General features: G+C 44.3%; 1 protein-coding gene across 2 annotated transcripts; it reads left to right on the forward strand.

Annotated features, from left to right (window-relative positions):
* Positions 1 to 2277: 2277 nt before the first annotated feature.
* On the forward strand, positions 2278 to 60693 carry mlx (MAX dimerization protein MLX). Of its 2 annotated transcripts, none has more exons than XM_072561142.1 (8): positions 2278 to 2373; positions 5121 to 5157; positions 17187 to 17288; positions 19723 to 19871; positions 19977 to 20076; positions 22937 to 23036; positions 35316 to 35517; positions 58369 to 60693. In XM_072561142.1, exons 1-8 carry the CDS (start codon positions 2332 to 2334, stop codon positions 58423 to 58425), a joined length of 789 nt encoding a protein of 262 aa, XP_072417243.1. In that variant the 5' UTR covers positions 2278 to 2331; the 3' UTR covers positions 58426 to 60693. The 2 variants fall into 2 exon arrangements, with proteins under 2 accessions (XP_072417243.1, XP_072417244.1); XM_072561143.1 differs by having other exon boundaries at positions 19762 to 19871.
* Positions 60694 to 72089: the final 11396 nt, after the last annotated feature.

The raw sequence follows: 72089 nt of genomic DNA on the forward strand, positions 1-72089 counted from the left end.
AAGTGTTTTACATTACTCCCATAACTTTACCGGGCCATTCATTTAAAAAAAAGGCTGAGAACATAAACACATGTGCTTCTGTCTTTCTATTGAGAGACTGTGTTCCCGGAAACTGACAAATGCTGTTACGATCATAGAAGCTGTTCGGGACCTTGTTTAATTCTGGGATTTGATGGTAAGTGTTTAGTCCTTCTCATTTTAATCTGTAATTTGCAGACTGCAAACATTAGTTTGTTTAAATGGCAGACTCATTAAAATTATAGATTTTAACAAATTCACCAGTAGAGCACAGTGTTATATCAGTATAGCTTCCCTTGTTTAAGGTAAAATCAATTATCCAAACGAAGTAGTGCCTGCCCATCTCATTTCGATAATCAAGGTTCCTCTGTATATAACTACTATTTTCCTATTCCCAGCCTCACTGGCACATGGTACAGGAAATACCATTCCTGAAGAAGGGCTCATATCCGAAACATCGATTCTCCTGTTCCTTGGATGCTGCCTGACCTGCTGCGCTTTTCCAGCAACACATTTTCAGCTCTGATCTCCAACATCTGCAGTCCTCACTTTCTCATAGTTGAAGATCATCAGCTATCTCACCACATCATGCCATGGTGAAAGTGCAGTAGTAAGCTGCACTTCTGCTTACAGAAGAATCATCACTGAAGCTCAGTCAGCCCTGGATCATAAAGCATTCAGATGACCAACCATAAGATGTTTATGTGAGCACAGATCTCCAATGCAAATAGCCAGCAGGCAGACTTACCTTCTCTTCACTTGAAGTCCAAGACCTCAAGCTAGGATGCCTCTAGGTCTTCTTCAAAAATAAGGTTCAGCCTATTTCCCAATTTAGCTGAGAGTGGAAATTACAGAGGGGCTAACCATTGATTTTTGAATATTCTCTAGGTTTGAGAGAAGTGCTGGAATACTGGAGAATTGCAAACATTAGGGGTTTCAAGGAAATATGTAAGGATATTCAGAGTAATTACAAACTAATCAGTTTAATTGTGGTGGTAGAGAAGCTCCTAGATACAATTCTTCAGGATAGAATTGTCCCGATGACAAGATGGTTTGATTAAGAAGAGTCAGCATAGATTTCTAAAGGGGAAGTAAGCGTTTTACTAACTTGCTGTTATTTTTGAAGAGATATCAGAAAGCATCAGAGAGAATAATTCTGTTATCTATAGTACAGTAGTGATGTGGATGCAAAATTGGTTTCATGATAGGAAACAGAGTAATTGTCAGTGGTTATGTTTTGGGCTGGCGGAATATTTGTATTTATGTTCCCAGGTGTCAGCATTGGGACCCTCGCTTTTCTTGATATCTATATTGACCTAGGTCTTCATATGCAGGAACAATTTCAAAGCTTGCAGATGACACAAAACTTGGAAGAATTGTAAACTATGAGGAGGGCAGTTGGACCTTCAAAAGGACATTTACAAGTTGGTGAGTAGGTGGATAGATGGCAGTTGTGATTCAATGCGGAGAGGTATGAATTAATGCACTTTGGTGGTAAGAACACTGTAAGTCAATATAAAATAAAGGGTGCAATTCTAAAGGCGGTGCAGGGGCAGAGGGACTTAGGTGTATATGGGCACAGATCATTGAAGGTGGCAGTTGGAGAAAGCAGTTAATAAAGTAGACAATGTCTTCAGCTTTAGAACACAAAACCAAGAAAGTAATGTTGAACTTGTGCAAAGGCTTTTGCTACACCTTAGCAGAAGTATGGTGTACATATATGAATGCCATATAGGAACGATCTGAACACATTGGAGAGTGGGCAGAAACAGTTTTCAAGAATGGTTCCAGGAATGACAAACTTCTGTTGTGTGGAAAAATTTTGTTCTGTACAAAATTGTGAGCTGAAAGGCCTGCTCCTGTTCTGTGTTCTAAGGACTGTTCACCTTGGAGAAAAAGAATGTTCAGAGAAGATTTGATTAGCATTTTCAAAATGGTGAGTGGGCTGGAAATAACACATACGGAGAAATTGTTCCGAAATGTAAAAGGAACAAGAAGACTTAGACTTAAAGTGATGTGTAAAAGAAGCAAGGGTAATGTGAGGAAAAAAACGTTTTCACTTAGTGAGTAGTTGGGATGTGGAATACACTGCCCGGAAAGGTGGTAGAGAGAGGTTCAAATAATGTATTTCAGAGGGCATTGGATAAAAATGATGTGAGGGAAATGGTAGGAGATTGGTACAAGTTATTAAGCAGGTGCAGTCACGAAGGGCCGAACAGCCTCCCTCTGCGCTGGAAGAGTTCTGTGATTCTGCTGCTCCATCTTCGGCCGCATGGTGTCGTCCTCCAGGGAGTCAGGGGTCAGAGCGGCGCCATGACGGAGCAGAGCGGCGCGTCCGAAGATCCATTTGGGAAGGTGAGAGAGATCGGGGGGTCGAGGGAGAGGTTTGGGATTGGGGAATGGAGCCGGTGCAGGTCTCTCCACGGCGCTGTCGACCCAGTGACACCGCGGCCTTGGGGCAACAGGAGCCGCGAGAATCGCATCGGCTCCGGGGGTGGGGGAGGGGTTTGTGGGCGGCGGGGGGGGGGGTGAGAGAGAGAGTGGGGAAGGTGAGGGGGGGGGGGGGGAAGGTGAGGGGGGGGGGGGGGAAGGTGAGGGGGGGGGGGGAGAAGGTGAGGGGGGGGGGGGAAGGTGAGGGGGGGGTGAGAGAGAGTGGGGAAGGTGAGGGGGGGTGGGGGTGAGAGGGTGGGGAAGGTGAGGGGGGGGTGGGGGTGAGAGGGTGGGGAAGGTGAGGGGGGGGTGGGGGTGAGAGGGTGGGGAAGGTGAGGGGGGGGTGGGGATGAGAGGGTGGGGAAGGTGAGGGGGGGTGTGGGTGAGAGGGTGGGGAAGGTGAGGGGGGGGTGGGGGTGAGAGGGTGGGGAAGGTGAGGGGGGGGTGGGGGTGAGAGGGTGGGGAAGGTGAGGGGGGGGTGGGGGTGAGAGGGTGGGGAAGGTGAGGGGGGGGTGGGGGTGAGAGAGTGGGGAAGGTGAGGGGGGGGGGTGAGAGAGTGGGGAAGGTGAGGGGGGGGGGGTGAGAGGGTGGGGAAGGTGAGGGGGGGGTGGGGGTGAGAGAGCGTGGGGAAGGTGAGGGGGGTGGGGGTGAGAGGGTGGGGAAGGTGAGGGGGGGGTGGGGATGAGAGGGTGGGGAAGGTGAGGGGGGTGGGGGTGAGAGAGTGGGGAAGGTGAGGGGGGGTGGGGATGAGAGGGTGGGGAAGGTGAGGGGGGGGTGTGGGTGAGAGGGTGGGGAAGGTGAGGGGGGGGTGGGGGTGAGAGGGTGGGGAAGGTGAGGGGGGGGTGGGGGTGAGAGAGTGGGGAAGGTGAGGGGGGGTGGGGGTGAGAGGGTGGGGAAGGTGAGGGGGGGGTGGGGGTGAGAGAGTGGGGAAGGTGAGGGGGGGTGGGGGTGAGAGGGTGGGGAAGGTGAGGGGGGGTGGGGGTGAGAGAGCGTGGGGAAGGTGAGGGGGGTGGGGGTGAGAGAGAGAGTGGGGAAGGTGAGGGGGGATGGGGGTGAGAGAGAGAGTGGGGAAGGTGAGGGGGGGTGGGGAAGGTGAGAGGGTGGGGAAGGTGAGGGGGGGTGGGGGTGAGAGGGTGGGGAAGGTGAGGGGGGGGTGGGGGTGAGAGGGTGGGGAAGGTGAGGGGGGGGTGGGGATGAGAGGGTGGGGAAGGTGAGGGGGGGGTGTGGGTGAGAGGGTGGGGAAGGTGAGGGGGGGGTGGGGGTGAGAGGGTGGGGAAGGTGAGGGGGGGGTGGGGGTGAGAGAGTGGGGAAGGTGAGGGGGGGTGGGGGTGAGAGAGTGGGGAAGGTGAAGGGGGGTGGGGGTGAGAGGGTGGGGAAGGTGAGGGGGGGTGGGGGTGAGAGAGTGGGGAAGGTGAGGGGGGGTGGGGGTGAGAGAGTGGGGAAGGTGAGGGGGGGTGGGGGTGAGAGAGTGGGGAAGGTGAGGGGGGGTGGGGGTGAGAGAGTGGGGAAGGTGAGGGGGGGTGGGGGTGAGAGAGTGGGGAAGGTGAGGGGGGGTGGGGGTGAGAGAGTGGGGAAGGTGAGGGGGGGTGGGGGTGAGAGAGAGCGTGGGGAAGGTGAGGGGGGGTGGGGGTGAGAGAGTGGGGAAGGTGAGGGGGGGTGGGGGTGAGAGAGAGCGTGGGGAAGGTGAGGGGGGGTGGGGGTGAGAGAGAGCGTGGGGAAGGTGAGGGGGGTGGGGGTGAGAGAGTGGGGAAGGTGAGGGGTGGGGTGGGGGTGAGAGAGAGAGTGGGGAAGGTGAGGGGGGGTGGGGGTGAGAGAGAGCGTGGGGAAGGTGAGGGGGGTGGGGGTGGGGGTGAGAGAGAGTGGGGAAGGTGGGGGTGAGAGAGAGTGGGGAAGGTGAGGGGTGGGGTGGGGGTGAGAGAGAGAGTGGGGAAGGTGAGGGGTGGGGTGGGGGTGAGAGAGAGAGTGGGGAAGGTGAGGGGGGGTGGGGGTGAGAGAGAGAGTGGGGAAGGTGAGGGGGGGTGGGGGTGAGAGAGAGAGTGGGGAAGGTGAGGGGGGGTGGGGGTGAGAGAGAGAGTGGGGAAGGTGAGGGGGGGTGGGGGTGAGAGAGAGAGTGGGGAAGGTGAGGGGGGGTGGGGGTGAGAGAGAGAGTGGGGAAGGTGAGGGGGGTGGGGGTGAGAGAGAGAGTGGGGAAGGTGAGGGGGGGTGGGGGTGAGAGAGTGGGGAAGGTGAGGGGGGGGTGGGTGTGAAGGGATGGGGTGTGTTTGAGGGATGGGAGTGGATCTGATGAGGAAGTGGTGGTGGGTTTGAGGGATAGGATGGGAGCATCTGTGGAGTCAGTGTGTGGGATCGTGGAGTCGTCAGGTTAGTGTCTATATGGAGATGGTGACTTTGTAGGAGCATTGGGTGTGTTGGGCTGGGGGTATTTGGATGATGAGGGACAGTCATTGCCTGGCAGTCAATGGAGAGAGAGGAGGTAAAAACAGATGCTGGAAACCAGATTCTGTATTAGTGGTGCTCTCAATGGAGAGAGAGGGTTCAGAGTGGGGACCTCTGACAGTTGGCAAGGATAGTGCAATCATTTGGGAGGGGTTTTCAAAGGTGATAAATATGATTTTTAATTCTTATTAAAGATGTCTTTTTTTCTCTTGTTCTGAATCTTCACCTGGTTGCAGACTGACTCCTCGTTCAGCGATAATGGTTTTGATTCTGGTGAGTACAGAGACTGAAAGCCTACAACAGATTACAGAGTGGGTCAAGCTCCTGTGTCTCAGTGTTGGACCTGTCTGGCGGCCTTCTCTTTAGAGAGACCTCTTAGTCTTCAGGCAACATCACCTTGGTTGAATTTGCCCCTCCTATCACCTTGAGCTGATTCCCAGTGATATTTTTTTCATTTGTGGGAATTGTTGACTAGGCAGCATTCATGCAGATGGAAATTGAAGGTTAAGTGCATGGGCAAAAGACTTGGCAGATGGAATACAATGTAGAGAAACGTGAGGTTATGCACTTTGGCAGGAAGAATAGAGAAGCTGAACATTATTTAAATGGTGAAAGACATCAGAAAATTATGGAACAGAGGGGTTTGGGAGTCCTCATCCATGAATCACCAAAAAGCAGGCATCCAAGTTCAGCAAGTAACAGGACAGCAAATGGAATGTTGGCCTTTATGTCAAAGGGAGTGACGGACAAAAATAGGGAGATGTTGCTAGATCTATCATTGTCAGCAATAAGTCGCTGAAAAGTATGATTGCCTTCCAAGGAAATTCCGTGTCATTGGTCATGGGTTGTGTGATTTGTTGTGTGGCTGCTCAGCCTGATCCTAGAACCATCTCTCTTTATGAGAGGTGTAATTGTAATTACGAGAGGCGATTCTTTCTCCAGTTCCTTTTTCAAACTTGCTTTTGTTGACAGATGTTCTCAAAGTATTTATACAGGCGTTTCTTCCAAGTCTTCTAAACGAGGATGTGATAATGAATCACAGCATCAATATCAGCCTTAAATGATAGGTCGGTTGACAGGTAGGGGAAATGTTAAACATTTGGGAGGATTTCTCCATTGATCTTCATAGAGGAATAGACCAGAATTTGCCTTGGGACAGATTGGTATGGGTCATATAGCACAGAAATAGAATTTCAGTCCAATCCACCCATGCTGACCAGACATCCCAATCTGACCTAGTCCCATTTGGCAGCATTTGGCCCATATCCCTCTAAACCTTTTCTATTCATACACCCAATAAAATGCCTTTTAATTAGTGTAATTATATCTGTCTCCATCAGTGCCTCTGGCAATTCGTTCCATGCACGCACCATTCCTCTGTGTGGAAAAGTTGTCCCTGACGTTTTTTTTTATACCTTTTCCCCTCTCACCTTAAAATTGTGACCTCAAGTTTTGGACTTTCCCATCCCATGAAAAAGACCCTTGGCTATTCATCCTACCCATGCCCCTCACGATTTTATAAACCTCTATAAGGTCACGCCTCTGCTGCTCAAGGAAAAAAGTCTCAGCTTATTTAGCCTCTCCCTATAACTCAAATCTTTCAGTCTTGGCAATATCCTTGAAAATCTTTTCTGCCCCCTCTCAAGTTTGACAACATTCTTCCCGTAAAACAACAACCAGAATTAAAAAGAACAAAGAAAATTTACAGCCTAGGAACAGGCCCTTCGGCCCTCCAAACTTGAGCCAATCCAAATGTACTGTCTAAACCTGTCGGCCAATTTCCTAAGCATCTGTATCCCTCTGCTCCCCACCTACTCATGCATTTGTCCAGATGCATCTTAAATGAATCTACCGTGCCTGCCTCTACCACCTCTGCTGGCAACGCGTTCCAAATGCCCACACCCTCCGTGTGAAGTACTTGCCATGTGCATCCCCCTTAAACTTTCCACCTCTCACCTTGAAAGCGTGACGTCTCGTTATTGAATCCTTCACCTTGGGAAAAAGCTTGTCTCTATCCATCCTGTCTATACCCTTCATGATTTTGTAAACCTCAATCGGGTCACCCCTTGATCATCTTTTTTCTAATGAAAATAAACCTAACCTACTCAACCTTTCTTCATAGCTAGCACCTTCCATACCAGGCAACGTCCTTGTAAACCTTCTCTGCACCCTCTCCAAAGCGTCCATATCCTTTTGGTAATGTACAGAACTGTACACAGTATTCTAAATGCGGCCAAACCAATGCCTTGTACAATTTTAACATGACTTGCCAGCTCTTATAATCAATACCCTGTCCAATGAAGGCAAGCATAATATATGTCTTCTTGACCACTCTATATCCACCTGTGCAGAAACCTTCAGGGTACAATGGGCCTGCCCTCCCAGATCCCTCTGCCCATCAACATTTCCCAAGGCTGTTCCGTTCATTGTATAATTTGCTCTAGAATTAGTCTTACCTAAATGCATCACCTCACATTTTTCTGGATTGAAAGCCATCTGCCACTTTTCCACCCAACTCTCCAGTCTATCTATATCCTCCTGTATTCTCTGACAGTCCCTTATGCTTTCTGCTACTCCACCAATCTTTGTGTCACCTGCAAACTTGCTGATCATACCAATAGTGCCCTCTTCCAGATCATTTATGTATATTACAAACAACAGTAGCCCCAACACTGACCCCTGTGGAACACCACTGGTCACCTTTCTCCATTTCGAGAAACTCCCTTCAACTACTACTCTCTGTCTCCTGTTGCTCAACCAGTACCAGTTCTTTATCCACCTAGCTAGAACACCCTGCACACCATGTGACTTCACCTTCTGTTTTGGTCTACCATGGGGAACCTTATCAAATGCCTTACTAAAGTCCATGTATATGACATCAACAGCCCTTCCTTCATCTATCAACTTAGTCACTTCCTTGAAGAACTCTATTAAGTTGGTAAGGCATGATCTCCCCCGCACAAAACCATGTTGCCTATCAATGATAAGCCCATTCTTTTCTAAATATAAATAGATCATATCCCTCAGTACCTTCTCCAGCAACTTTCCCACCACTGATGTCAGGCTCACTGGTCTGTAGTTACCCAGAATATCCCTACTACCCTTCTTGTACAGGGGGACAACATGAGCAACCCTCCAGTCCTCCAGCACCTCATCTTGTATTTAAGGATGCCACAAAAATAACTCTTAGGGCCCCAGCTATTTCCTCTCTCGCCTCCCTCAGCAACCTGGGATAGATTCCATCTGGCCCTGGTTATTTATCCACCTTAATAACCCCTAGCCTACCCAACACAACAATTGGATGCAACACTCTAAAAGCAGCCTCACCAATGTCTTGAACAGCCTCAACACGAGTCCCAAGTCCTATACTCGAATGTTCTGACCGTTGAAGGCAAGCGTGCCAAATGCCTTCTTTACCACCCTGTCCAACTGTGGCTCCACCTCCAAGGAACTATGCACTTACACCCCTAGATCTCTCTGTTCGGCAGCACTCCCCAGGGCCCTACCATATAAGTCCTGCCTTGGTTTGCCTAACCAAAATGCAACACATCACATTTATCTAAATTAAACTCCAAATGCCATTCTTGAATCTTTCTGAGGTTGAGACTGAGACCAGGTTTTTGGTATGCTTCCATGAAAGTGTTAAATGAGATTGGAAGATTCTGTTCTGAGAGAACAGGGGTGACATCATTCATGTACTGAAGTTCCACAGGCAAGATCGGTGTCATTTTCTTCTTGGATTGGTTGAGGTTGTAAAGTTTTCCATAATGACCACATTACTGGGAAGCTTGTTTTTGACAGCATAGGAAATTGAAGATGGAGAAGATAGTGGCAATAACACCTCCCTGCTTGACTCCTGTCTTGACCTCAAAGGAATCCATCTTATTACCATTCGAGAGGACTGTCACTATCATCTTGTGCTTGACACACAGGATGTTGTTGAATTTCTCCAGATAGCCGGCTTTCAGCAAGATGTTCCATAGCACTTCCCAATTGATTGAGTAAAAAGCCTTGGTCTGATTTGAAGAATACCATGTGGAGTGATTGGTAGCGTTCCTGGCATTTCTCTTAGAAGTTGCCGAGCAGTGAAAATCATGCCCGTTGTTCCATGGTTTGGTCAGAACCTACAGTGGCTTTCAAGAAGGATTTCCCCCAGAGCTTGGGAGAAGGCACCTTGTGAGGATTCAGGTGATGATGTTTCTGACAATAGAGAGTCGGGAGAATCCTTAGTAGTTCCCACAGTATGTTTTGTTTCAGTCTTGAAGGCATTGACAATGCCAGTATCCCTGAAGTTGGCAGGGATTTCTTCTTTGTCTCAGGTTTTTAGGGACACATAGTGGAGATGACAGGTAAGCTTTGCTGTTTCAAGTTTGAAAATCGCTGGAATCCCATCCACTCTGGCAGATTTTCCATTTTTCATGTGTCTAATGGTGGGCTTCAACTTCTACCACACTGGGTGGAAGTCCAAGGTTGTGTTTGATGAGGAGTTGAAGGATTTTCTCAAACACATCCTTATATATGATTGCGTTGCAGTTTAGGAGTTCTTTGAAGTGTTTTTTCTATTGGAGTCTGATGTTCTCTCTGCCTTTCAAAATGATTTTATCCTTACTCTACACATGTTTGAGGTCAAGGGTGTTGGGTCTTTACATTGACTTGGTGGCACTGCATTTGATAAAGTCCTACATAAGAAACTATTAACTAAGTTAGAAGCCCATGGAATTAAGGGCAAGTTAATGATATGGTTGGGAAATTGTTTGAGTGGCTGGTGAAAGTAAGTAGGGATAATGGGTAGGCACTCAAATCAGCAGGATGTGACCAGTGGTGTCACACAAGGGTGGTGTTAGGGCCTTGATTATTCATTTTAATTTTCATGACTTTGATAATGGCATAGAAAACCATGTATCCAGATTTGCTGATGACACAAAGTTAGGTAGTTTTCAAAATAGTGTAAATGATACCATAAAATTACAAAGGGATGTTGATGGACTAAATGAAGGGTGAAACTCACAGATGGAATTCAGTGTAAGCAAGTGTAAGGTTATCCATTTTGGACTGAAAAAAGATCAGCAGGGCTACCTTCAAGATGGTCTGAAGTTCAATTCAATGGATATCCAAACAGACTTGGGGCTTCAGATGCATAGATCTTTGAAATGTCACAGACATGCAGAAAGTAATCAAGAAAGCTGATGGAACACTCCTGATGCAGCAGGAGTCAGTAGTAGTGGAAGAGGTCAAATTATCTAGCATGTAAACACTGACAATTGTCATAAAATCCCATCTGGTTCAACCAGTGTCTTTCTTTCTTGGTCTGGCCTACATGTGACTCCATACCCACAGCAAGTGGTAGACTTTTACTTGCTGTTTTGGCTTTGAGAATTGGCAATAAGACTTAGGAGCAGAAGTTGGTCATTCGGCCCACTGAGTCTGCTCCACCATTCTTCAAAATCATGGCTGATCTGATAATGTTCAACTCCATTTTCCTGTCTTTTCCCCACACTACTCAGTTGCCTTACAGATTAAAAATGTGTTAATGTCATCCTTGAATATATTTAATGAGTCAGCCTCTGCATAAAGAAATCCACAGACTCGCTACCTGCTGAGAGAAGGCATTCTTCCTCATCTCTGTCTTAGATGTGCACAACCTTGTTATGTATTCTGGTCTTGGACTCTCCCACAAAGGGGAATGGCCTTCTGCAACTACCCTGTCAATCTTGTATGTTCCAATAAGGTCAGGTCTCGTTGAATCCCTGTAGTGCGGAAGGAGGCCATTCAGCTCATCAAGTCCCCACCAACTCTCCAAATGGCATCCCTTCCAGGCCTACCCTATCCCTGCAACCCTATATTTTCCACAGCTAATGTACCTAGCCTGCACATCCGTGGACACTAAGGGCAATTTTGCATAGCCAGTCCATCTAACCTGCACACCTTTGGACTGAGACAGGAAATTAGAACATCCAGAGGAAATCCACATAGACATGGAGAGAATATGCAAACTTCACATAGTTGTCTGAAGGTGGAATCGAATCTGTCTCCCTGTCACTGAGGCAGAAGTGCTAACCACTGAGCCATCGTGCCGCACTTCTCATTCTTCTGTATTCCAACAAGTACAGGCGCAATCTACTCAACACCTCCTTACAAGACATTCCTTCCGTACCCAGGATCACCCTAGTGATCTTCTCTGGACTGCCTCCAGTTCTTTATAAAAGGCACCCATAACTGCTCACACTCCTTTAGATGTGGTCTGACAAGTGCTTTCTATGGATTGCTGCAGTGCAGTGGAGAGGGTTGGGAATTCCTTTGATCCTGAGAGCAGTGCTGTCAGGAATCCTCACCTCCTGGCAGGGCCACCCATGATGGTAAAATTGGAGAGAAGGAACCGGACAAAGCGCACAAAGGTTAAAGTAGGGAGATCCAGATTTTCTTGGTCTGGCCTACATCTGAGGTTTTCTTGACACTGGAGCTCAGTCTACTTTCTGTCAAGGACTGTGTGACTGTTGATGTCCGGCATCATTCCCATGTTAAAAGAAATCCAGCACAAGGCATCTACACAGAGGAATTCGAGCTCCCAAACGCACAACATAAGCTTTGCAATGATTCATGAGGTGACGGACAGAATTGAGAGATCTGGAAGTCCCTAGCTTCAGACCAGCAAGTAGATAGTAGAGTCAAACTCAGTCATTTCACTCTTGGATTAGGAACAGGAGACCGTTAGTTTTGTTCATAACTGAGCAGCCCTCTGGATCCACTCTGCTCAGCCAGCACAAGGAAGGGGCTAGAAAGATGGCCTAAAATAGTCTGTTCCATCACCAACCTGGCTGGAAATATGCATCCATTGGGCTCATCTACCTGCGGTCTATAACAAAGTCAAATTAATTTGAGATTGTATGAACCCTCATGGATATCAAGAAAAACATCATCTGGAAAAACGATCTGCTCTTGTTGCCCATGAATTCAGGCACTTCAATATTGATATTTTTACACTGCAGAGGCATCGAAGAGCAACTGAGGGAAGGTAGTGGTTATACCTTTTTCTGAAGAGGTAAATCCGAGGATCAACCTAGGGCATATGGAATTGATGTGGTTCTGTTTGCCGAGCTGGGAATTTGTGTTGCAAACGTTTCGTCCCCTGTCTGGGTGACAGCCTCAGTGCTTGGGAGCCTCCTGTGAAGCGCTTCTGTGATCTTTCCTCCGGCGTTTATAGTGGCTTGTCTCTGCCACTTCCAATTGTCAGTTCCAGCTGTCCGTTGCAGTGGTCGGTATATTGGGTCCAGGTCGATGTGTTTGTTGATAGAATCTGTGGATGAGTGCCATGCCTCTAGGAATTCCCTGGCAGTTCTTTGTTTGGCTTGCCCTATAATAGTAGTGCTGTCCCAGTCGAATTCATGTTGCTTGTCATCTGCGTGTGTGGCTACTAAGGATAGCTGGTCATGTCGTTTCGTGGCTAGTTGGTGTTCATGGATGCAGATCGTTAGCTGTCTTCCTGTTTGTCCTATGTAGTGTTTTGTGCAGTCCTTGCATGGGATTTTGTACACGACATTAGTTTTTCTCATGCTGGGTATCGGGTCCTTCGTTCTGGTGAGTTGTTGTCTGAGAGTGGCTGTTGGTTTGTGTGCTGTTATGAGTCCTAGTGGTCGTAGTAGTCTGGCTGTCAGTTCTGAAATGTTTTTGATGTATGGTAGTGTGGCTAGTCCTTTGGGTTGTGGCATGTCCCCGTTCCGTTGTCCTTCCCTTAGGTATCTGTTGATGAAATATTCGCCAAAAAATGGATGCCCGCGCAATTTCGTCAAACCAACACAAACCAATAGGGAGTGTTGCTGAACAAAGAGACCTTGGAGTGCAGGTTCATAGCTCCTTGAAAGTGGAGTCACAGGTAGATAGGATAGTGAAGGCGGCGTTTGGTATGCTTTGCTTTATTGGTCAGAGTATTGAGTACAGGAGTTGGGAGGTCATGTTGCGGTTGTACAGGACATTAGTTAGGCCACTGTTGGAATTTTGTATGCAACTGTGGTCTCCTTCCTATTGGAATGATGTTGTGAAACTTTGTAAGGGTTCAGAAAAGATTTACAAGGATGTTGCCAGGGTTGGAGGATTTGAGCTATAGGGAGAGGTTGAATATGTTAGGGCTGTTTTCCCTGGAGCGTCGGAGGCTGTGGGGTGACCTTATAGAGGTTTATAAAATCATGAGGGGCATGAATAAATAGATAAATAGTCCAGAAGTAGAGGGCATAGTTTTAGGGTGAGGGGGAACCATATAAAAGAGACCTAAGGGGCAATGTTTTCACTTAGAGGTGGTATGTGTATGGAATGGGCTGCCAGAGGAAGTGTTGGAGACTAGTTGCAACATTTAAAAGGTATCCTGATGGGTGTATGAATAGGTAGGGTTTGAAGGGATATGGGCCAGGTGCTGGCAGGTGGGACTAGATTGGGTTGGGATATCTGGTCGGCATGGACAAATTGGACTGAAGGATCTGTTTCCGTGCTGTACATCTCTATGACTCCAGGGAAATCCAGAACTGATGTTGGAATAAGAAAGCTAAGGGACTATAACTCCTTGCCGAGAAGGGCTACCTCATAAGAACAGGAATAGGCTATTAAGTCTGTTGAGCCTAACCCACCATTATGTGAGATATGATCTAAATCCATATACCTGCCTTTGGTCCATATCCCTGAACAAGTTTGCGTAACAAAAAAAAGAGTAATCTATCTCAGATTTAAAATGAACTGATCCAGCATCCACTGTTGTTAGTGGAAGAGAGCTCCAGATAGCCACCATAATTTGTGTGTGAGTGCTTCCTAACATCACTCCTGAAATGGTCTGGTCCTGATTCTCAGACTATGATTGTCACCCTAGGAAAAAGACAACTACAATTAACTCATCTAGAATCCTCAACCAGTGGAAATAATTTATCTGTATCTACACCACATTTTCCAATTAATATGTTGAATACTTTGATTAGAAGATCCTGAACACTCCGAATGCTAGAGAAAATAGACGTAGTTTGTATAATTTCTCCTCAAAGCCTAATCCCTAAAGTCCAGTATCATTCTTGCAAACCTAAGTTTGTACCTCCTGAACACCAGTATATCCTTCCCAAGTTGTGAATCATAGAGTCATACTGCACAGAAACATTACTGGTCAGAGAAGATATCACAGCTGTGCTGAAAGAAGGCATTATGGAAGACTTGAGCTGTGAGGCAATATGGGCAGACCTCAGAAATTGAAAGGGTGTAGTAACAATGTTGGGGCCATATTACAGGCATCCCACAGAAAGCATGAGATAGAGGTACAAATATGTAGACAGATTATGGAAAGATGTAGGAGCAACAGGCTGGTGGTGATAGAAGATTTTAATTTTCCCAACATTGATTGCGATTCACTTAGTGTTAGAGGTCTAAATGGAGCAGAATTTGTAAAGAGCATCCAGGAGGGTTTTCTAGAGCAGTATGTAAATAGTCCAACTCAGGAAGGGGCCATACTGGACCTGGTGTTGGGGACTGGGTCCAGGATGTACTAGCTCGATGGATAGAGAACTGGCTGGGCAGCAGGAGTCAGTAGTAGTGGAAGAGAATTTCTCATAATGGAGAACTGTGACCAGTGGTGTTCCACAGGAATCCGTATTGGGGCCATTGTTATTTGTGATCCACATAAATGACCTGGAGGAAGGTATAGGTGGTCTGATTAGCAAGATCGCAGATGACACGAAGGTTGGTGGAGTAGCACTTGGTGAAGAGGACTCTCAGTGAATGCAGCTGCATATAGAAAGATTGGAGAATTGGGCAGAGAAGTGGCAGATGGAGTTCAATCCAGGCAAATGCAAGGTGATTCATTCTGTAAGAACCAGTTCAAGAATGAACTGTATGGTAAATAGAAACGCTCTGGTGAAAATTGATGTACAGAGAGATCTGGGTGTTTCAGGTCCATTGCCACCTTCAGGGTACAATGCAGGTCGATAGAGTGGTCATACGGCATGCTTTCCTTCATCGGACGAGGTATTGATTACAAGAGTTGGCAGGTCATGTTACAGTTGTATAAGACTTTGGTTCGGCCACATTTGGAACACTGCGTACAGTTCTGGTTGCTACATTACCAAAAGGATGTGGATGCTTTGGAGAGGGCGCAGAGGAGGTTCACCAGGTTGTTGTCTGGTATGGCAGGTGCTAGCTACGAAGAAAGATTGAGTAGATTTAGCATGGCCAATCCACCTAACCTGCACATCTTTGTACTGTGGGACGAAACTGACGCACCCAGAGGAAATGCAAGCAGACATGATAAGAATGCACAAACTCCACAAAGACAGTTGTCCGAGGGTGAAATTGAACCTGGGTCCGTGACGTTGAGGTTGCAGAGCTAACCACCGAGCCACCGTGCTGAAATTTTGAAGAACTCATTTGAAACTTCAGCGGGGTCTTCTGGCTTCACGTAGAAATACCACTATTGCCCTGAAAGGGCCCTACTTTTATTGGTTGTTGTCTTGCTCCTAATATACCTAAAATAATAGCGAGTTTTGAGAAGATATGTAGCTCAGGTTGAGGTTCTGGATGTAGGTTTGCTTGCTGAGCTGGCAAGTTCATTTTCAGATGTTTCGTCACTATACTAGATAACATCTTCAGTAAGCCTCCAAATGAAGCACTGGTGGTGTTGCCCGCTTTCTATTTATATGTTTGAGTTTCAAAGGGTGGTTGATATCATTTCCAGTGGTGACATCATTTCCAGTGGTGACATCATTTCCTATAGGTGATGTCATTTCCTGTTCTTTTTCTCAGGGTGTGACCCCCCCATACCCATAACAAGCAAAACTAATATCATTTACAAAATACCTTGCAAGACCTGTAACAAACACTACATTGGACAAACAGGCAGAAAACTAGCCACCAGGATACATGAACATTAACTAGCCACAAATGACATGACTCACTCTCACTAGTATCCTTATGTACAGATGAGGAAGGACACAACTTCGACTGGGACAACACATCCATCCTAGGACAAGCCAAGCAGAGACACACACGACAAGTCCTAGAACCAATGCATTCCAACTGGAACTCTATTAACGCATTGACTTGGATCCCATTTACCACCGCCTGAGAAAAAAACAGGAAATGATATCACCCATAGGAAATGATGTCACCACTGGAAATTACATCACCAACCCAAGGAAACTCAAACATATAAATAGAAAGCAGGCTGCACTACCAGTGCTTCATTCAGAGGCTCACTGAAGACGTTATCTAGAATGGCGACAAAACGTCTGAAAATGAACACTTCAGCTCAGCAGGCAAACCTATAAATCCAGAATGTATAATAATCCTTTGGATTTTTCTTAGTGCTGTTGTCTTCCTTGGAACAAATGAGAGTGAAAGGTGATTTGATAGACCTGTGCAAAGTTTGGATAAGATAGGCATTTGATGATTGTACAAGGATTTGAAGGCACAGATTTCAGGTTTTGGATCAGAGACACAGAAGCACAACAGAAGTTGTGAGGAAGAACTTTTTCTACAACAGTGAGTAGGAGTGATAAGAACTTGCTGCACACAAGGGTGATGAAAACAGAGACAATGAGTAACTTTAAAGGAAAATTGGATTGGCACTTGACAGAAGTGCCTTTGTGAGGCTACAGGAATAGAGTACAGGAAAGGGATTGTGCAGGTGTTCTCCAGAGCTGGCTTGAACTTGATAGGTTGAATGGCCTCGGTTCTGCTGCACAAATCTATTACCTGGTTGGTGAGTTGGCTTGAATTGGTTTTGGGACAACAAACAGTGCCAAGGATGCCTTGAGTTGATTCCTGGGCCAGGAGAGGTGGCAGCAACAGAAAGAGCTCAAATACCGGTAGAGGCAGGACAGAGAGTCAGCCATCGGCAAGAGACAACACTTCAAACCGATGCTGCTGTTCGGGCCCAGGCATCGACCAGTTCACTGTCAGCACGAAAATCGGGGCTCAAGCAGCTGCAGGAGCAGCTTCTGCACAGCTTTTCTCTGCTCCAGTTCAGACACAGTAAGCCTTAGATGCAAAGGCCCGGATCTGCTGGCAGTACTTGAAGTTGGGTCTAACCAGGACTTTGTATAACTGCAGCATAACTTGTAGTTTTTCGGTCTTCTAGATATACATTTTCCTGTCTCTTTTAAAGAAATATAATCAGTTGCCTGGAAGGAGTTTTTGGAAATGCTGAGATCATGATAGGTGCCAAATAAATGCAAAAAAGCATAAGAGGCAGCTTTAACTACAGGTATCTTCCTTTCTTGCATGAGCATTTTCTTATTTGGTTTGCACACAGTGAATAATTTGGTTTTCTTTTTCACCAGGGTTCTTTGCTGACAATACTAGAAAAGGAAGTGTAGTGTCAAGAGCAAATAGTATAACATCAAACACAGGCTCCACCAGTGCCTCCTCTGTACCTAACACAGGTAAGGAATTCACAAACAGAATGCACCCTGTCTGTGTTCATTGTTTATATTCCCTCTGTTTGATGGTTTGTTACAGTTCAGAAAAGTAGAGGCTTTGGTGCGCCAACCTGCTAGAAGCATATAAGGAAATTTTGGATATTGTCATATTACTTAGTCTCTTTAAACATTAATCACTCTTCTCCTTCAATTAGGACTTCAACAAAGGGCTGGAGGGCAGGATAGATGGGGCAAAGCAATATATATTCCAATTAGAAAGAGTGAAAGACCGAAGCAATCTGTTATTTTAATTGCATCTGTGTTTCTTATTCTGATCTCTGCCTCTGACTCCCTATACTGACTTCAGTGTATGAACATCAGCTTGAAAAATGCTGGCTCTAACATAAGATGTTTGTGAACTGGGTGCCTTGAAAATCCAGGGAAGGGGAAGAGAAAAGCAGTCACTGTTGGGACTTAGTCTGCTGGGTGGTTTTGACCTGAATGTTGACCTCTTAAATTCTTACGGTTCCTGTTGTATTTTCATAGTTCGTACACCTCTTGGGTTTTTTTTTAAATTTCTCTCTTTCCCTTCCCCCCCCCCCCCCCCCCCCCCCCAAAACCCCCACCACCAAACCACTTCCCCTCCAATTTCCTTGTGTTGGTCCTTCGCTTTATTAATGTTTACGGTGTTAAGGGGAGGCAGTGGCCTAGTGGTACTATTGTTAGTGTTAATCCAGAGATTAGAGTTGAGTTTTGGGCATCTATGTTCAAATGCCACAATGGCAGGTGGTGGAACTTGAATTTAATAAAAATCTGGAGTTAAGAATCTAATGTTGATCATGAAACAGTTGTTGATTGTTGGAAAAATTCATCTTGATAATGTTTATTAGAGAAGGAAACTGTCATCATTGCCTGGTCTGGTCTGCACATGACTCCAGAACCACAGCAATATGATTTGGTTCTGAGCTGCCCTCTAAGTAATTAAGGATGGGCAATAAATACTGGCCTAACCAGCGATGTCCATGCGAATGAATTGAAAAAAATTAATACCTGTAAAGATTCATTGGCTGAATGTGGTCTGCTGAAGTGATATCGAGATGCAGGTTTGAATTCTGCCATCAATGGATTAACAAATAAGGGGGCAGTCTCTGCATAGAGCCGAGGGACATCGGAGTTGGAGGGCGTTAGGTACAAAATTTGGGAAGAGACCTATGAGGTTCTTCAGCAATTTGACAGAGGGAATGAGGAGGTATTGGAGCCTTAAAAAGAAATGGTCAAATCCCCAGGTCCAGATGAGCTAAAGGGAAAGGCTGAATATGCTGGGGCCTTTTTCATGGAGCATTGTAAGCTGAGGGTGACCTTATAGAGGTCTATAAAATCATGAGGGGCCCGGATAGGGTGAATCGTCAAGGTCTTTATCCCAGGGTAAGGGAGTCCAAAACTGGAGGGTATAGGTTTAAGGTGAGAGAAGAAAGATTTAAAAGGGTCCTAAGGGCAGCAACTTTACGCAGAGGGTGGTGCGTGTATGGAATAAGCTGCCAAAGGAGTTGCAGGAAGCTGACACAATTACCCATTCAGATGCCATTTAAATGTTGTATATGAATGGGAAGAGTTTGGAGGGATTGGGCCAAATGTTGGCAAGTGGGACTACATTAATTTAGAATATCTGATCAGCATGGACAAATTGGACCAAGGGGTCTGTTTCCATGCCTCTATGACTCTAAGAGAAAATTTTCTCCTAAGATCCTTTTGCTGTGTGGGACATTTATCCTGTGAATCATTGAGAAGGTCACAAATCATAAAATCATAGAAACTCTCTGCAGTGCAGAAGGAGATCATTCAGCCTATCAAATCTGTACTGACCCTCCAAAGACTGTCTGATCCTGACTCTCAGCCTCTACCCTATCCCATACAGTGGCTAATCTACCTAGCCTGCCCATCCCAGGACACTATGGGGTAATGTTTAGCATGGCCAATCCACCGAACCGGCACATTTTTATACTCTAGAAGGCAACTGGAGCACCCTGGAGGAAAGCCATGTAAGCTTGCAAAGACAGTCACCCAAGACGAGAATTGAACCTGGGCCCCTAGTTCTATGAGGCAGCAGTGCTAACCACTATGCCATCCTCAAGTAGATTTAACATGAGATACAGTAATTCACTGCAGTGATAAGTCACTGCCAGAGGGCTGTGGAGTCTAGTTCATTGACTACTTTTAAGAAGGATTGTGATTGTCAAAGGCATTAAGGGTTACTGGGAGAAAGTGGGAAAATGGGGTTGAGAAATGTATCAGCCATAATTGAATAGTGGAGCAGACTCGATGGGCTGAATGACCTAATTTCTGCTCCTGTGTGTTATGGTATTTTGGTAATCTTCCAAAATTAAAACAGATAAAGAGAAATATTTAAAAACATCTTCACTGTTAATGAAGTGATTGAAAACATTCTGTTTTCTTGTAGCCGATTGCATGACAGACAATGATTGTTCTCCAACTGCAGATGATGAAGATAGTGATTACAGGCAGGAAATTGCCTATAAAGAAACTTATAAAGACCGACGGAGACAGGCTCATACGCAGGCTGAACAAAAGAGACGGGATGCCATCAAGGTGCAACATTTAAATTTAAACTGAGGTTCAAAACTTGAGTATCTAAGGTTTGTACAGCAAATTTGCAATTAATCAGCTTACTGTTTCTGAATGATTGCCTCACAGAAAGGATATGATGAATTACAGTCAATTGTCCCTACGTGCCAACAGCAAGATTTCTTGATTGGATCCCAGAAGCTGAGTAAAGCCACAGTTCTTCAGAAAAGTATGTACAATTCTAAGTTTAATAAAGAATACTATATTTCCAGATGTAATGTAGACAGACATTTAGCAGATGGGAATACAATATAGAATCTTTACAGAACAGAACAAAGCCACCCAGCACCAACTCTCCGAAGAGCGTCCATCCTATCCCTGTAAGTCAGTATTTACTATAGCTAATCCTGGACAATACAGGGCAGTTTTAGCATTGACAGTCCACCAAACCTATGCGTCCTTAGACTGAGAGAAAATTGGAGCACCTGGAGGAAATCCGTGGAGACACAGGCAGTGTATGCGGACTCCATTCTCTGGATTAGCGGTGCTGGAAGAGCACAGCAGTTCAGGCAGCATCCGAGGAGCGGTAAAATCGGCGTTTCAGGCAAAAGCCCTTCATCAGGAATAGTGCCTGAAAGGTGGAGAGATAAATGAGAGGAGGGTGGGGTGGGGGGAAAGTAGCATAGAGTACAATACGTGAGTGGGGGGGGGGGGGGGATGAAGGTGATAGGTCAGGGAGGAGAGGGTGGAGTGGATAGGTGGAAAAGGAGAGAGGCAGGTCGGACAAGTCATGGGGACAGTGTTGATCTGGAAGTTTGGAATAGTAATATGAACCTTGCTCTGAGGTTGGATCTGATGTCCTACAAAATCCTATTGTGTACCTCATGTAATGTAACTCACTATTAATCATAGAGTCCCTAAAGGGAAGCAGACTGTTTGGCCCATCAAGTTCATACCAATCTTCTGAAGAGCATCCTACCCAGGTCCCATCCCTGTAACCCTACATTTCCCACGAGTAATCCACCTAGCCTGCCATCCCTGGACACTATGGGCAATTTAGTATGGCCAGTCTACTTAACCTGCACATCTTTGGACTATGGGAGGAAACTGAAGCACAAAGGAAACACACGCTGACAGTTGCCTGAGGGTGGAGTCAAACCTAGGTCTGTGGTGCTGTGAGGCAGCAATGCAAACCATGGAGCCATCATGCCACCTAATAAGTAAAATGAAATAAATATGCTTACTGTTCGTCAAGATAGAAATTATCTTCTGCTGAAAATTTTGTGTGAGCATCCTTCCCCACATGTTGTCAGTAGCTTAGATTAATACCAGCATGGAGGATTGAAAGCAGTGAAATGAGCAAAAGCTTCTCTGCCCCAACAATATAATAGTGTGCAGTTTTTATCACCTTTTTTGAAAAAAAAATTGTATTAGAAACAATTCAGAGATGGTTCACTGAACTGCTTTCTGGGTTGGAAGGATTCCATTATGGGAGAGATGGTGGTATAGCGATAATGTCACTTGTCAGGTAATTTAGGTCCCCAGGTTTATAATCTCAGGAGATGGATTTGAATCCCAACACACCAGATGGTGAAATTGGGATTCAGTAAAAATTTGGAATTTGAATATAGCTAGTTAGTGGTGACCATATAACCACTGTTGATTGTTGTAATAATCCATTTGTTTCACTAATGACCTTTAGGGAAATCTGATTTCCTTACCAGGTCTGGCCTACATGTGACTCCAGATCCATAGCAACCCGCAGTTAATCCTTCACTATTCGCTGAACAATTGAGAATTGGAAATAACCCAACCATGCCCACAACCTATAAATGAGTGGAAAAATATTGAAAAAATTCCATTGGAGTTTAGACGAATGAAAGGTCATCTTAAAATATAATCCTGAGGGAATATGTTAGGGTGGATAGTGTTCCTCTCATGTGACATAGTTTAAAAATAAGGGGTAATCCATCTAAGACAGAGACACAGATTTTTTTTTACTATTGGTCCGTGGAATTCTCTTCCCTGGGAAGCAGTGATGGCTGACTCATTGACTTTATTCAAACAGCTGAGTTAGGTATATTTTTGATAGATGTGGGAGTTAAGGATTATGCTGGGCAGTGAAAGCATTGGAGGTGAAGCCATGATCAAACCGACCATGATCTTATTGAATAGCAGAGCAGGCTCAAAGGGCCAGATGGCTTACTCTTTCTCCCATGTTCTGTATCATGTAATTCTGCTGCTGGACATTACAAAAGCTATTATTGACTTCACTGTTGTGGATCAGAAGCCTTTTCCTGTTTCAGCAATCTCTAGTAGTAAAAGTTTTGGAAAATTATGAAATTAAATGTTAAAGCCCAAGTCATCTTTATCAGGTTCAGGTACCCTACCCTGATCAGGCAAAAAGGCTATTTATTTATTCCCGAATTCCTCAGATGAAAGAACCTTCGCAGGAAGAATAATCACAGATTCTTCATACCTACGTTTACATCATTAGCTGCTGGATTCCAGTGTAAAAAGAGCTTAATTATCCCAAAACCATGTTGAAAAGTTAGAGAGAGAAGGTAGGGGATAAGGTGGCAGGTATGTGAGGTGCATATGGTTAGGCTGTTGGGGCAGATTTTGGAGTCAAGTGTACAGTTGGATCTGGAGGTTGAAGATAAGTCAGGTTGTGAGGTTGGGTCACTTTGGATTACCCATGAGTTAGATATGGTTTTCTCTGGCTAACATTTCCTCGGTAAAAAAAATCAGCAATACAAACCTGTAATTGGGTTTGTTTCACCTTACCAGATTTAATAATACAAGGAACAAGCTTCAAGGATAGCATCTGGAACTTATTTTCATGTATTTGAGATCTTTATTCATTCTTGTCCAGTCATTGGGCAGAAATTAACAGCTGCAACTTGGATCTGGGGATCAAAAGAGAAAGAAATCCTCTTCTAATTTTATACAAAAGCTTTTATAGAATAAAGTCTAAACTATAGTTTTTATAAGCAGCAAGCTGAGAGTCCAGAGTTCAAAAAGGTGGGTAGCTTTCAGTATTTTTGACATGCAAACGGTAAAATGTTAAAATTCTTCTATTTCCACAGCTATTGATTATATTCAGTTTCTGCACAAGGAGAAGAAGAAGCAAGAGGAAGAACTCTCCACTTTGCGCAAAGATGTCATGGCTCTAAAGATTATGAAGGCGTAAGATTTGCTAATATATTTTGTGCATTCTCCTGGACTAAATGGATAGGAGCCTTAGCAATTATACCAGTACAGAACTTGATGGTGTTGAGCCTGCAAAGTCCTCCATACGAATATGTGGGGGCTGGTACCAAAATTGAGAGAGCGCTTTCTCACAGACAAGTCAAGCATTGGTCTGATATAGGAATGGTACTTTATAGTCAATGTCCCAAACACTCATAACCATTCCTAGATATGTCCATTGGCAGAACAAACCCGGCAGTGAAATTGCCACAGTGTATACGGTTCGGAGGGAGATCCCTGAGACTCCTCAACATTGACTGTAATTGCCATGAAGTCTCATGGTTTAAGGTCAAACATGGCCTAGGAAACTTCCTGCTGATTACCACGTTATCCCACAATCAGCTGATGAGTCGGTACTTCTCTATGTTGGCAGTACTTGGATAAAGCACTGAGGAGGCAAGGATGCAGGATGTGCTCTGGCTGGGAGACTTCAGTAACCTTTCAAGGTGAGAGGTGGAAAGTTTAAGGGGGATACACGTGGCAAATACTTCACACAGAGGGTGGTGGGCATTTGGAACATGTTGCCAGCAGAGATGGTAGAGGCAGGCTCGGTAGATTCATTTAAGATGCGTCCGGACAGATACATGAATAGGTGGGGAACAGAGGGATACCAGATGCTTAGGAATTGAGCGACAGGTTTAGACAGTATATTTGGATCGGCACAGGATTGGAGGGCCAAAGGGCCTATTCCTGGGCTGTAAATTCTCTTTGTTCAGTACCAAGGATGGTTCAGCAACACCACTAATCTTCGAGCGGAGGGCGGGAGGTCAGTCATTTGGCGATGGTGCCTGTTTAATCACTGTCAACAAAAGACGCGATCACTGCTGGAAACACGTCTTTGATATAATGTTTCTATCGGGACCTCTAGATCTCCTTCGGATAATCCAATTTTCGGATAATTGGTATTCGGATAATCTAGTTTCCTCTGTACATGGTTTCTATCCTTCTGTTCTCCTATTCATGTGTCAAGATACACCTTAAATGTTGCTGACATGCCTGCATCCACCATCTTCACTAGCAGTGCATTCTTGGCACCCACCACCCTATGTATGAAAGCTTTTCCCTCCACTTCTCCCCTAAACTTTCTCCCTCTCATCTTGAACTTGTGTCTTCTTGTAGTTGACCTTTCCATCCTGGGAAAATGGCTATCCACCCTATTTATGCCTCTCATAATTTTGTAGACCTCTATCAGGTTGCCTTTCAGCCTTCATCTTTCCAGTGGAAACAATCCGAGTTTATCCAACCTCTCCTCATAACTAAAATCCTACAGACCAGGCAACATCCTGGTAAACCTTCTCTGCACCCTCTCCAAAGCATCTTCGTTCTTTGGTGGTATGGCGAACACAAGTGCACACAGTATTCCTAATGTGGCCTAACTAAAGTTTTGTAGAGCTGTAAAATAACTTTTATATTTGATGCCCTGATCAATGCTGTCGGCCTTCTTGACCACCTTGTCCACCTGAGTTGCCACGTTCAGGGATCTGTGGACCTGTACAGCCAGATCCTTCTTTCAGTGCTCTTAAGAGTTCTGCCAGTTACAGTATCATTCACACCCAATTTGATCTTCCAAAATGCATCACCTCACATTTGTGCAGATTAAACTTGACCTGCCATTTCTGTGCCCAAACTTGCAATATATCTATATTCCATTGTGTTCTTCAACAATCTTCCTCACTTTCTGCAACTCGTCAATGTTGGTGTCATCCGCAAACTTACTAATCAGACCATCTACATTTTCCTACAGATCATTTATATATGTTGCAACATGGAGGTTGAACCCCTCTGCTAATTAAAACTAAAACACCCGGAAAAGCTCACCTTGCCTCATAATCTGCTAAAAGTATGAGTGAGTGAAAGAAAAACCCTGATTTCCACTGTTCAAAAAAAAAATTATTTTCCTAACTCTAACAGTGAACACCAACCAAAAGCTATTAACAAATTCAAGCCCCCTTTTTTCTTAAAAAAAAAATCACTAACCCCAACTCCATTAAAATGCTGCTCCAATAACACAATTATTAAACATGGCCTGTTTCTCCACTGTTAGGGATTGTATGATATCTCCTGGAGTCCATACAGCCTCTTTTGCTGTCTTCCTTCCGGTCTTCCGAATGTGCTGTCTTCTCCCTGGGTTGTCTTCTTACCTTTTACTGCGGAGTGTCTTTGTATAAAATTTCTTGGTACTTTTAATAGGTGATGCCTTCTGAGATATTTCTTTTGAGAACAATGCATTTATTTCTTCAGATGGCAGTTGACTGTCCAGTTCATGGGCAGTTAGCTCTGACCAATTTTCACAACGCCCTTCCTTTTTATATCCTCAACATCATATCCTCATTGGTCCAATGTTGTCAATACAATAAATTCAAATTCAATTGCTTTTGGCATCCTGAGCATAATTTAAATTAACTGATTAAATTCAAATCCGATTGCCTTAACATCAAAACACAACATCAAGCTGATTGTTGTATATTATCAATTTTCAGCACCCTCTGCACTGTCAGCTAATCATAGATACATGTGCTGTCACAACCTCTCAGCTGAAAAAAGGCACCTTTCTCTTAAATTGACCATACACTCTTTTCGTAACATATGTATTACACACAAGTAAAGTCCCATGACTGATCCCTGTGGGACACCACTAATTATTGATTTCCATTCTGAAAAGCACCCTTCCACTGCTGCTCTCGGTCTTCTCTGATCAAGCCAGTTGCGTATCCATTTAGCCAGTTCATCCTATTAGACTCGTCCTTTGTATCAGCCTGCTAATGAGGTACCTTATCAAGTGACTTACTAAAATTCATGTAGACAGTATCTACTGGTCTACCCTCATCATTCTTGTCACCATCTGAAAAAACTCAATCAAGTTGGTGAGACATGATCTCACCACCCCCCACCCCACAAACCCATTCTGCTTATCACAAATAAGTCCATTCACTTCCAAATGTGAATAACTCCTGTATTTCAGTATCTTCTCCAACAGCTTCCTCGCCACTACCATTATCAGCTTTGTCAAAAAAAGAAAGCATACCCAAGATGTAGGCAAATAAAAACAAATTCCTTGAAGAATTTAGAGAAAGTAGGAAGGAATTCAAACAGGGAGTTAGGAGGGCTAAAAGGGGCTACAAAGAACAAAGAAACTTTTACAGCCCCAGGCCCTTCAGCCTACCAAGCCTGAGCTGATCCAAATCCACTATCTAAACGTTTCGCCCAATTCCTAAGCATCTGTCTCACTCTGCTCCCCACCTACTCATGCATCTGTCCAGACACACCTTAAATGAATCTACTGTGCCTGCCTCCAGTACCTCTGCTGGCAACGCGTTCCAGACACTGCCACCCTTTGTGTAAAGTATTTGCCGCGTGTATCCACCTTTTCACCTCTCACCTTGAAAGCGTGACCTCTCGTTATTGAATCCTTCACCCTGGGAAAAAGCTTGTCTCTAACTACTCTGTCTATATCCTTCATGATTTTGTAGACCTCAATCAGATCACCCCTCGATCTCTTTTTTTTTCTAATGAAAACAATCCTAACCTACTCAACCTCTCTTCATAGCTATCACCTTCCATACCAGGCAACATTCTTGTAAACCTTCTCTGCACCCTCTCCAAAGCATCCACATCCTTTTGGTAGTGTGGTGATCAGAACTGTACATGGTATTCTAAATGCAGCCGAACCAAAGTCTTGTACAATTTTAACATGCCCTGCCAGCTCTTATAATCAATACCCCGCCTGATGAAGGCAAGCATATATATGCCTTCTTGTCTACTCCATCCACCTGTGCAGCCACCTTCAGGGTACAATGGACCTGAACTCCCAGATCTCTGTACTCATCTACATTTCGCTCTAGAATTAGACTTGTCTAAATGCATCAGCTCACAGTTGTCTGGACTGAACTCCATCTGTCACTTTCCCCCCAACTCACCAGTCTGTCTATACTCTCCTGTATTCTTTGACAGTCTCCTATGTTTTCTGCTACTCCACCAATCTTTGCGTCATCTGCAAACTTGCAGACCATACCAATAGTGCCCTCTTCCAGATCACTTATGTATATCACAAACAACTGTGGCCCCAACACTGATGCCTGTGGAATACCACTGATCACCTTTTTTCCATTTTGAGAAGCTCCCTTCAACTATTACACTCTGTCTTGTTGCTCAACCAGTTCTTTATCTAGCTAGGTAGAACACCCTGCACACAATGTGACTTCACTTTCTCCATTAGTTTACCATGGGGAGCCTTATGAAACGTCTTACTAAAGTCCATGTACATGACATCTACAGGGCTATGAAATATCCAGCAAGATTAAGGGCATTTATACATATATTAGGAACAAGAGAGTAGCTAGGGAAAGAATAGGCCCAGTCAAGGATAAAGGAGGGAGGTTGCGTGTGGGTCTAGAGGAAATGGGTGAGATCTTTAATGAATACTTTACATCAGTATTCACCAAAGAACAGGACATGAGGGATGTTGATGTTTGGGAAAGGTGTGTGAATAAGTTTGGGCAGGTCAACAGAATGGAGGAGGAAGTGTTCAAAGTCTTGAAATGCATTAAGGTAAACAAGTTCCCAGAGCCAGATGGAATCTATCCCAGGATATTTTGGGAAGCAAGGGAGGAAATATCTTATCATAGAACATAGAACATAGAACAATACAGCACAGAACAGGCCCTTCGGCCCACGATGTTGTGCCGAACTTCTATCCTAGATTAAGCACCCATCCATGTACCTATCCAAATGCCGCTTAAAGGTCGCCAATGAATCTGACTCTACCACTCCCACGGGCAGCGCATTCCATGCCCCCACCACTCTCTGGGTAAAGAACCCACCCCTGACATCTCCCCTATACCTTCCACCCTTCACCTTAAATTTATGTCCCCTTGTAACACTCTGTTGTACCCGGGGAAAAAGTTTCTGACTGTCTACTCTATCTATTCCTCTGATCATCTTATAAACCTCTATCAAGTCACCCCTCATCCTTCGCCGTTCCAACGAGAAAAGGCCGAGAACTCTCAACCTATCCTCGTACGACCTACTCTCCATTCCAGGCAACATCCTGGTAAATCTTCTCTGCACCCTCTCCAAAGCTTCCACATCTTTCCTAAAGTGAGGCGACCAGAACTGCACACAGTACTCCAAATGTGGCCTAACCAAAGTCCTGTACAGCTGCAACATCACCTCACGACTCTTGAATTCAATCCCTCTGCTAATGAACGATAATACTCCATAGGCCTTCTTACAAACTCTATCCACCTGAGTGGCAACCTTCAAAGATCTATGTACATAGACCCCAAGATCCCTCTGTTCCTCCACCTGACCAAGAACCCTACCATTAACCCTGTATTCCGCATTCTTATTTGTTCTTCCAAAATGGACAACTTCACACTTGGCAGGGTTGAACTCCATCTGCCACTCCTCAGCCCAGCTCTGCATCATATCTAAGTCCCTCTGCAGCCGACAACAGCCCTCCTCACTGTCCACAACTCCACCTATCTTTGTATCATCTGCAAATTTACTGACCCACCCTTCGACTCCCTCATCTAAGTCATTAATAAAAATTACAAACAGCAGAGGACCCAGAACTGATCCCTGCGGAACTCCACTTGTAACTGGACTCCATGCTGAATATTTACCATCTACTACCACTCTCTGACTTCGACCGGTTAGCCAGTTTTCTATCCAATTGGCCAAATTTCCCTCTATCCCATGCCTCCTGACTTTCCGCATAAGCCTACCATGGGGAACCTTATCAAATGCCTTACTAAAATCCATGTACACTACATCCACTGCTCTACCCTCATCCACATGCTTGGTCACCTCCTCGAAGAATTCAATAAGACTTGTAAGGCAAGACCTACCCTTCACAAATCCGTGCTGGCTGTCCCTAATCAAGCAGTGCCGTTCCAGATACTCGTAAATCCTATCCCTCAGTACCCTTTCCATTACTTTGCCTACCACAGAAGTAAGACTAACTGGCCTGTAATTCCCGGGGTTATCCCTATTCCCTTTTTTGAACAGGGGCACAACATTCGCTACTCTCCAGTCCCCTGGTACCACCCCCGTTGCCAGTGAAGACGAGAAGATCATTGCCAACGGTACTGTAATTTCCTCTCTTGCTTCCCACATAATCCTAGGATATATCCCGTCAGGCCCGGGGGACTTGTCTATCCTCAAGTTGTTCAAAATGTCCAACACATCTTCCTTCCTAACAGATATCTCTTCTAGCTTATCAGTCCGTTTCACACTCTCCTCTTCAACAATACAGTCCCTCTCGTTCGTAAATACTGAAGAGAAGTACTTGTTCAAGACCTCTCCTATCTCTTCCGACTCAATACACAGTCTCCCACCACTGTCCTTGATCGGACCTACCCTCGTTCTCGTCATTCTCAGGTTTCTCACATACGCATAGAATGCCTTGGGGCTATCCTTGATCCTATCCGCCAGGGATTTTTCATGCCCTCTCTTAGCTCTCCTAATCCCTTTCTTCAGGTCCCTTCTGGCTATCCTGTATCCCTCCACTGCTCTGTCTGAACCTTGTTTCCTCAACCTTATGTAAGCCTCCTTCTTCCTCTTTACTAGACATTCAACCTCCCTCGTCAACCAAGGCTCCCTCACACGACCATTTCTTTCCTGCCTGATCGGTACATACATATCAAGGACACGTCGTATCTGCTCCTTGAAAAAGTCCCACATTTCCACCACATCCTTCCCTGACAGCCTATGCTCCCAACGTATGCTCCTCAAATCCTGTCTTACAGCATCGTAATTTCCCTTCCCCCAATTGTAAAAACTTCCTTGTTGTGTGCACCTATCTCTCTCCATAACCAAGGTGAAAGTCACAGAATTGTGGTCGCCATCACCAAAATGTTCACCCACTAACAAGCCCACCACTTGTCCCGGTTCGTTACCGAGTACCAAATCCAATATGGCCTCCCCTCTGGTTGGACAATCTACATACTGCGTTAGAAAAGCTTCCTGGACACACTGCACAAACACCGCCCCATCCAATCTACTTGATCTAAAGAGCTTCCAATCAATATTTGGGAAGTTGAAGTCGCCCATGACTACGACCCTGTGGCTTCTGCACCTTATCAGTCTTCTTTGCATTCTCTTTGGCTTCAGGCAAGGTTCAGAAAATTAGAGAATGGTTAATGTTGTTCTTTTGTTTAAAAAGAGAAACAGAGATGATCCAGCTACAGGTCGGTAAGCCCACATATCCTGGTTTTCTGCTAGTTCTCTGTCTGTCTGTGTGATGTAGTGTTTGTTACAGCCCAAGCATGGTATTTTGTAAATGACATCAATTTACAAAATACCATGCAAGGACTATAACAAACTAACCACCAGGATACAGAAACACCAACTAGCCACCAAAAGACATGACCTACTATCGCTAGTATCCTTACATACATATGAAGAAGGACATCACTTTGACTGTGACAACATGTCCATCCTAGGATCGGCTAAACGGAGACACGCATGGGAATTCCTAGAGGCCTGGCATTCAACTGCAATTCCATCAATAAACACATCAATTGCGTTACAGAGAATTTGCATTGATGAAATGCATGTTATAACAGAACAGCCTATATCTCTTTGAGTATGCCTGATCTTCCTCGTAGCGATATTTGCTTTAGTCCCAAGTGCTTCCTCAACCTGTTACTCCAGTTCCCATCCCAAGCCAAACCAGTTTAAATCCTCCTAACTGGCACTATTAAATCTCTCTGCCAGGATATTGGTGTCCCTCCAGTTCAGGTGCAACCAGTCCTCCTTATGTAGGTCCCACCTTCCTTTGAAGAGAATGCAATGATCTACATATCTGAAACCCTCCCCCTTATTCCAGCTCTTTTGCCACGTGTTCAATTGTACTATGTCTCTGTTCCTAGCCTCAGTAACATGTGACATAGATAATAATCCTGAGATTACTATCCTAGAGGTCTTTAGTTTATTACCTAAATCCCAGAATTCTTATTATAGGACCTTATCACTCTTCCATTCGTGTCATTTGTCCCAGTATAGACATTTGTTCCAGTCTAGACAATGACTTCTGTCTGTTTACCCTGTTTCAGGATACTCTATACCCACTCAGACATCCACGAGCAAGGCAACATACCATACTGGAGTCTCTCATGGCTGCAGAAGCACCTGTCTGTGCCCCTGACTATTGATTCTCCCAATTACTACTGCTGTACTACGATTTGTCCCTCCCCTCTGTACAGCAGGGCTAGCCATGGTGCCACTACAGTGGCTGCTGCAGGTGTTGTCACTTGACGGGCCATCCCTCTCATCATTATCCAAAACAGAATATTTGTTTGATAGGGGAACTGCAGCAGGGGGCTCTTGCGCTGATTGCCCCCCGCTTCTAGCAATTACCCATCTATCTTCCTGTACCTTAGGTGTGACCACGTTTCTATAACTACTATTGATGACATTGTGCCATTTGTCTGCTCCTTAGTGTTTCTAACTGCTGCTCAAACCGATCTATTCACTCAGTGTGCAGCTGCAGCCAATGTAATTATCAGGTATGCTCTTAGCACCTATGATTGACCGCTTCTCACAGGTGGAACACAAAACCCCACCAACAGATGCGATTAACATTTATTTACAGCACCAAATTCTTCAGACTAGGCACTTTACAACCTTCTAGGTTTAGTATTGAGTTCAACACCTTCCGATTGTGAACTTACTTACATTTCTTCCCTTTTAGTTTTATTTGTTGCATTCTCTGTCGTCATGTCCTCCCTCCCCTCCCCCAACTCTGGTGGGACCATCTGTTCTTTCCAGTCCCGTTTGACAGTTAGACACATCATTGTTCTGCCATCCTCACATTCTAATCAGTTAATCTGTACTGTCAGCACCCTTTTACCCCCATACTATTGCATATGCCCCCTTCATGTCAGCTTTGAAGAGTCATCTAGACTCTAAACATTGGCTTACTTTCTCTACACGGATGCTGTCTGACCTGCTATGATTTCTAGCATTTTTTTTGTTTTCAGGACAGATTCCAGTATCTGCAGTAACTTGCTCCAACATTTAAAAGACAGGAAGAGTTTAGGGGGATATGGACCAAACAGAGGCAAATAGGACTAGTTCAGATTAAGAAACCTTGTTGGCTTGGACTAGTTGGGCCAAAGGACCTGTTCCCTTACTGTATACCTCTATGACTCTATCACATTTAACATTGTGCCAAGGGAATACAATGGAGAGTTACTTTAATGTGAAGGATGGACTTCATCTCCTCAAGGGCTGTTTGTTGATGTCTCCTTCCACTACTGGCATGGATTGAGGCATCAGAAACAGGTTGGACGAAGTCAGTTAAATCTTTCTTTTCTGAAGAAGAGTCATATCAGACTTAAAATGTTAACTCAATTTTTCTCTCACTACATTACGTATGCTGACAGACCTGCTGAGTTTTTTCAGAACTCTTTTTACATTAGTTCTTTTTCTCACCACCTGTTGCATCGGCAAACTCCTTTAGGATTCAATGCTGAGAACTTGCATGACAATCCTTCCTGACTGTATACAATTGCGCCTCTGCCGTTTGTAGGTCTGACCTGCCATTGGAAGATCATACCCAGGGATTGTGATGATAGTATCTGCAACATTCTTTGTAGGATGTGACTTTATCTGTATGAATCTGTTGGCTTGTGCTTAACTATTCTATGGGACTGCGCTGCAAGTTTTGGAACCAGCCCCTAGGTGTTAGTGTGAAGCACTTCATGGGTCAACAGAAATGGGTCTACAATTGCTGTTTTAATGCGTAGGTAAATGCTGGGTGATTTGTGCAGTTTCCTTCCTTTTCTTGTACTTTGTAGCAGTTTTAGACTCTGCCGAGTGGCTTTCCAGGCCATTTGAAAAGGCATTTAAGATTCAGTCACATTGCTGTGGATGTGAAGTCACATATAGACTAGAACAGGTACATATCTTCCCTAAAAGGCATTGGACACCAGATGGTTTTCTCAACAATTGATAATCGTTTGATAGTCATCATTAGGCTTGCTTTTTAATTCCAGATTTATTAATTGAATTCACATTTCATCATCTGCTATTTTGGGATTCAAACTCATGTTCAAAAAGTATTGGCCTCTCCTTCTGTATTACTGGTACAGTGACATTACATCTGGGAAAGAAGACTGGTATGGTGATAATGTTAAGATGTAAAATTTGTTAGACCACTTAAGTTGCAATAGGTTTTATATACTGATTAATTCCAAATTCAGAGACATTATAAAATACAACACTGAAGTAATTAGGTAAGATGCCTAAAGATTTTAAGGGTCTCCATAAAGGAGGAATTTGAGTTAGAGAAACAGGAGGATGCAGAGGGAGGGAGATTTGGGTCCAGGGAACTAAAGAATCAGTCTCCAATAATAGAGCAATCAAAATTGGGGTCACCTAAGCGGGCTGAATTAGAGAAGCACCTTGGAGCGTTATTAAACAGAAAGAGATTACAAAGCTATGGATGAATTTGAAAACCAGGGTGAGAGTTTTGCAATTGGTACATTGCTTAACCAGCACCATTGTATTTCATCGAGCACAATGGTATTGGATGAACCTGACTAGGTGTAGGTTAGGACATGAGCAACATAGTTTTGGACGATCTCAGTTTTACTGAGGGTAGGAAGTGGACATTGACCAGGCGTGTGTTGGAATAGTTAAATCTAGAGTCTCAGCAGCAGATAGGTTGAGGCTTTGCAGCGTCAGGTGAGGTTACAGAGGTTGAATTAGGAGATCTTAAGCATGGTGGAGACATATCCCAGGATTAAGAATAACACCAAGTTTGGTAGCAGTGTAATTCAACTTCGGACAATTGGGGAGTGATGGAATCAGTGGTGAGAAAAGTTTTCCTGGTCTTTAGGAAAGTTTTGCTTATCCAGCACTGAATATCGAACAAGTGGTTTGACAAATTAGATAATGAAAGGATTGAGAAACCTGATGGTGAAGTAGAGCTGAGAATTATCAGATGATGTGTTTTTAAATGATGTCATTGTAAGGAAGCTTGTACATGAGAAATAGGAGGAGGCTGAGGTTAGATTGGAGAACACCATAGTAAGTGGTGTTAGAGTGGAAACTGAAGCCATTGCAAGTGATACCCTGGTTATGATTAGATAAATAAAAATGGAACCAGGTGATGCAAGTTATTGCAAGCTGAACTACAAGGATCAGAAATTGGCTAGCTGAAAGAAGACAGAAGGTGGTGGTTGATGGGAAATGTTCATCATGGAGCTCACTTACCAGTGGTATGCCGCAAGAATCGGTTTTGGGGCCACTGCTATTGGTCATTCTTATAACTGATCTGAAGGTGGGCGTAGAAGGATGGTTTAGTAGATTTGCAGACGACACTAAGGTAGGCAGAGTTTTGGAAATGCCGAAGGATGTTGTGGGTTACAGAGGGACATAGATAAGATGCAGAGCTGGGCTGAAAGTGGCAAATGGAGTTTAATGCGGAAAAGTGAGAGGTAGTTCACTTTGGAAGAAGTAACAGGAATGAAGAGTACTGGGGTAATGGTAAAATTCATAGCAGTGTGGATGAACAGAGAGATCTCTGTCCAGGTGCATAAATCCCTGAACGTTGCCACCCAGGTTGATAGGGTTGTTAAGAAGGCATAAGGTATGTTGGCATTTATTGGTGGGGGGATTGAGTTTCGGAGCCACAAGGTCTTGCTTCAGCCGAACAAGACACTGGTAAGGTCGCACCAGGAGTATTGGGTGCAGTTTTGGCCACCGCATTATAGGAAGGATGTGGAAGCTTTGAAAAGGGTTCAGAGATTTATTAGGATGTTGCCTGGTATGGAGGGAAGGTCTTAAGAGGAAAGGCTAAGGGAACTGAGGCTGTTTTCGTTGGAGAGAATAAGGTTGAGAGGTGACTTAATTGAGATGTATAAGATAATCAGCGGGTGAGATAGGATGGAGAGTAAGAGCCTTTTTCCTCAGATAGTGAAGGCTAACAAGAGGGCACATAGCTTAAATTGAGGGGTGATCAATTTAGGACAGTTATCAGGAGTAGTTTCTTTACTCAGAGAGTAGTAGGAACAGCCGGCTTGCAACAGTAGTAGACTCGCCGACGTTAAGGACATTTAAATGGGCATTGGACGTACATATGTATAATAATGGAACAGTGTAGGCGAGATGGGCATCAGATTAATTTCACAGCTCAATGCAACATCGAGGGCCAAAGAGCCTGTACTGTGCTGTAACGTTCTGTTCTAAGTATTTTTCTGTTTTCAGGAATTATGAAGCAATTGTAAAAGCCCATCGGAGTAATCCTCACCAAGGCAAGGATCAGGTGACTGATCAAGTCAAGTTCAGTATATTTCAGAGCATCATGGACTCCCTGTTTCAGACCTTCAATGCCTGCATCTCTGTGACCAGCTTCCAGGAGTTGTCAGCTTGCGTCTTCAGCTGGATTGAGGAACACTGCAAACCACAGGTCAGAGTCCAAAACAGTGCTTGAGCACAAGACGCTGGCAGAAAATCAGTTTTCTTTATGGCAGATAATTGATATCTAACTTACAATCAGCATTGAACAACTTCTGAGAAGTGCTTTGATGAGCACATGGATGGCAAAATAGAAAATACTTGTGCATGTTATCACCTGCTTTATTAGCTCTGAGATAATTAGATTAGATTAGATTAGATTACTTACAGTGTGGAAACAGGCCCTTCAGCCCAACAAGTCCACACCGCCCCGCCAAAGCGTAACCCACCCATACCCCTACATCTACATCTACCCCTACCTAACACTGCGGGCAATTTAGCTTAGCCAATTCACCTGACCGGCACATTTTTGGAGTGTGGGAGGAAACCAGAGCACCCGGAGGAAACCCACGCAGACACGGGGAGAATGTGCAAACTCGACACAATCAGTCGCCTGAGGCGGGAATTGAACCCGGGTCTCCGGCGCTGTGAGGCAGCAGTGCTAACCACTGTGCCACCGTGCCGCCCAAATGTTTGCACAACATTCTTTAAGCTTGAATGTTAGCACTCTCACCCCCCACCCCAACACACACACACACACACACACAATCTCAAAAAAACCATTAGTGATGTACCTCCTTGAAATTGGTGTTAATGCTGTATTTCCTTTCAGATTTTTTTTATCAGAACTCCACACCCTCTGGTGATGCAGTTAAAATCCTAACCATTTGCTGCATTTTTAAAAAAAAAGTTTTTCTTGACTGTGAGTGCTTCTTTTGGCAATTACCTTCAATCTATACACTCTAGTTCTCAATCCTTTCACTACTGGGAACAGCTTTTTTCCTTCTACTCTATGCAGACCCCTCATAATTTTGAGATTATCAAATCTCGCAACCTCCTCTTCAAAATGAACAGTCCCAACTTCTTAAATCTGCAATACTGAAGTCCCTCTTCTCTGGAACCATTTCTTGTGAATCTTTTCCGCACTCTTTCCTGTGTCTTCACATCCTTCCTGAACTGTGGTGGCAAACTGAATGGAGAACCATAGCTGAGACCAAACTAATACTTCATTCAGGTTTAACATGATTTTCCTGATTTTGTACTTTGACCCCCTCCTGTTAAAGTATAGTTTTATTAAGCATGCTCTCAACTTATTTTGCCACATCAGTGATTTATCCATATATACACTCAAGACCTTCTCCGTAAGATCTATAAAAGATAAGAACAGCAATAGACTGTTCATAAGACAATCCCTGCATTATCAGGGATCAAAGTTGTGAACCTTCTCTGAATTGCCTCGAATGAAATAATATTTCTCGTTAAATAAGCAGACAAAAACTGTTGACGGTACTCCAGATGTGGTCTCACCAGAATCTTATACATTTGCAGTAAGACTTGAATATTCTTATACTCAATCTCTTCGAAATCAGGGCCAACATACTATTTAGCTTCCTGATTGACCGCTGCACCTGTGTGTAAGCTTTCTGTGATTCTTGCCTCCCAAGTCCCTTTTGGGTTACCACTTTCTGCAGCTTTCTCTATTTAAATAATACTGTTCTTAGAGTCATAGAGATGGACAGCATGGAAACAGACCTTCAGTCCATCCCATCCATGCCAACCAGATATCCCAACTCAATCTAGTCCTACCTGCCAACACTTGGCCCATATCCCTCCAAACCCTTCCTATTCATATACCCATCAGGATGCCTGTTAAATGTTGCAATTGTACTAGCCTCCACCATTTCCTTTGGAGCTCATTCCATACACACACCACCCTCTGCGTGAAAAAGTTGCCCCTTAGGTCTCTCTTATATTTTTCTCCTCACTCTAAATCTATGCCCTCCAGATCTGGACTCCCCGACCCCAGGGAAAAGACTGTCTATTTATACCATCCATGCCCCTCATGATTTTATAAACCTCTATAAGGTCACCCCACAGCCTCCACCGCTCCAGGGAGAACAGCCCTAACCTACTCAACCTCTCCCTATACTCAAATCCTCCAATCCTGGCAACAACCTTGTAAATCTTTTCTGAACCCTTTCAAGTTTCGCAACATCTTTCCGATAGGAAGGAGACCAGAATTGCATGCAATATTCCAACAGTGGCCTAACCAATGTCCTGTACAGCTGCAACATGACCTCCCAACTCCTGTACTCAATACTCTGACCAATAAAAGAAAGCATACCAAACGCCGCCTTCACTATCCTATCTACGTGCGACTCCACTTTCAAGGAGCTATGAACCTGCACTCCAAGGTCTCTTTGTTCAGCAACACTCCCGAGGATCTTACCATTAAGTGTATAAGTCCTGCTAAGATTTGCTTTCCCAAAATGCAGCACCTCACATTTATCTAAATTAAACTCCATCTGTCACTTATCAGCCTATTGGCCCATCTGGTCAAGATCCTGTTGTAATCTGAGGTAATCCTCTTCGCTGTCCACTACACCTACAATTTTGGTGTCATCAGCAAACTTACTAACTTGTACCTCTTATGCTCGCATCCAAATCATTTATGTAAATGACAAAAAGTAGAGGGCCCAGCACTGATCCTTGTGGCACTCCACTGGTCGCAGGCCTCCACTCTGAAAAACAACCCTCCACCATCACCCTCTGTCTTCTACCTTTCAGCCAATTCTGTATCCAAATGGCTAGTTCTCCCTCTATTCCATGAGATCTGACTCATGGGGAACCTTGTCGAACACCTTACTGAAGTCCATGTAGATCACATCTACCGCTCTGCCCTCATTAATCCTCTTTGTTACTTCTTCAAAAAACCCAATCAAGTTTGTGAGACATGATTTCCCATGCGTAAAGCCATGCTGACTATCCCTAATCAATCCTTGCCTTTCCAAATACTTGTACATCCTGTGCCCCAGGATTCCCTCCAACAACTTGCCCATCACCGACATCAGCGTCACTGGTCTATAGTTCCCTGGCTTGTCCTTACCACCTTTCTTAAACAGTGGCACCACGTTAGCCAACTTCCAGTCTTTCTCACCTGTGACTATCGATGATACAAATATCTCAGTAAGAGGCCCAGTAATCAGTTCCCTAGCTTCCCACAGAGTTCTAGGGTACACCTGATCAGGTTCTGGGGATTTATCCACTTTTATGCGTTTCAAGACATCCAGCACTTCCTCCTGTGTAATATGGACATTTTCAAGATGTCACCATCTATTTCCCTACATTCTATATCTCCATGTCCTTTTCCACTGTAAACACTGATGCAAAATACTTGTTTAGTATTTGCCCCATCTCCCTGCTCTTTCGTTGCGTCTTCTAAAGAGAGAGATTTTCCCACGTTATACTCCATTTGCCAACTTATTGGCCATTTACTTACCCTATCGATATCTTTCTGTTAACTGTTTGTATCCCTGTACCAACCTGTCTCTTTATTTTTGCGTCATCAGCAAATTTGGCTACAGTACATTCACTTCCTTCCTCCAAGTCTTCCACTTTAGAATTGAGCCCTTTATTTCATAGAATCCTAGAATCCATACAGGTGGAAGCAGGTCATTTAGCCCATCACGTTCACACCAACCCTCGAAAGACCATCCCACTCAGGTCCATCCTCCGACCCTATCCATGTAACCCTGCATTTCCAAAGGCTAGTCCACTTAAAACCTATACATATCTGGCCATTTCGGGCAGTTTAGCATGGCCAATCCACCTAATCCATACAACTTTGTGCTGTGAAAGTAAACCAGAGTACCCGGAGGAAACCCTTGCAGACACAGACAATGTGAAACTCTAAAGATAGTCATCTGAGGGTGGAAACAAACCTGGGTTCCTGGCGCTGTGAGGCAGCAGTGCTAACCACTGAGGCACCGTGTTTGTCTCTTCATGTTCTTTCTATGAAAATAAATCACTTCACACTGCCAAAATAAATTCCATCTGCCATGAATACCCATTCCAACAACCTCTCTGTTAATATTATAAATAATATTTATATTTATATTGAACACATGGATTGCCCAAAGTACATGAAACATTGATTGTTTATTCTGCTGCTGTCAGGTCATTACAAACATGAAGGAAAATTAAGGTTAAACCATTACGTGATTAGCAAGTTCAGTCGTGCCATGATGGCTAGAATATTCAGGTCCAGATTAGTGGCAGTATTCTCTTGTTGCATCACTGATCTGGGCAAATAGTAATGATTGGGTGATATCAATTTGCTGGAGATCTCCTCACCTGCTCATCTGTACTGTACTGTCCATGAGGTCAAGGTTTTGTGGCATGTCACCAGTATTGGGATCTAAGTCAGTTAGATCTGTAAGAATCAGAAGATCAACACAATTTGTCGTTTCAATTTCTGCCACCTGTCAGGTCATTCTTGCACCATTTTCCAGGATGGGAGTAGGCCTCCCTGTACTGGGCTGAAGTTGCTTACCTGCATTGACTTTTGCAAAAATATATTTCACAATTTTAGCAGTAACCACCCTGGGCAGCAACACTGCCGTCTGGTCAGGGCAGACATATTTTCTGTCACTTGGTGTCTTGCTTGGTAATTAGCTATAGCACACTTGATACTGTTGAAAAGGATGAGTTGCCTCCCCTGGCTCTCCTTGTCATGAAACAGCTGATAAAGGACTCCATCCTCTTCCTTGATCCCTCCTTCAGCATCTCAACAGTTTTGATGTCCTCATCAGCCGGTCCTTGGGCTGGTGGAAGTTGACCTTTCCAGTCTGCTCATATCAGTCAATCAACTAAAACTGTCTGCATTTCTCTTTTAAGATAGATGTCAAAGGTGAACTCATAGCTGGCTCCACCTGTCTGGATCCAGTTTGGATCTCATTGGTGACAGTACACTGTTTTTGAGTCCAAATGCCTTAAAAAATTGGGATCAGAAGGCACAGAATTACGTGTGGCTGCTGCTGTTATATTCTGTTAAGAGGCTATCCCCTCCAACAGTATCTGGTCTACCTGACTGGACCTGCAGTGCGACCACCTTCCCGTAACTAGTGTCTATCGCATTCGTTGCCCCCACCCCCTGTATGCTCCTCAGTATGTTCAACTACTGCTCCAACCAAGCTGATAGGTCTGTGAGGAGCTGAAGCTCATCACACTTTCTTCTGACATAGTCATAACAGACACTAGACTGTTCCGTGGCAGGAGAAGCACACCACTGCCTTAACCATCATCCCTATTCCTTTTATACTAAGATAAAATAATTTTTAAAATTTTTACCAATATATTTTAGCAATAATCTTCCTGAATATACAGTACATAGTCACAAATGCAGTACAGTTTTGTACAGCAGCATATCAAGGAAACAAACATTGGAGTTTTACTCTATCCAAAAAAACCAAAGGCATCTCTTTCTTGAGCAAGACATATTTACATGCAATTGAGGAATGAGGAGGGTCTGATAACTCAACGAATCCACATTTAACTTTGGCAGAAGGACCTCAGTCTTTTCCCAATGCTGTCCACCTTTCCTTGTCTTTATCTTGCTCACCTTTCTTAATGAAGCTCGATATTCACCTAGACCGACACTTAACTGATCTGCTATGCAGTCATTGTGACTGAACCAACTTCTCCCAGAATGCTACTCAACAACATCTTTCTGTCACCCTTAATTGGATGCTTGAAACTAAGTGTGTTCAGCAACCCACTGAACATGAGTACATGAGAAATAGGAGCAAGAATATGTCATTCCACCCCTCAAGACGGTCCCACCATTCAATAAGATCATCGCTGATCTGCCACGTCTTCCTAATCTTTCATGCCAGCTCAGCATAGCCCTCAGCTCCCTGATATTTTAAAAACTGTCAACCTCCTATTTAAATAAGTGACCTAGTCTCCAGACTCTCTGAAGTAGGTAATTCCAGATATCCTCTACCCTCTGAGAAGAGATTTCTTTGCATTTCAATTTTAAATGAGTGTCACCTTTTTCTGTAACTTATGTTCCATATTTTGAGAATCCCCAACTTGTGGAAATATCTTCTCAACATCTATCATGTCAAGCCCCTCAGAATCTTGTATGTTTCAATAAAATCATCTCCTCCTCCTCCTAAGCTCTAATGAATAAAGACCTAATCTGTTTAACTATTTTTGATCCACTTCATCCCAGGTATGTGCCTAGTAATCACTTCTGAACAGCCTTCAATACCAGTTATATTTTCTTATTTTGAATATCAGGAAAGGCAGGTAGGTATAGGGAAAGCTGGATGACTAAAGAAATTGAGGGTTTGGTTAAGAAAAAGAAGGGAGCGTATGTCAGGTATAGTCAGGATAGATTGAGTTAACCCCTAGAAGAGTATAAAAGCAGGAGTATACTAAAGAGGGAAATCAGGGTAGAAAGGGGACACAAGATAGCTTTGGCAAATAGAGTTAAGGAGAATCCAAAGGGTTTTTACAAATAAAATAAGGACAAAAGGGTAACTAGGGAGAGAATAGGGCTCCTCAAAGATCAGCAAGGCGGCCTTTGTGTGGAGCCGCAGGAGATGGGGCGAGATACTAAATGAGTACAGAGGAACCTTGATTATCTGAACAAGTTGGACGGGCACTGTTTCGTTTGGCTAATTGATTATTCGGTTCATTGATTTCCTCTGGGGCTTGCAGTTTTCTGTGAAGTCTGCTTCCCATTCAGGAGACTAGGCAGCAGCACACTGTGCACGAGCCCCAGCCCCCCCCCTCCCCCCTTCCAAAACCTGCCCATCCCCACTGCCCCCCTCCACCTCAGCCGTCCCCTCCACCCTGGAGGAGCAGCCAGACTGTACACCAATAGTAAGACTGCTGCTACTACTTTTGTGGGGTAAGTCTCCAAGCGAACACGAACGAACACACGCACACACACTTTTACTGCAACGTTTGACAGGTTCCACCTTTGCCCTGTATAGGACGACGTTGGAGAGATTATCTGGCGAAGGGGGGGGTTTAGGGTACACCCCTGTGCAGAATTCCAGGGAAAGTGTGGGGGGATAGAGAGAGGGCGGGAGGTCAGTCATTTAGATATGGTGCCTGGACTGTCCAGGACTGTTCTCAGCAGCATTTCAGTGAGCCAAGTTTTTAATCATTCTACCTGTAAACAAAAGATGTGTTCAAGGTTGAAACAGCTCTTTGACATAATGTTTCTGTCGACACCTTGAGATCCCCTTTAGATAATCCAAAGGGGTGGTGGTGGAGGGTTGTTTTTCAGACTGGAGGTCTGTTTCCAGTGGAGTGCCATAATTATCAGTGCTGGGTTCATTACTTTTCATCATTTCTATAAATGATTTGGATGTGAACATGGGGATATAGTTAATAAGTTTGCAGATGACACCAAAATTGGAGGTGCAGTGGACAGCAAAGAAGGTTACCTCAGATTACAGTGGGATCTTGATCAGATGGGCCAATGGGCTGAGAAGTGACAGATGGAGTTTAATTTAGGTATATGCAAGGTACTGCATTTTGGGAAATGATAAGGTCCTAGGGAGTGTTGCTGAACAGAGACCTTGGAGTGCAAGTTCATAGTTCTTTGAAAGTGGAGTCGCAGGTAGATAGGATAATGAAGGAGGTGTTTGGTATGCTTTCATTTATTGGTCAGAATATTGAGTACAGGAGTTGGGAGGTCATGTTATGGCTGTACAGGACATTGGTTCAGCCACTGTTGGAATATTGTGTGCAATTCTGGTCTCTTTCCTATCGGAAAGATGTTGTGAAACCTGAAAGTGTTCAGAAAAGATTTACAAGGATGTTGCCAGCGTTGGAGGATTTGAGCGAGAGGGAGAGGTTGAACAGGCTGGGGCTGTTTTTCCTGGAACATCTGAGGCTGAAGTGTGACCTTATAGAGGTTTAGAAAATCATGAGGGGCATAGGTAGGATAAATAGACAAAGTCTTTTCCCTGGGGAGGGAGAGTCCAGAACAAGAGGGCAAAGGTCTAAAGTGAGAGGGGAAAGATATAAAAGAGACATAAGGGGCAACTTTTTTACACAGAGGGTGGGGTGTATATGGAATGAGCTGCCAGAGGAAGTGATGGAGGCTAGTACAATTGCAATATTTAAAAAGTATCTGGATGAGTATATAAAGAGGAAGAGTTTGGAGGGATAAGGGCCAGTTGCTGGTAGATGGGACTAGATTGGTTTGGGATATCTGGTCTGCATGGACAAGTTGCACCGAATGGTCTGTTTCTGTGCTTTATATCTCTATGACTCTATATGGGCATCAAAACTATACACTGCAATCCAGGTGTCGGCTTGCCAATACCTTGTACAGTTGTAACAAGACTTCCCTCTCTGGGTCTCTTGCAATTAGCTTACAGATGTTTGAAAATAGCTATGAGTGTTATTTTTTATAAATGCTTCAGACCATGCTTCCATCAGAATATTTCTGAACTGCTGAGAAACCACCCACCTGAAAGCAAGCAGTTTGAGTTTTATACTAGAGTAATGCATATGTGGAGTTGTGTACAGGAAGTGCTTCGTCTGTAGAAGCTGGAGCTCCAAATTTCAAGAGTGAGCAGCAGTTGAAGACACTGGTGCATCCTCCAGGCTGTGTGTTATGTGAATAGCACTTTAGAGAGGTGTCACGCCACATCTCAAGGGATTGGAGATGAGAAGGGAATAATGACCATTAGGCAGTCCAGATAGAACAGGCAGGTAGTGCAGCACTCCTCTGGAGTCCCACTCACTAACCAGTATTTGATTTTGGAAGCTGATCAGGCTGCTGATAGAGCTGTACAGCATGAAAAGAAACAAATCCTTTGGTCCGATTCATCCATGCTGACCAGATACCCTTAATTAATCTAGTCCCATTTGCAAGCGTTTGGCAGATATCCCTCTAAACCCTTTCTTTCATGTATCCATCCACATGTCTTTTAAATGTTGTAATTGTACTATTGTACTCCACTTCTTCTGGCAGCTTATTTCCTCCATGTGAAAAAGTTACCCCTTAGATTGCTTTTAAATCTCTCCCTTCTCATCTTAAACCTATGCCCTCTAATTCTGTACTGCCCTACTCTGGGGAAAAGACCTTATCTATTCACCCTATCCGTGTCCCTCATGATTTTATACACGTCTATAAGATCACTCCTCAGCCTCCAACGCTCCAGGGAAGATAGACCCAGCCAATGCAGCCTCTCACTATAACTCAAACCCTTCAACCCTAGCAACATCCTTGTAAATCATTTCTGAACCTGAACCAAAAGTGGCCTAACCAGTGTCCTGTACAGCTGCAACATGACCTCCCAACTCCCATATTCAATACACTGACTATTAAAAATAAACATACCAAATGCCGCCTTCACTATCCTATCTACCTGTGACTCCACTTTCAAAGAACAATAAACCTGTATTATTCCAAACTTAACAATCATCCTACGTTCAAGTAGCATTCTTTTATGGCAAGGACCACAACACTAATCCATGAGGAATCCCTGTGCAGAAAGGCTTCCAGCTACAAAAACACCTTTCAGACATCACATTCTGTTTCCTGCTGCTCAGCCAGTTCTGAATCCAATTAGCCAGATTTCCTTGGATCCCATGGGCTGTTACTTTTGCTATCAGTCTCAAATGCAGCACCTTATCAAAGACCTTCCTGAAGTCTGACTAGATTACGTTTAATGCATTGCCTTCATGTAGACACCTAGTTGCCTGTTTGAAAAATATAATCCAGTTGGTCAGACATGACCTCCCCTTAACAAAACCATGATGACTATAGTTAATTATCCCTGGATCTTCAGTGCAGGTTAATTCTGTCCCTCAGAGTTGCTGCCAATTGTTTCTCCACCACGGAGGTTAGAAGGACTAGCCTTTAGTTTCCTGGTTTATTATTTGCACCCTTCTTGGGCAGAGTGACTGTGAAATTTATTGTGTAGATAGGAAGGGATTTGCACTTGCTATGCAGCAATTTATTCTGCTGCCTCTTCAGCATGAGGTCTGCTACATCCTCATCCATGACAACGGACATCTTCCCAATGATAGTTACTTCCCTTGTGCTTAGGAGATAAATTTTTCTTCTTAATCAGGTGATGTAATCCTATGATTGATGAAGAAAGGTAACTAGATGCCTAACATTAACTCTGATTTCTCTCCACGGATGCTGCCAGACCTGCAGAGATTCTCCAGCAATATCTGTTTTGTTTCTGATTCCTGGTATCTGCAGTTCTTTTGATTTCAACTAAATATTAACTTTGTCTCACTAATCAGAATGTACCTGCCTGATAAAGAACCAAGATCAGTACAGGAATAGGCCTTTCAAACCATCAAGCCTATGCCAAACACGATGCCTTTCTAAACTAAAAACCCCTTGCCTCTAAGTGGTCCATATTCCTCTAATCCCTGCCTATTCATGTTTCTGTTAACATGCCTCTTAAACATTGCTATTGTATCTGCTTATACCATTTGGCAACATATTTCAGACACTTACCGCCCTCTGTGTAAATGATGTGCCTCTCACCTTTCCTTCAAACGTGCCCCCTCTTACCTTAAATCTGTGTACCCTAATAATTGGCATTTCTACCTTGGGAAGAAGACTCCTACTATCCATTTTATCTTTGCCTCTCATAATTTTATAAACCTCTATCAGATTGCTCCTCAGCCTCTGATGTTCAAGTAAAAACAAAACAAGTTGGCCAATCTCTCCTCTATTCATATTTAATACCCTCAAAACCCAGCAACTCATTGTAACCATTTTCTGTATCCTCTTAAACTAGTTTGGCAGGTGGGTGGGAACCCAAGGGGAGGCTTTGAGTTAGCTAGAGTGGGTGAGGGCTTAAAGAAAGAGAATTAAGATGTTAAATAAAAACAAACTCGCAGCTGAGCAGTGTAACACTAAAATGAGTGGAAACCAAGTAGTGACAGAAAAGGAGAGAATATTTAGATGCAGATATTATTCTGATAGTGGTGTTAAGATTCAAAAAGAAGGTATTAAATTTAGCATAAGGTCATTTTACCTGAATACCCTTAGCTTTTGAAACAAAGACAACAAGTTGATGGCTCAAATCATTGCAAATCGGTATGATTTAGGAATTCCTGAAGAAGGGCTCATGCCCGAAACGTTGATTCTCCTGCTCCTTGGATGCTGCCTGACCTGCTGCGCTTTTCTAGCAACACATTTTCAGCTCTGATCTCCAGCATCTGCAGTCCTCACTTTCTCCTGGCCGTTACAGAGACATTGTTGCAAGGTGGTCACAACTGGGAGTTAAATATCCAGAGGCTTCCGAATATTTAGAAGGGCAGGAAGGTGGTGTAGCTCTGACGATTAAGGATGACATAAGGGTGATAGTGAGAGAGGATTTAGTAAGGGGAGGTCGTGCCTGACAAACCTGTTGGAATTCTTTGAAGAGGTGACAAGTAGGTTAGACCAGGGAAACCCAGTGGATGTGGTTTATCTAGACTTCCAAAAGGCCTTTGATAAGGTGCCACATGGAAGGCTGCTGAGTAAGGTGAGGGCTCATGGTGTTCGAGGTGAGCTACTGATATGGATTGAGGATTGGCTGTCTGACAGAAGGCAGAGAGTTGGGATAAAAGGTTCGTTTTCGGAATGGCAGCCGGTGACAAGCGGTGTCCCGCAGGGTTCAGTGTTGGGGCTGCAGCTGTTCATGTTATATATTAATGATCTGGATGAAGGGACTGGGGGCATTCTAGCGAAGTTTGCCAATGATATGAAGTTAGGTGGACAGGCAGGCTGTACTGAGGAAGTGGGGAGGCTGAAGAAGGATCTAGACAGTTTGGGAGAGTGGTCCAGGAAATGGCTGATGGAATTCAATGTGAGCAAATGTGAGGTCTTGCACTTTGGAAAAAAGAATTCAAGCGTGGACTACTTTCTAAACAGTGAGAAAATTCATAAAGCCAAAGTACAGAGGGATGTGGGAGTGCTAGTCAAGGATTCTCTAAAGGTAAACATGATTAAGAAAGCGAATGCAATGTTGTCATTTATCTCGAGGGTTGGAATATAAAAGCACCGTTGTGCTACTGAGACTTTATAAAGCTCTGGTTAGGCGCCATTTGGAGTACTGTGTCCAGTTTTGGTCCCCACACCTCAGGAAGGACATACTGGCACTGGAGCGTGTCCAGCGGAGATTCACACAAATGATCCCTGGAATGGTTGGTCTAACATATGAGGAACCGCTGAGGATCCTGGGGGAGATCTAATAGAAACTTACAAGATAATACATGGCTTGGAAAGGGTGGAGGCTAGGAAATTGTTTCTGTCAGGTGAGGAGACTAGGACCCGTGGACACAGCCTTAGAATTAGAGGGGGTAAATTCAGAACAGAAATGCGGAGACATTTCTTCAGCCAGAGAGTGGAGGGCCTGTGGAATTCATTGCCGCGGAGTGCAGTGGACGCCAGGATGCTAAATGTCTTCAAGGCAGAGATTGATAAATTCTTGATGTCTCAAGGAATTAAGGGCTACGGGGAGAAGGTGGGTAAGTGGAGTTGAAATGCCCATCAGCCATGATTGAATGGCGGAGTAGACTCGATGGGCTGAATGGCCTTACTTCCACTCTTATGGTCTTATGATATAGCAGTTTTTGAGAAGATTTGTGGCTTAGGTTAAGGTTCAGGTTGTAAGTTTGCTTGCTGAGCTGGCAGATTTGTTTTCAGATATTTAATCACCATGCTAGGTCATATAATCAGTGAGCCTCCAGTAAAGTACTGGTGTTCTGTCCCACTTTTTACTTGTGTGTCTTGATCTCTTAAGGTGGGTGATATCATTTGTGGCTCCTTTTCTAAGAGGTTGGTAAATGGGGTCCAATTCGATGTGTTTATTGATGGAGTTGCAGTTTGAATGCCAGGCCTCTAGGAATTCCCATGCATGTCTCTGATTAGCCTGTCCTAGGATGGATGTGTTGTCTCAGTCGAAGTGGTGTCCTTCTGCATATGTATGTAAGGATACGAGTGATAGTGGGTCATGTGTTTTGGTGGCTAGTTAGTGTTCATGTATCCTGATGGCTAGTTTTCTGCCTGTCTGTCAGATGTAGTGTTTCTTACAGTCCTTGCATGGTATTTTGTAAATGACATTTGTTTTGCTGGTATAGGATCCTTTAGCTTCTTCAGTAGTTGTTTCAGTGTGTTAATCAGTTTGTGGGCTACCATGTTGCCATGGTGTCTGGTAGTCATCTCCGAGACGTCTTTGCTGTGTGGTAGTGTGGCTAGGGTTTCTGGGTGTGTTGTGACTACTAGTTTGGATTTGTTGTTTAAGAATTGGCGAACTGGGTTTATCGGCTACCCGTTCTTCTTGAATAGACAATAGGTGCAGGAGTAGGCCATTCTGCCCTTCGAGCCTGCACCACCATTCAATATGATCGTGGCTGATCATCCTTAATCAGTATCCTGTTCCTGCCTTATCTCCATAACCCTTGATTCCACTTTCCTTGAGAGCTCTATCCAACACTTCCTTAAATGATTCCAGAGACTGGGCCTCCACTGCCCTCTGGGGCAGAGCATTCCACACAGCCACCATTCTCTGGGTGAAGAAGTTTCTCCTCATCTCTGTCCTAAATGGTCTACCCCGTATTTTTAAGCTGTGTCCTCTGGCTCGGCACTCACCCATCAGCGGAAACATGTTTCCTGCTGCCAGAGTGTCCAATCCTTTCATAATCTTATATGTCTCAATCAGATCTCCTCTCAGTCTTCTAAACTCAAGGGAATACAAGCCCAGTCGCTCCAGTCTTTCAGTGTAAGGTAGTCCCGCCATTCCAGGAATTGACCTCGTGAACCTACGCCACACTCCCTCAATAGCCAGAATGTCTTTCCTCAAATTTGGAGACCAGAACTGCACACAGTACTCCAGGTGTGGTCTCACCAGGGTCCTGTACAGCTGCAGAAGAACCTCTTTGCTTCTATACTCAATCCCTCTTGTTATGAAGGCCAGCATGCTATTAGCCTTCTTCACTACCTGCTGTACCTGCATGCTTACCTTCATTGACTGGTGTACAAGAACACCCAGATCTCTTTGTACTGCCCCTTTACTACCTAAATGGAATCAATTTAGGTAATCTGCCTTCCTGTTCTTGCCACCAAAGTGGATAACCATACATTTATCCACATTAAACTCCTTCTGCCATGCATCTGACCACTTACCTAACCTGTCCAGGTCACCCTGTAATCTCCTAACATCCTCCTCACATTTCACCCTGCCACCCAGCTTAGTATCATCAGCAAATTTGCTAATGTTATTACTAATACCATCTTCTATATCATTAACATATATTGTAAAAAGCTGCGGTCCCACTACTGATCCCTGCGGTACCCCACTGGTCACTGCCTGCCATTCCGAAATGGAGCCATTTATCACTACTCTTTGTTTCCTATCAGCCAACCAACTTTCAATCCATGTCAGTACTTTGCCCCCGATACCATGCGTCCTAATTTTGCTCACTAACCTCCGATGTGGGATTTTATCAAAAGCTTTCTGAAAGTCCAGGTACACTACATCTACTGGATCTCCCTCGTCCATCTTCAGAGTTACATCCTCAAAAAATTCCAGAAGGTTAGTCAAGCATGATTTCCCCTTCATAAGTCCATGCTGACTCTGACCTATCCTGTTACTGCTATCCAGATGTGTCGTCATTTCATCCTTTATAATATCCTTAATAATGTACTGTATCGGTATTTTTATTCAGCTGCTTGTAGTTCCTGGGTACTGCAGTGTGATGTGGCCTGTTTAAGTAATGTCTTGATGCAGCTCTGTTAGATGATATAGTTTCTACGGAGAAAAATGTTGAATCAATGTGGGTGGAAATAGGAAATAAGGGGAAAAAGTCACTGATGGCCATAAGCTATAGGCCACCAAATAATAACATCATGGTGGAGTGGGCACTAAACAGAGAAATAACTGATGCATGTAGAAATGGTACGGCAATAGCTTCAGCCTATTTAGCCTCTCCCAGGCTCAAACCCTCCGCCAGTACCTACATAACAGACCACAATAGGAAGACACAACACGTCTGAATACACTGGTCACCCTACCATACATAAAGAACATATCAGAAATGACCACTGGACTACTTAGACCCCTAGGTATCATGGTAGCCTACAAACCAACAACCATACTATGACAGCTACTGACAATCTGTCCCACTTGCTATTTATGTGCCCCGATTTGCTGAGGTGGGTGGTGCTATTTCTAGTTTTATTTCTTAGTGTTTGGTATACTGGGTCTAACTCTACATGTTTGTTAATGGAGGTCCAGGTTGAGTGCTGGGCCTCCAGGAATTCCCATACATGTCTCTGTTTGGCTTGTCCAGGATGGATACATTGTCCCAGCTGAGTTGGTGTCCTCATTTGTCCGTGTGTATGGACACAAATGATAGTTGATCATGTCTCTTGGTGGCTGGTTGGTGTTCATGCACCCTGACGGCTAATTTGCTTCTGGTTTGCCTTAATGTTTACATGGTAAATATTCTTTACATGGTATTTCGTATATAACATTGGTTCTGTTAGTTGTGGGTATGGGATCCTTTCTACGTAGAGTCATAGTCGTGGAGACGGAAACAGACCCTTCGGTCCAACTCGTCCATGCCGACCGGATATCCCAACCCAATCTAGTCCCACCTGCCAGTCCCTGGTCCAGAGCCCTCCAAACTCTTCCTATTTATATACCCATCCAGATGCCTTTTAAATGTTGCAATTGTACCAGCCTCCACCACTTCCTCTGGCGGCTCATTCCATACATGTAAAGACAGCCACAAACGTGAAGGCAAACCGGAAGCAAATTAGCCATCAGGGTGCATGAACACCAATCAGCCACCCGGAGACGTGATCAACTACCATTTGTATCCGTTCAGACGGACATAGGAGGTCACTAACTCGACTGGGACAATGTATCCATTCTAGGACAAGCCACACAGAGACATGTATGGGAATTCCTGCAGGCCCAGCCCTCAACCTGGACCTCCGTTAACAAACATGTAGAGTTAGATCCCTTATACCAAACACTAAGAAATAAAACTAGAAATGGCACCACCCACCTCAGCAAATTGGGACACACAAATAGAAAGCAGTACAGAACACCCTCATGACGAAGCATCTGCAAACAAACCTACCAGCTCAGTGAGCAAGCTAACAACCTCATCCACAACCAGATCTACAAATCTTCTCAAAGAACTTCGAATATCTCAAAATCATTTTATGAACCTCCTTGAAATACTATTATTAATGATTTTTACAGTTTAATTATTGCCATCCATTTATCACAAGCACCGAAAATTTATTTTTGTATACTTTGTCCCACTGTGGTTATTTTTGGGCGAAGTTTGTGGATTACATAGAACAGTACAGCACAGAACAGGCCCTTCAGCCTACGATGTTGTGCCGACCATTGATCCTCATGTATGCACCCTCAAATTTCTGTGACTATATGCATGTCCAGTAGTCTCTTAAATGTCCACAATGACTTTGCTTCCACAGCTGCTGCTGGCAATGCATTCCATGCTCTCTCAACTCTTTGTGTAAAGAACCTGCCTCTGACATCCCCTCTATACTTTCCTCCAACCAGCTTAAAACTATGACCCCTCGTGTTAGCCATTTCTGTCCCGGGAAATAGTCTCTGGCTATCGACTCTATCTGTGCCTCTCATTATCTTGTATACTTCAATTAGGTCTCTTATCCTCCTCCTTTTCTCCAATGAAGAAAAGTCCGAGCTCAGTCAACCTCTCTTCATAAGATAAGCCCTCCAGTCCAGGCAACTTCCTGGTAAATCTGCTCTGAACCCTCTCCAAAGCATCCACAGCTTTCCTATAATAGGGCGACCAGAACTGGACGCAGTGTTCCAAGTGCGGTCTAACCAAAGTTTTATAGAGCTGCAACAAGATCTCACGACTCTTAAACTCAATCCCCCTGTTAATGAAAGCCAAAACACCAGATGCTTTCTTAACAACCCTGTCCACGTGGGTGGCCTTTTTAAGGGATCTATGTACCTGCACACCAAGATCCCTCTGTTCCTCCACACTGCCAAGAATCCTATCCTTAATCCTATACTCAGCTTTCAAATTCAACCTTCCAAAATGCATCACCTCGCATTTATCCAGGTTGAACTCCATCTGCCACCTCTCAGCCCATCTCTGCATCTTGTCAATGTCCCGCTGCAGCCTACAACAGCCCTGTATACTGTCAACGACACCTCCAACCTTTGTGTCGTCTGCAAACTTGCTGACTCATCCTTCAATCCCCTCATCCAAGTCATTAATAAAAATTACAAACAGTAGGGGCCCAAGGACAGAGCCCTGTGGAACACCACTCACCACAGACTTCCAGGCAGAATATTTTCCTTCTACTACCACTCGCTGTCTTCTGTTGGCCAGCCAATTCTGTATCCAGACAGCTATGTTCCCCTGTATCCCATTCCTCCTGACCTTCTGAATGAGCCTACCATGGGGAACCTTATCAAATGCCTTGCTGAAGTCTATATATAGCACATCCACAGCTCGACCCTCATCAATGTTTCTAGTCACATCCTCAAAGAACTCAATAAGGTTTGTGAGGCATGACCTGCCCCTCTCAAAGCTGTGTTGACTGCATTTAATCAAGCCATGCTCTCCCAGATGGTCATAAATCCTCTCCCTCAGAATCCTTTCTAACACCTTGCAGACGACAGACGTGAGACTGACTGTTCTGTAATTGCCGGGGATTTCCCTATTTCCTTTCTTGAAGAGAGGAATTACATTTGCCTCTCTCCAGTCATCAGGTACGACTCCGGTGGAGAGCGAGGATGCAAAGATCTTCGCAAGTGACAAAGCAATTGCATTTCTCGTTTCCCAAAGCAGCCGAGGACAAATCTGGTTCGGGCCTGGCGACTTGTCAATCTTAATGTTTGACAAAATTTTCAGCACATCAGCTTCCTCTATCTCTATCCATTCCAGCATGCACACCTGCTCTTCAAAGGTTTCATTCACTACAAAGTTTGTTTCTTTCGTAAAGACACTAGTGATGACTTTACCCTTCTATCCACTCAAACTGATTCTGCATCCTGATCTTCTGAAGTAAGATGAATAGGAAAAATTCAACAACCAATAAAATAAGCTAAAAATACTTCTTGAGTTTATAAATGAGTAAAACGCTCACCATCCAGTCAACTACTTGCTTTCCTTTGATGCCGCTTTTGAATTTTCTCAAACTCCGCTGATTTGCTCTGGAGTGACAGACTGTATTAGACCTCTGCTGTTCTCTCATACTTCTATATTGCGTCTCCACCACAGTCAAATGCTCTTTTGCCCATACTGTGTCTTTTGTTAGACCTATATTGACACCCTCGTTACATTTGCAGTTTTCTGATCTGGCACTATCTTGAAGCCTAAGAACGATTGAAAGATATTAGCCAGTGCTGTGCAAACTCCAATGTCACATCCTTCAATGTCTTTGTATCTGCCCTATCTGATCAAGAAGGCATATGGTATATTTGCCTTCACTGGATGGGGTATTGAGTATAAGAGCTGGCAAGATTGTGCAAGACTTTGGCCGCATTTAATATATTGTGTGCAATTCTGGTCGCCACAATACTAAAAGAATGTGGACGCTTTGGAGAGGGTCCAGAGAAGGTTTACGAGGACGTTGCCTGGTATGGAAGGTGTTAGCTATGAAGAGAGGTTGAGTAGATTAGGATTGTATTCATTAGAAAAAAAGGAGATTGAGGGGGGACCTGATTGAGGGGTCATGATGGGTGTGGAGATGGTGGAGAGAGATAAGCTTTTTCTCTGGTGAGGGATTCAATAACTAGAAGTCACCAGTTCAAGGTGAGGGGAAAAAAGTTTAAGGGGGATACAGGCGGCAAGTATTTTACACAGAGGGTGGTAGGTGCCTGGAACGTGTTGCCAGCAGAGGTAGTAGAAGCAGGCACGGTAGATTCATTTTAGGTGCATCTGGACAGATGCATGAGTAGGTGGGGAGCAGAGGGATACAGATGCTGAGGAATCGGGCGATAAGTTTAGGTAGAGGGTTTGGATCGGCACAGGCTTGGAGGGCCGAAGGGCCTGTTCCTGGGCTGTAAATTTTCTTTGTTCTTTGATGCCAGTGCCTTATTCACATTTAGGTACAGCAATCTATTCAATACCATTTCTGTATGAAGTTTAAGCCCTTCATGCATGTGGAAGAAAATGTATGTGGTAAAGGTGGAAACAAAGTATTAATTTAATACTTTGGTTATGCTTCAGCCTACATGCTTATATCCTTTTTCTTGCTCTACTCCTCCCTGTCCCACCATTAACTACTAAGAAGGTGTGAAGACCTTTGGATTTACTTTTATTGTTAGCTGCCAGTCTCCTGTAGTCTCTTCTTTTCTTGCCTTTTAGGGCTAACATTCTGTTCTTGATACTCCAGAATGGTGGTGGTGTTTGTCTGTCAAATTGGTTTTGTTTGTGAACTGTAGTTTGCCTGGCAATGATTGCATTTTCCATGTAAAGTGCTTGCAATGTGTTACCCTTCCACCTCTTGTTGGTGAGGTGTTACCCTTCCACCTCTTGTTGGTGAGGTGTTACCCTTCCACCTCTTGTTGGTGAGGTGTTACCCTTCCACCTCTTGTTGGTGAGGTGTTACCCTTCCACCTCTTGTTGGTGAGGTGTTACCCTTCCACCACTTGTTGGTGAGGTGTTACCCTTCCACTTCTTGTTGGTGAGGTGTTACCCTTCCACCACTTGTTGTTGGGGGATAAGCTGTTATTTTCAATAGTGCTGCCAGGAAGCAAGCCATGAAAATGGCGACCTGGTAACATCCTTTAATGTGCAGTAATTCTCCAGTATCCTTAGTTGGTCATAGAATCATACAGCATAAAAGAGGCCCTTTGGCCATCAAGTCTTCAATAACCTGTCTGAACTCCTTATCTGACTACTAATCTTGTATGTTAGCACATTCCAAGTGCTCATTCATGTACCTTTTTAAAAGGTTGTGAGGTTTCACGCCTGTACTACCATCCCAGGCATTCCAGACTTTCTGGGTGAAAATGTTTTACCTCAAATCCCCTCTAACCCTCTTGCCCTTCACTTTAGTAATGTGACCTATCTATTATTGACCCTTTGAGGGGAATGGCTGTCCATTTCACTAATATTCTTATACACCTCAATCAAGTCCAACCTCAGCCTTCTCTGCTCTAAAGAAAACAAGTCTATTAAGTTTCTCTTCCTTGCTAGAATGCTCTGTCATAGGCAATATTCAACTCCCTCTAAACTTGCATCTCTCTAAAGGTGAGGTGCAGCGAGACCTAAGTGTTATCGTGGAACAGTTGCTGAAGATTGGCATGCAAGTGCAGCAGGTAATGAGGAAAGCTAATAGCATGCTGGCCTTCATAGCAAGAGGTTTTCAGAGTAGGAGTAGGAATGTCTTGTTGCAGTTATATAGGGCTTTGATGAGGCCACAGCTTGAATATTTTGTGCAGTTTTGGTCTTCTAGTCTGAGGAATGTCTTTTTCAATATTTCATCTCAGTTGCATCACACTGTAAACTTTTGCTATAAATTTTGTGTCTTACGATCTCATACTCCACAACCACCTGATGAAGGAGCAGCGCTCTGAAAGCTAGTGCTTCCAAATAAACCTGTTGGACTATAACCTGGTGTTGTCTGATTTTTAACTTCTGATAACTGTTTGCATTTGGTTTGCGGCATGAAATTAGAAGAAAAAAAATATTATTTGAATTAAAATGAATAATAAACAAATTATTTAGGCTGTTGATTCTATGGGCTCAAATATGATGTAGCCAAATGGCGTAAACTCTATTTGAGTACATTATCTATCACCGTTGTGGTATGGTGTGTTTTCTGCTCTACACACTCCAATAGTACGTCAGTGCAGAGTGAGAAGCTCTCTGGTTTTATTCATAGCCTGTGCTAGATTCATTGATCTCAGCAAGGAAACTGCAATTAATTTCATTGGCCATAGACAAGAGGTAGAAGAAAAGTCAGTGAGTTTGCAGTCTATATTTATATGACATGGGTTATTTGCTCTCAATGAAAATTACAACCTGAATAACTTGACAGGCAGCACAGGGAAGTGGAGAAATACAATTTTTTACAGTTAACTGAGAAGGAAGAGTGACAAAGTTCTCACTTTTGACTTTTTATGTGGTTTTGATTGTTCATACTGAGAGAGGTCATCTGAATCTGTAACCTGTCTTTCCTTATTCACCTGTTGCAATTTGTAGTTTCAAACATATTGTATTTGGATGTACACTTTAGAAAGGAATGATTTGGAGATGCCAGTGTTGGACTGGGGTGTACAAAGTTACAAATCACAACACCAGGTTATAGTCCAACAGGTTTAATTGGAAGCACTAGCTTTCGGAGCAACGCTCCTTCATCAGGTGATTGTGGAGTTTACAATTGTAAGACACAGAATTTATAGCAAAAAATTACAGTGTGATGTAACTGAAATTATACATTGAAAAATACCTTGATTGTTTAAGTCTCTCATCTGTTAGAATGACCATGTTAGTTTCACTTCTTTCATATGTAAATCACAAAACGTTTTTTAAAAGTTACATCCTCAGGTTAACTGTAACAATTAGTGTCAGCCCAGATCAGTTATTGAAATGTTGAAGGTGTTAGCCCCTTGTGTTCCCTGTCTGTGCCATAATGTCTAGACTGATTTTAATTTGAAAAGTGAGTTAACAGAGTCTTACATGGATTCATGGAGCTTTTGAGCAAAGTGCAATGTAACTCTGCAAGTACAAATTCACCCCACAAACATATATGTGTATGTATGTATGTGGGTTTGTGTGTGTGTGTGTCTGTGTCTGGGGTGGGGGTTTGTGAGTGTCTGTGAGAGAGACTGTATTTGTGTGTGTGAGTGTAAGGTGCATGTGGGAGTGTGTGCAAGTGTCTTTGTGCGTGTCTGTGTTTAGGAGTGCCTGTATGCATATCTGTGTATAGGAGTGTGTGTGTGTATGTATATAGAGTAATGTTGGTCACCTGTAGTGTGACATGAACCCAAGGTCCTGGTTGAGGCCCTCCCTATGGGTATGGAACTTAGCTATCAGCCTCTGCTCGGCCACTTTTCGCTGTTTGCTTGTCCCGAAGTCGGCCTTGGAGCATGGTCACCCGAAGGTCTGAGGTCAAATGTCCTGGACCGCTGAAGTGTTCCCCAGATGGGAGGGAAAACTCCTGTCTGTTGATTGTTCTGCGGTGCCCATTCATCCGTTGCCGTAGCCTTTGCTCGATTTCCCCAACGTACCATGCACTCTCACATGCATCCTCTCACAGACTTAGACACTTTACACTCACACACACATATAAACTCTCTCTCACAGACAACCGCAACCCCCTACTCCAGACACACACACTCTTACAACGTGCATTCTGTCACAGACTTAGATCACTTTACACTCACACGCACACATATACACTCTCTCTTACAGACACAAACCCTCACCCCAGACACACACACACACAACAACACATATAAGTTTGTGGGGTGAATTTGTACTTGCAGAGTTACATAGTATTTTGCTCAGAAACTGTATGAATCCATGTAAAACTCTGTTAACTCACGTTTTAGATTAGAATCAATCTAAGCATTATGGCACGGACAGGGAACACAGGAGGCTAACATCTTCAACATCTTATCTGCGCTGACACCATCCTGAGAATGTAACTATTTTTTAAAAAGTCTTGTGATTTACATATAAAAGAAGTGAAACTAATCATGGTCATTCTAACAGATGAGAGACTTAACAAACAAACAAGGTATTTTTCAATGTATAATTTCAGTTACATCACAATGTAAACTTTTGCTATAAATTCTATGTCTTCCAATTGTGTCCTCTACAATTATCTGATGAAGGAGCGGCGCTCCGAAAGCTAGTGCTTCCAGTTAAACCTGTTGGACGATAACTTGGTATTATGTAATTTGTAACGTCAGAAAGAATAGTTTTTATGGTGTGGGAACAGAACTCTTTTGGGTGAGATTTAACCGTAATGTAAATGTCTAATTCGTTGTCTCTGCTGTTTCAGATACTGCGGGAGATCGTGGTTGGGATACTGCAGCAGTTAAACAGTCAGCTGCAATGAGTTGCCAGATGTTTATCATTCTCTCCATGCTTCAGGCTCACTGCCTTTATTCCTGATGAAGGGCTTTTGCCCGAAACGTCGATTTCGAAGCTCCTTGGATGCTGCCTGAACTGCTGTACTCTTCCAGCACCACTAATCCAGATGTTTATCATTGCTGAACTTAGAGCAGAATTATATTCTGAAATTTCCAGAAATATGAAATGAGCTCTGATATCAGTGAAAAATTAATATTGAAGCAAATGGCTGAAATAATTTGCACTTTTTATTCTAATTAAAGATGTGAATTCACGTTGACACTTTGAAAATGTTCAGAAAAACAAATAGGTTCATTATAAGGCCATGTGACGGACTTGTGGCGTAATTAGTAGTGTCCCTGTCTCTTGGCTAGTAGGTTCATGTTCAAGTTTTACCTAACCTGGAGATGTCTCATGAAAAAAAATAATTGTTATAAGATGTTTAGGCATTGTGTCTTTTAGAGTGCTCTGCCATTTAATAAGATTATGGCTGATCATCTGTCTCAGCTCCACTTTTCCACCCTGTCCTCCTATATCCTGATTTCCTTAGAATCCAAAAGTTAAGCAATCACAGACTTAAATACCCTCAACAACTGAGCATTCAGAACACTGTCAACTTGAGAATTTCAAATATTCACAACCCTTTGAATGATGAAGTTTCTTATCTCAGTCCAAAAAAGCTGCTCCCCATCTGACACACTTCAGCCCACAGAAACAGCCTCAGCACCTAACTAGGTCAAACCCTGTAGCAATCTCATGTTTCAGTGAGATTGCTTCTCATATTTATGAACTCCAGATTACTGTATATTGTTCTGATCCCCTAAGAGATTGTTAATTTTAAAGACAAATAATTTCTGTGACACCAGTGAAAAGAACGGGCAGGATTTCACTTTACAAAACATTAGCAAACCAGCTATAATTAGCATATTCCAAACATTCATTGGCAGGTAAAAGCCATTTCAAATAAGAAATGGAAGTTAATTTTAAATATTTTATACTGTGTGCAATCTCTTTTTCAAATACGACTTCCATTTTGTAGGTTTTCTTATTTCTCACCCAATTATTATGGCTATTGAGTTATTTTTGCTAGCAATCTTTTTCTGTTTGAAGCCCCATTACAGACGCAGTTGCAACAGCAGAGGCCATTGCTTATGGTCAGTTGTTCTAGGCAAGACATCTTGGGGTTTGCTAGCACTTGATCGACATGTCTGTTTGTGTGTACACCCCTGTTTTAGTTTAAAATTATCTTTGTTCTGCCCAATGATGTGATGTTTTTGGTTGGAATCTTTCAGTCTTTATAGCTCCATTTTCTTACCACTTAGTTTTGAGCCCAAGAGGTTGGTTCACCTCACATCAGGCTTCATTTTAATGCAAGTGTAAGTTCAAGACATATTAAAAGACAAAGATGTTTCATTATAGCTTGACAGAAATTCACAAATGTCAAAATGCCTGCCAAATGGTAAGGTGGGCTCCAGCAATGCAGCAGTAATGAGTTTGGCCAATCCATAATCCCTGATCTATCCTTTAAGTGTTATATCCTTTCCAGTTGTATAACATAAAGAGTAACATAGCATCTGTATTCTTAGAGTTTTACTTCATCAACCAGATATGTTCTAAAATTGCCAAACAGAAAACTGTGATGAAAGTTTAATATATTATTATTTGGGAACTTGGTTCTAAAGTAAAGATAAAATGAAATTTTTGATGTTATTGATGTGAAGGTCTGATCTTAAGAAAGAAGCAAAAATCATATGGAATAATGAGTTGAAGGCTTTGCTAATAAATGATGTGACTTAAGATAAATGATGAGATAAGTTACTAAGTTAGATCATTGCTAGGTGTTTTCTTAGTGAAGGGTCTCTCATCTATAAAGGCTGGTTCTCAGAAGCCACAACGAGGTTGAGCTTGGAAGAACAGATTAGTTTGTGGAAGTCTTCAAGCCAGAGCTGGAGAGTCTTAAGCTGATTTAACAGCCTCAAATTAGGCAAAGTGAAGAGAAAAGTCAGTTTGTTTTTCTTTGTGTTTTGTGGAAAGCCAAACAGAATTAATCCTAGTGAATATGCAGAAAATCACTGAAAGGAAACTTGTCAGAAACTTTAAACTGAAGGTGGGAGTGATACTTAACAGGACTTGAGTAAATTTAAAAATATTGCTTGGATAAAGGGTTGAATCTTTCTTTTTATCATTTCTGACATCTTTCAAAATTTTCTTTTTCTTTTGTGTAATAAATGTATGCTCTTTTATTTAAAGTACATTGACAGCCTCACATGAATATATTTAAGTGATTTACGATTGTGGTAATCAAATTGCAGAACTAACATCGGCAGTCGATTAAGCCAGGTCTAACTCTGGACTGTGATGTGTCCAGTACCACCATCAGCTAGGATCATAAGTTACATTTGAATAGAAGTTTGCATGTTTCCTCTCACTAGAAAACTCTTTTTTTCTCCTGTTTGGCAGTGTAGAGCACATTGTCAGAAACCTAACCTAACCCCCATGGCAGCCCCAGGTCACATTAGAACATAGAATTGTACAGCATAGTGGGCCCTCAGCCCACTATGTTGTGCTGAACGAGATGCCAAATTAAATTAATTCCTTCTGCCTGCCCTTGGTCCATATTCATGTGATTATCTAAAAGTTCCTTAAACACCCCTGTCATATTGATGGGTATTTCTTGGAATGATATATTAAGGAAATCAATCAGCCTTCTTTCAGAGCCCACTTTGAAAATCACACAGAAAGATGTACTTTTCCCAGCATATATCACTATGTCTCACAATGCTCAATTCACTCCACTGTACCTCCCAGAAATCAGTTGAGTGAATCTTTGTTGTTTCTAAGGAATGTTTAACTTTCAGATTAATATGATGTCAGCACATTGCACACTTAATGGGCTCAAACCTTGTCTAGTTCTAGACAGACAACCAGGGAAAACATTCACCAACGGCTACAGGCCGAACCTGTTGAATATTTCCTAATAAACTAGCCACAATCTTCTCCATACTATTTCCAATGTGTTTATATCAACTCTTTATTGTACTCTAGATGCAATCTCACCAGCACCTTGTACAACATTCCCACTTTTATAAAAGCAGAATACTGTGAATGATAGAAATCTGAAACAAATATACAGAATGCTGGAGAAACTCAGCAGACCTGGCATAATCTTTGGACAGAAAAAAGTTAATAGTTAAGTTCAATTTGACTGTTCTGTAAAACTGAAAGGTTCTGAATTTTGCAAATTGCTGTATGCCTTCTGATTTGATTTTTTGATTTGATTTATTGTAGTCACGTACCTAAGTACAGTGGGAAGCTTTGTTTTTAGAGCAGTAATCAGACCTTAGAGCACTTAAAATGACAATACAAGATCACAGTTGCACACGAGGTACACAAAAAAAATCATTAGCAAGATCAACATTGTTTGAAGTTAGGTCTATTCAGTAGTCTAAGAATAGCAAGGAAGAAATTGTTCTTGAACCAACCAGTGAGTGTTCAAAATTCTGAATCTTCTGCCTGACAGAAGAGGTTGGAAGAGGGCATTACTGGGGTGGAAGGGGTCTTTTGTTATGGACTAGGCCAGATGCCTCACGTAGCCCAGACCATAACTTTGCTATTTGTTTAGCCAGGTATATAGTGGATATTTCCGAGTAAATTAGCTAGGTTGTCTGCCAAGTTTTCAACAAACAAAATTTATTTACAAAATTACGGAATGAAACACAAAGAACAAAACCTTAACACTGGGCAACTTATCCTATCCAAACCCGACTTAATGATGTTGTTCTGAAAATACTTGCAACAGTTCCTTCGCACAAACAGTTAAAAAATGAAACAAACTAGAGCTTACAGGCTTGAAGTTAGAGAGAGAGAGAGTTCAGCAGCATGTGTCACACATCCCCTGCTGCAATTGAACTGACTAAAGTTCTGAACTGAAAGAAACAACTAAACGAAGACCAGCTAGCATATCTGGCCGCTCCCCTTTGATTATGCCATTTTATTAAAGACATGAAAGTGTTAAACTGGAGGTATTATCTGTTAGGGTAAACAGAAAGCCCCAATGAACCATTTAAGTTTTAGACACGATGGAGCCTGGCTAATTACCCCTTCTCTTAAGAAAAACTAAAGAACATAGTAATCTTGTAACAGAACCAGTATTGTGACACTTCATTTCCCCCCCCGCTCCACTTAAAAAATGTGAACCATCAATATCCAAAGATGGCTTCATTTTTCAAAACCCCAAGAAAGTAAAAAAAATCAGTTAGTACTTTAAAGACATATACATTCACTAACTATAAACATGCAAACATACACAACTACGTTCGGATTAAATCTGTGATTCTCCCACCACTGAACACTCTTTCTTACTTGAGTCTCGGCAATGCATCGACGATCACATTTTCTCAACTTGCCACATTACAATGTTCAAATTGAATGGCTGTATCTAAACAATTTTCACCTTAAATGTCTCCACAAACTTCAATGGGTTACGATCAGTGTATACGATTGTCTGAGATGTGTTGCTGGTAATGTAATCACTGAAATGTTGTTGTGCCAACACCAAGCTTAAAGACTTTTTCTCCACCATCAAAATATTTGTGCTGATGAACATTCAATTTCCTGGAGAAATACCCAATAAGTCTTTCTATCTTCTCATCGTCTTCCTGCAGGAGCACAGCACCGACACCCATATCACTGACATCAATAGCCACTTTGAAAGGATTTAGAACATAGAACAATACAGCACAGAACAGGCCCTTCGGCCCACGATGTTGTGCCGAACTTCTATCCTAGATTAAGCACCCATCCATGTACCTATCCAAATGCCGCTTAAAGGTCGCCAATGAATCTGACTCTACCACTCCCTCGGGCAGCGCATTCCATGCCCCCACCACTCTCTGGGTAAAGAACCCACCCCTGACATCTCCCCTATACCTTCCACCCTTCACCTTAAATTTATGTCCCCTTGTAACACTCTGTTGTACCCGGGGAAAAAGTTTCTGACTGTCTACTCTATCTATTCCGCTGATCATCTTATAAACCTCTATCAAGTCACCCCTCATCCTTCGCCGTTCCAACGAGAAAAGGCCGAGAACTCTTAACCTATCCTCGTACGACCTACTCTCCATTCCAGGCAACATCCTGGTAAATCTTCTCTGCACCCTCTCCAAAGCTTCCACATCTTTCCTAAAGTGAGGCGACCAGAACTGCACACAGTACTCCAAATGTGGCCTAACCAAAGTCCTGTACAGCTGCAACATCACCTCACGACTCTTGAATTCAATCCCTCTGCTAATGAACGATAATACTCCATAGGCCTTCTTACAAACTCTATCCACCTGAGTGGCAACTTTCAAAGATCTATGTACATAGACCCCAAGATCCCTCTGTTCCTCCACCTGACCATTAACCCTGTATTCCGCATTCTTATTTGTTCTTCCAAAATGGACAACCTCACACTTGGCAGGGTTGAACTCCATCTGCCACTCCTCAGCCCAGCTCTGCATCCTATCTAAGTCCCTCTGCAGCCGACAACAGCCCTCCTCACTGTCCACAACTCCACCTATCTTTGTATCATCTGCAAATTTACTGACCCACCCTTCGACTCCCTCCTCTAAGTCATTAATAAAAATTACAAACAGCAGAGGACCCAGAACTGATCCCTGCGGAACTCCACTTGTAACTGGACTCCATGCTGAATATTTACCATCTACCACCACTCTCTGACTTCTACCGGTTAGTCAGTTTTCTATCCAATTGGCCAAATTTCCCTCTATCCCATGCCTCCTGACTTTCCGCATAAGCCTACCATGGGGAACCTTATCAAATGCCTTACTGAAATCCATGTATACTACATCCACTGCTCTACCCTCATCCACATGCTTGGTCACCTCCTCAAAGAATTCAATAAGACTTGTAAGGCAAGACCTACCCTTCACAAATCCGTGCTGGCTGTCCCTAATCAAGCAGTGTCTTTCCAGATACTCGTAAATCCTATCCCTCAGTACCCTTTCCATTACTTTGCCTACCACAGAAGTAAGACTAACTGGCCTGTAATTCCCGGGGTTATCCCTATTCCCTTTTTTGAACAGGGGCACAACATTCGCTACTCTCCAGTCCCCTGGTACCACCCCAGTTGCCAGTGAAGCCGAGAAGATCATTGCCAACGGTACTGCAATTTCCTCTCTTGCTTCCCACATAATCCTAGGATATATCCCGTCAGGCCCGGGGGACTTGTCTATCCTCAAGTTGTTCAAAATGTCCAACACATCTTCCTTCCTAACAGGTATCTCTTCTAGCTTATCAGTCCGTTTCACACTCTCCTCTTCAACAATACGGTCCCTCTCGTTCGTAAATACTGAAGAGAAGTACTTGTTCAAGACCTCTCCTATCTCTTCCGACTCAATACACAGTCTCCCACCACTGTCCTTGATCGGACCTACCCTCGTTCTCGTCATTCTCAGGTTTCTCACATATGCATAGAATGCCTTGGGGTTATCCTTGATCCTATCCGCCAGGGATTTTTCATGCCCTCTCTTAGCTCTCCTAATCCCTTTCTTCAGGTCCCTTCTGGCTATCCTGTATCCCTCCACTGCTCTGTCTGAACCTTGTTTCCTCAACCTTATGTAAGCCTCCTTCTTCCTGTTTACTAGACATTCAACCTCCCTCGTCAACCAAGGCTCCCTCACACGACCATTTCTTTCCTGCCTGATCGGTACATACATATCAAGGACACGTCGTATCTGCTCCTTGAAAAAGTCCCACATTTCCACCACATCCTTCCCTAACAGCCTATGCTCCCAACGTATGCTCCTCAAATCCTGTCTTACAGCATCGTAATTTCCCTTCCCCCAATTGTAAAATCTACCTTGTTGTGCGCACCTATCTCTCTCCATAACCAAGGTGAAAGTCACAGAATTGTGGTCGCCATCACCAAAATGTTCACCCACCAACAAGCCCACCACTTGTCCCGGTTCGTTACCGAGTACCAAATCAGGTGTAATCAGGTGTAGCTAATACTGGGACAGTAGTTAACAGAGATCTCAGGCTGTCAAACACCTGACAGTCTGCTGCCCACTGAAACGTATTGCCTTTCTTTAGCAACTCAGTGAGTGGAGTTGCCATGTTGCTAAAATTTGGCACAAACTTTCGATAAAATCCATTCAATCCCAGGAACAGTAATATTGCTCTTTTTTTTGATGGTGTGGGAAATTCCTCAATTACTTTTGTTTTTGCATTCCGTGGAGCAATTTGTCCATGTCCAATAACATGGCCCAGGAAGGCTTTGGCAAATTCAGTTTTAGCTAGGTTTACAACCAAGCCTGCCTTCTGAAGTTGATCGAACAAATCCGATATATGCTGTAAATGTTCCTTCCATGAGTGACTAAAAATCATGAGATCATCAATGTATACCACACAGTTGGGTAATCCAGTAATGACCTTATTAGTTAGTCTCCGAAATGTGACTGGTGCATTTTTAAATGGCATTACTTTAAACTGATACAGCACATTTGGCGTTACGAAAGCAGAAATTGCCTTTGCTCTTTCTGACAGAGGTATCTGCCAGTAGACTCTGAGCAAGTCCAATTTAGATGTGTAAGCTGCTTGGCCCACCTTTTCAGCAGTCTTCCAACCATGGATTTAGATATGCATCAGTCATTGTAACTGCATTGACTTTGCAATAGTCCACACGTAGCCGTTGGGTATCATCTGGCTTTGGCACTATTACTATGGGTGAACTCCAGTCACTATAACTCACTTCAATTATGCCATCTTGGAACGTGCATTCTATCTCCCTCTGAACCTGTGCCAAGAGTTATGCCTATAAGGATGTTGCTTAATCCGAACAGTATCTCCTATATCTACATGGTGTCTGTGGCTCCTATAGCTGTGAAAAGTATGTACACATTCAGCCTCTAAAGGAGCATGTTGTAGCCTTGACGAAAGAACTAGATGGCCTCAGGCTCATCCAAGAGAACGAGAATTATCTGGGCAGGACCATCAGTGATTACATTACCAGCAACACACCGAGCATACCAGAAGAGATAAGGGAGATGACGATGAGGAAGGAAGGGATCATTCAAGTACAAGACACCCCGGGGGAAGTACCTCTTGTGAACAGGTTGACTCTCTTGGAAAGTGTCGAGACTCTGCCAGTCCGAGAGGCGGACAGGTCTGCCAATCAAAAACAGAGCCGAGGAATCAGACATCATGCAGAGCCGTGGTAATAGGAAACTCCACAGTGAGAGGGACTGAAAGGAGTTTCTGTGACAACAGGCAGGATTTGAGGATGGAGTGTTGCCTTCCTGGTGCCAGGATCCAGGATGTCACCAACTGAGTGCAGGGAATCATCAAGGGTGAAGGTGAAGAGCCATAGGTGGTGGTGCACATCAGCACAAATGACACAAGGAAGAAGAGGAGGGACATTCTACAACAGGATTTCAGAGAACTCAGAAGAAGGCTAAAAAGTAGGACTTCCAGGATGGTTATCTCTGGTTTGCTTCCAGTTCCTCGGGCTGCAGAGGGCAGGAACTGGCGATAATGGACTTGAATATGTGGCTGAGGAACTGGTGCAGGAAGCAAGGATTTAAATTATTGGATCACTGGGGTATGTTTTGCGGTAAGGATAAATTATGCAAGAGGGACAAGTTGCACCTTAATAAATGGGGGACCAGCATTCTGGCAGGCAGGTTTGCCATTGCAACACAGGTGTGCTTAAACTAAGTAGTGGGGGGAGGAGACAAACTGGAAATTTAAGAAGGAAGTTAAAGGGAATTTGACAATAAGAGAAGTTAAGACAGACAACAGAATCAACGGAGCTGAAAACTCAAGAAGGGATCATACAGTACGGTCAAATGACATACAGATTGATAGGAAGGGTGAGGGGAGTAACAAACTAGAAATATCATATATGAATGCACAAAGCACAAGAAATAAGGTGGATGAGCTTGAGGCTCAGTTGGAAATTGGCTGGTATGATATTGTGGGGATAACTGAGATGTAGCTTCAAGTGGATAGGGCCTGGGAAATGGATATTCAAGGTTATATGTGCTATGGAAAGGACAGACTGACGGGCAGAGCAGGTGGAATGGCCCTGTTGGTAAGGAATGATATTCAGTCTCTTGCGATGAGGGACATAGAATGTAGAGTCAGTATGGATAGAGCAGAGAAATTCTAAGGGTAGAAAGACCCAAATGGGAGTTACCTTCAGGCCCCCAAACAGTAGTCTGGATGTAGGTGTAAGTTGAATAAGGAGCGGAAATTGGCCTGTTGCAAAGGTATTACTACAGTTGTAATGGGGGATTTTAACATGCAGGTAAACTGGGAGAATCAGGACGGAATTGGACCCCAAGAAAGGGAGTTTGTGGGGTGCCTCCAAGATGGATTCTTAGAACAGCTTGTAATGGAGCCTACCAGGGAGAAAGCAATTCTGGATCTGGTGTTGTGCAACAAAACGGCTTTGATCAGGGACCTCGAAGTCAAGGAGCCATTAGAAGGTAGTGAATACAATATGATAAGTTTACTCTGCAACTTGAGAGGGAGAAGGGAGAATTGGAGTTAAATGAAGGGAATAGAGGGAGGAGCGTGCCTAAGTTCAATGGTACAATACCCTAGCAGGGATGGCAGTGGAACAATTCTGGATTAGCAGTGCTGGAAAAGCACAGTAGTTCAGGCAGTATCCAAGGAGCAGCGAAATCGATGTATCGGGCAAAAGCCCTTCATCAGGAATAAAGGCAATAAGCCTGAAGCGTGGAGAGATAAGCTAGAGGAGGGTGGGGGTGGGGAGAGAGTAGCATAGAGTACAATGGGTGAATGGGGGAGGGGATGAAGGTGATATGTCAGGGAGGAGAGGGTGGAGTGGATAGGTGGAAAAGGAGATACGCAGGTAGGACAAGTCATGGGGACAGTGCTGAGCTGGAAGTTTGAAACTAGGGTGAGGTGGGGGAAGGGGAAACGAGGAAACTGTTGAAGTCCACCTTGATGCCCTGGGGTTGAAGTGTACTGAGGTGGAAGATGAGGCATTCTTCCTCCAGGCATCTGGTGGTGAGGGAGCAGCGGTGAAAGAGGCCCAGGACCTCCATGTCCTCGGCAGAGTGGGAGGGGGAGTTGAAATGTTGGGCCACAGGGTGGTGTGGTTAATTGGTGCGGGTGTCCCGGAGATGTTCCCTAAAGCGCTCTGGTAGGAGGCGCCCAGTCTCCCCAATGTAGAGGAGACCGCATCGGGAGCAACGGATACAATAAATGATATTAGTGGATGTGCAAGTAAAACTTTGATGAATGTGGAAGGCTCCTTTAGGGCCTTCGATAGAGGTGAGGGAGGAGGTGTGGGCGCAGGTTTTACAGTTTCTGCGGTGGCAGGGGAAAGTGCCAGGATTGGAGGGTGGGTTGTAGGGGGGTGTGGAACTGACCAGGTAGTCACGGAGGGAACGGTCTTTGCGGAAGGCGGAAAGGGGTGGGGAGGGAAATATATCCCTGGTGGTGGGGTCTTTTTGGAGGTGGCGGAAATGTCGGCGGATGATTTGGTTTATGCGAAGGTTGGTAGGGTGGAAGGTGAGCACCAGGGGCGTTCTGACCTTGTTACGGTTGGAGGGGTGGGGTCTGAGGGCAGAGGTGCGGGATGTGGACAAGATGCATTGGAGGGCATCTTTAACCACATGGGAAGGGAAATTGAGGTCTCTAAAGAAGGAGGCCATCTGGTGTGTTCTGTGGTGGAACTGGTCCTCCTGGGAGAAGATACGGCGGAGGCAGAGGAATTGGGAATACGGGATGGCATTTTTGCAAGAGGTAGGGTGGGAAGAGGTGTAATCCAGGTAGCTGTGCGAGTCGGTGGGTTTGTTAAAAAATGTCAGTGTCAATTTGGTCATCATTAATGGAGATGGAGAGGTCCAGGAAGGGGAGGGAGGTGTCAGAAATGGTCCAGGTAAATTTAAGGTCAGGGTGGACTGTGTTGGTGAAGTTGATGAATTGCTCAACCTCCTCGCGGGAGCACGAGGTGACGCCAATGCAGTCATCAATGTAGCGGAGGAAGAGGTGGGGAGTGGTGCCGGTGTAATTACGGAAGATCAACTGTTCTACATAGCCAACAAAGAGACACATAGCTGAGGCCCATACGTGTGCCCATGGCTACCCCTTTGGTCTGGAGGAAGTGGGAGGATTCAAAGGAGAAATTGTTAAGGGTGAGGACCATTTCGGCCAAATGAATGAAAGTGTCAGTGGAAGGGTACTGTTGGGGACGTCTGGAGAGGAAAAAACGGAGGGCTTGGAGGCCCTGGTCATGGCGGATGGAGGTGTAGAGGGATTGGATATCCATGGTGAAGATGAGGCGTTGGGGGCCGGGGAAACGGAAATCTTGGAGGAGGTGGAGGGCGTGGGTGGTGTCTCGAACGTATGTGGGGAGTTCCTGTACTAGGGGGGATATGACAGTGTCAAGGTAGGTAGAGATGAGTTCAGTGGGGCAGGAGCATGCTGAGACAATGTGTCGGCCAGGATGGTCAGGCTTGTGGATCTTGGGAAGGAGGTAGAACCGGGCAGTGCGGGGTTCCCGGACTATGAGGTTGGAAGCTGTGGGTGGGAGATCTCCTGAGGTGATGAGGTTCTGTATGGTCTGGGAGATGATGGTTTGGTGATGGGGGGTGGGGTCATGGTCGAAGGGGCTGTAGGAAGAGGTGTCCTCGAGTTGGCGTTTTGCTTCAGCGGTGTAGAGGTCAGTGCACCAGACTACCACTGCGTCCCCTTTATCCGCTGGCTTGATGGTGAGGTTGGAATTGGAGCAGAGGGATTGGAGGGCTGCGCGTTGTGAGGGTGAGAGGTTGGAGTGGGGGAGGGAGGTAGACAGGTTGAGGCGGTTAATGTCCCAGCGGCAGTTGGAAATGAAGAGGTCGAGGGCAGGTAATAGGCCAGTGCGGGGTGTCCAGGTGGATGCAGTGTGTTGGAGGTGGGCGAAGGGGTCCTCGGAAGGTGGGCGGGAGTCCTGATTGTGAAATTAAGCTCGGAGGCGGAGGCGACGGAAGAATTATCCAACATCATGGCGTGTATTAAATTCATTGATGCGTGGATGGAGGGGGATGAAGGTGAGTCCTTTGCTGAGGACTGATCGTTCATCCTCAGTGAAGGGGAGGTCTGGGGGGATGGTGAAAACTCGGCAGGGCTTGGAGCTAGTATCTGGTGTGGGTGTAGAGCTGGGAGTGGGGGCGGAACCTGTAACTGGAGTGGGTGTAGTGGTGGGGGGAATGGGGGTGGAGTCATGAGCAGGAGTGGTGTTCTCCTCAGGGTTCTGGGGAGTCGGGATAGTGACAGTGGGGTCTGTGGGGGGCATGTCAGCAGAATGCGGGTGAGTGGCGCTGGTGGGGGTGGAAGTGGTGGTGACCATGGCAGTAGGAGTGGCGGAAGTCACTGAGCATGTGGCATCAGCGATGATGTGAGGGGTGGAAGTGATGTCACGTGTGATGCATGAGGAATTGTGAGGGGTGGAAGTGGTTGTGGGAGTGGCCATGATGGGAGCGGAAGTGACATCATCAATCAGCGTGTGGGTGGAAGCTGCATCAGCCGCATGGCTCATGATTCCGAGGCTAGGGGAATCTTCTGGAATGTTTGAGGAGTTGGTTATGGAGGTGGGTAGATATACGTTTGTTGTACTTACAGTTTTTGATGTTTGAGATGGAATTGAAATACTGTTTATTGAGAGTATGAATTCTCCTGAGGATGTAGTACAGAGTGGGTCCTTGGATGCCCTCCAACGCATCTCGTCCACATCCCGCACCTCCGCCCTCAGACCCCACCCCTCCAACCGTAACAAGGACAGAACGCCCCCAGTGCTCACCTTCCACCCTACCAAACTTCGCATAAACCAAATCATCTGCCGACATTTTTGCCACCTCCAAAAAGACCCCAACACCAGGGATATATATTCCCTCCCCACCACTTTCCGCCTTCCGCAAAGACCTTTCCTTCCGTGACTACCTGGTCAGTTCCACGCCCCCCACAACCCACCCTCCCATCCTGGCACTTTCCCCTGCCACCACAGGAACTGTAAAACCTGCGCCCACACCTCCTCCCTCACCTCTATCCAAGGCCCTAAAAGAGCCTTCCTCATCCATCAAAGTTTTACTTGCACATCCACTAATATCATTTATTGTATCCGTTGCTCCCGATGTGGTCTCCTCTACATTGGGGAGACTGGGCGCCTCCTAGCAGAGCACTTTAGGGAACATCTCCGGGACACCCGTACCAATCAACCACACAGCCCTGTGGCCCAACATTTCAACTCCCCCTCCCACTCTGCCGAGGACATGGAGGTCCTGGGCCTCTTTCACCGCCGCTCCCTCACCACCAGACGCCTGGAGGAAGAATGCCTCATCTTCCGCCTCGGAACACTTCAACCCCAAGGCATCAATGTGGACTTCAACAGTTTCCTCATTTCCCCTTCCCCCACCTCACCCTAGTTCCAAACTTCCAGCTCAGCACTGCCCCCATGACTTGTCCGGACTTGTCCTACCTGCCTATCTCCTTTTCCACCTATCCACTCCACCCTCTCCTCCCTGACCTATCACTTTCATCCCCTCCCCCACTCACCCATTGTACTCTATGCTCCTCTCTCTCCACCCCCACCCTCCTCGAGCTTAACTCTCCACACTTCAGGCTCACTGCCTTTATTCC

The sequence above is a fragment of the Chiloscyllium punctatum genome, chromosome 42 (assembly GCF_047496795.1).
Source record: "Chiloscyllium punctatum isolate Juve2018m chromosome 42, sChiPun1.3, whole genome shotgun sequence".
NCBI lineage: Eukaryota > Metazoa > Chordata > Chondrichthyes > Orectolobiformes > Hemiscylliidae > Chiloscyllium > Chiloscyllium punctatum.

Bases quoted from the DNA above. Each gene is read 5' to 3' on its own strand.
- mlx (XM_072561142.1), top strand. From the start codon at position 2,332: ATGACGGAGCAGAGCGGCGCGTCCGAAGATCCATTTGGGAAG. The intron at 2,374-5,120 runs GTGAGAGAGATC...ACCTGGTTGCAG, and splicing joins CCGAAGATCCATTTGGGAAG to ACTGACTCCTCGTTCAGCGA. The intron at 5,158-17,186 runs GTGAGTACAGAG...CTTTTTCACCAG, and splicing joins CGATAATGGTTTTGATTCTG to GGTTCTTTGCTGACAATACT.